The sequence below is a fragment of the Asterias rubens genome, chromosome 8 (assembly GCF_902459465.1).
Source record: "Asterias rubens chromosome 8, eAstRub1.3, whole genome shotgun sequence".
Lineage (NCBI taxonomy): Eukaryota > Metazoa > Echinodermata > Asteroidea > Forcipulatida > Asteriidae > Asterias > Asterias rubens.
The window spans coordinates 12622891-12694979 of record NC_047069.1 but is presented as its reverse complement, the minus strand read 5'-3'; the positions used below and the strand labels follow the sequence as shown (position 1 = coordinate 12694979).

The following is a 72089-nucleotide window of genomic DNA, read 5'->3' as shown; positions in this document are numbered from 1 at the left end:
TGACATTCAGACAAGAAAAAAATCCGCCACAGCCAGAGCAGGGAAGCTTTCAGTCCAAATGTTAAAAAAAAAAACAAGTGCTTCAAACACTCTTCACTTCTCCTCAGTTCGCCCGTCAAATGGGCAACACACGGCAAAAGAAGATAATGTACTGCTACTCCCGGCAAAAAGCAGAGCGAACTAGTTTCAACCAACTTCACTTTTCGGTTGAAGAGCTCAAGAATTGACGCTGCAGCACCAAAGAGTCATAGTTGTCGATTTACTAGACTTCCAAACCATACAGTCTTTGCAAACGACTGATACGGATTCTGTCAGTAAACTAACACACCATTTTTGCCCTTTACATCAGGAGTCTGTGTAGCCATTTCCCCCCGCCTCTTCAGTTATCTCTGAGTGTTTTTGTTAGAAGGAACTTTTGTCACTAAACATCAAGCAAATCGTTAAAATCACACATCAGTGTTATCTTTTGCGTAAAGTAAAACATTGGCTTTACTAAAAACAAAAACCTAGAGTATCGCTACGGTTTTATTGAGTAAGTACACGATTTTGGCTAAGTTGGTAAAACAAGGAACAGTGAAAATAAACTACTGAAGTAGATTTTGAGAGAGGGAGTGGGAACGAGAGAAAAACAGACTCAGGAGCGAATCATTTCATGGAACGGTGTGTGTACGTCACCGCGACGTATGCGACGAGTAGTCTCAATCAATATTTGTTTTCAAACTGACGTCAACCAAACCTCATGAACCTCCTTCCATCAAAACTAAGAAATGCATTTCCAAATAAAACAAAATAGTAGCAGATACTAGACACTTCTAGTTTAGCTCTGATATCAGGACACTTTCCGTCTGTTTGTATTACAAAAAGTGTGCATTCTCAAACTTATGGAGATGGAGTCCTCAGCCCAAACCCCCGTTTTCGAAAAGGACCAGTGACAAACACCTTTATGGCCTACACATCGAATGTTGCTTTGCCAGATATCTCATTTCTGCAAAGCACTTTTTTCTCCCAAAGAAATCTTTGAGCGCTCAGCATCATTTACGTCTGAGACCTAATTTAAATATATTTGTTAAGTGTATAAAGGCTTGCTTTGCGAAAATAGGTAACCAGCTAAAATGCAATTAAGCTTATATGGTGCTGACTTGTGCCCCTCTTAATTTCAGCAAAGAACGGTTTATACTTATAAACAGCTTAAACACAGACCAAGGGTGATTTGGTAAAGGGTAAGTGTAGAATGACAAACGGGGACAATATCAATTTCCTGAGATTGCTGCAGCTTACATGTTTCATTTTGTGTAATATTTGTGTATGTACAAATGACTATATTGTTTTATTCGTGTGTATATATACGTAGGGTCTGAATGTGAGTCTTCATGAGCACCTTAATTTGGTGGATACCAATGCCTATTAAACAGTCATTCTTTATTTATGTGTAATGAATGCGATGTCAAATGTGCATTGAGATGTTTGGGGTTAGACGTCCACTAGCCTGAACATCTGACGTCACTCGTGAATATAACGCCAGAGACTGGCCTCCAGCCGTCGTGTATATTCACCTTTCACCTACATTCATTTCAAATAGAGATATATAGATATTTTCTCTGTCAACTCTACATCACTGGACATAACAGTTGCAAGTAGTAGTAGAAGGTTGTCCGTCGTATTCGACGATGACGTCATTGCACATTCCGTGTGTCCACATGTGGCTATCCGTACTGTATACATAATACACACGTTCATGCAGACGACCTTAAGTAAGCTTTCCATATCTGTGTTTTGATTGGTCCGTGATGTCACTGCATTTATTAATGACATCACTGTATACAATGGAATCACTGGATCTTAATAGCAAGTACCTGTCTTTATCATTGCGGATAAAGACAGGGGCCCAGTCTAGACGTTCACCAGTTACAATTCACCTATTGCAAGGCCCACCGAGGGCGCACTATAAACGCAACCAACAGCAGAATAATACCTTTTAACGATTTTTTTATACAAAAACGGAAATTATTACTGTATCCCACTGAATATTTCAAACCGAATTATTTTTGGAACGGAAACCGGACACGGCTTTGGCTCTGACACAATGGCTCCTTCCGCATTCTTGAAGCACCGTGCTGAAAGTGCAAGTTTTTAAAAGTAACACATAAAAAGAACCTATAAAAAAACAAGCTGGAGACGAAGCTGAATCGCGAATTTCGAAAGGGCACGAAGTCTGTAAAAACAAAAAAACTACGTAACGCTAGAGGGCTGGCTGTTATGTTGGAGGTGATGCAGTCAGGATCATTTATACTAGTTTCGATAGTCGTGCCTAGATAGCCACCGCCATATGTTACGCATTTTTAACATATTTATATGCCCGAATTATCAGATATGACTCTTAAACGAATTATTATAGTCTCCAAAACCAATATTTTCACAGCCACACGCCGTAATCACCAAATGGCCGCAGTATTTGTGCGATAAATATTGACAATATATTCATCTTACCATGCCGGCTGTCCAACAAAAAAAAAGACTATGAATACTTTAATTAAAATAAATTGTCCCCACTCACAAACGAAAATGAAATTACATCACCACGTTTTTTGATAGATTACAAATTTAATGTTGTAATCATAATACACAATCGCAGCGTATGTCAACATTGTACAGTCTGGTGTGCGTCATGTGCGTTTGCCTTTGATCGGCTAAACGAAGCAAGGGAGAATATTTAGACAGCCTTGAACAGACAGCGCATGAGCTGCAGGGCCAAAATGTCGCTATACCTTCTCTCCCTTTTGTTTTTTATGTTTTTTAAGGTGGGTGAATAATTTTCACTGAGGTCTGTGCATGAACGCCACCTTGCTCTAAGGTGTGTCTTGGACTGAATATATATTTTGGTCTAAATGTTTGTAAGCACTGTTTGCTCAATACTTTCCCTAAATCTGTGAAAACACCAGGCATATTACTCGGGTGGGATGCAAGCCCACGATCTTGTCAATCTAGATCAGTGTCTTACCAGCTACACCAACGAAATTGAGGCAGTGGCAGTTCGACTTGTAAATTGAAAGCAGTGGGTACTGCAACTGTTAAATAGATGTTGAATTTGCACCGAGGGATAAGGAATATTCATTTTGGTTCTACCCTTAGCTTTCACCGATGTGTAAAACCAAAATTAAGGCTTAAACCAAAATTCCTCTTCTTCATCCCCGATGCAGTTGTTCTAACTGTCTCCAATTGGCCATTGTTTTTAACGGATGTAGCTTTGTCAAATGGTATAGCCATCTGCCATCAAGTTGGCACAAGAACAAGATGAGAATCCAATTGTCAGTAACTTTACTCCAACATAATTGTCACAGTGTGTGTCCGGACCAATATTTCAGTTTAAAGTGTGTATTAACTACTTTTAACAGTGTGTTCATTTCAATTCAGTTTAAAGTCAGCATTTATTTCATAACACTTTTCTCAAGATATAACGTTAATTAAGTGTGTTCATCGATTCAGAACATACTTTGAGGCTCTTCTCACAATTTCCATTATTGCGTAAACTTAGCATAGCAGATGTTGCGGACCTTTTATGTCAGTTGAGTTCATTGGTGATTAGAACTATCATCAATGACTATTCTTTTCGGGCTTAATGTTGAATTACTTGGTGCATTGCAATTGCGCAGGCGAAGGTGGTAATCTCCTTGCTCACTTTGGTCCTTTCTGATACTTGATACGCGTCCCTTGAAGGTATTAACAAAATAATATAGAATACACGTATGTTACTCTTTTAAATGTGTCTTTCACATAGTTAAAGGCACTGGACACAGTTTGTAACTGTCAAAGACCAGTATCCTCACTTAGTGTATCCCAACATGTATAAAATAAATAAAATCACATATCTGTAAAAATGTGGACTCTTTTATGCATCGGAGTTGCACGAGAATAATGAAAGAAAAACACCCTTGTTGTATAATGTTGTTGCATGGCCATCATAGATTCATAGTATATGGATATAGCTAGCTGAGTAAGGAACTCACCATTGAGTTATTATTGAAGAAGCTGCCATGGTTTTTCGGTGGCAGTCTAAGAATGTACATTTCATATTGCTGCCCCTCCTTTTTTAGGTTTGCTATATGACAATCCAATATTTCCTAAAGCCCAGATGTGAAAGATAGGGAAGTCTTTGAAGATCGTTTTTATTCTAAGTGGAAATTGCAGCTCTAGTGTTGTCATGGTGTGTAGCTCCATGAGTGCTACTCGCTACTTACCAACGAGACAATTTTGTATGTACCGTTAGTATTTATTTATTCTTCTATTAAGTGCTGTTTATCCTGTTTTGTTTTGTATTGCTGAACCGACCACACCCATGATGTCTCTACGTGCAAATGTGGACAAAAATGTTGTATTGATTGATTGGTTTATTGAAGTCGACTGATTTTGTGGACCAAGTCGTCTTACCGTACATGGTATCTCGCCAAGTCGGCTGATTTTATTGACCAGTACCGTCGTCCTACCGTACACATTTATCTCGCTTAGTCGACTAGTTTTATGAACCGAGCCGTCTTACCATACTGATACAAATATATCTTACCATGTCGACTGGTTCTATTGACCAAGTTGTCTAACCGTTCACATGTATCTCGCCATGTCACTAAAAAATATTTGTTTTGACCAAGTCGTCTTACCGTAAAATGTATTCCGCCAAGTCGACTGGTTTTGTGAACAAAGTTTTCTAACAAATGTAGCCATGTCGACTGGTTTAATTAACCACGTCGCCTTACGGTACAAATGTTTTCCGCCAAGTCGGTCTGATTATGCACCAAGTTGTCTTACCGTAGATATTTAAAGAAACACCTTGTCTACAATGGTGTTTTTTAATTTCCGTTTAAAGTATCTCTGATCATCATAATATGCCCTTATAACCATCTGAATGAAGACAGACTAGTGTTTATCTTAATTTTTTTTCTTTTCCTCTGTTTCATCTGTAAATGTCTCAACATTATCAGAACTTTCTGCCCGATTCACTGACAGTTAACTGATGAAACACCTTCTACATTAAAGTGTGTTTTCTCGTGACAGATCCTCATAATGTGATCTAATAGACATCTGGATGCAGACATCTAGACGAGTTCGTATATCTTTTAGTTCTTTTCCTTTCCCCTGTTTCATCTGTGAACGTCTCAGAACGCTTTACTTCCGTTATAAGTATCCTCAAATATGACCTTAAAGACATCTGGATGTAGACATCCAGACAAGTGTATCTCTTTGGTTTTTGCATTTTCCTCTGTTCATCAGTGAACGTCTTACACTCTTAATATTATCAGAACGTGCCTCCCGACTCACCGACGGTAAACTAATGAGAAACAAAAATTACACCAGTGTTCCATATTTCCGTTACAGACATCATCTCAAAGACTGGATGCAGACATCTTGACGAGTTCATATATCTTTTAGTTGCTTTCCTTTCCTCTGTTTCATCTGTGAACGTCTCAGAACGTGCCACCTGATTCACATGACTAAACTAACAAAACACCTTCTACAATAGTGATTGGCTTTATTTCCGTTATAAGTATCCTCAAATGTGACCTTAAAGACTAGACATCCAGACAAGTTGTTGTCTTTTCCTCTGTTCATCAGTGAACGTCTTACACTCTTAATATTATCAGAACTTGCCTCCCGACTCGCCGACGGTAAACTAATGAGTGTTCCATATTTCCGTTACAGGCATCATCTCATAGACTGGATGTGTACATCTAGACAAGTTTATTTATTTTCCTCTGTTTAATCAGCGAATGTCTTATAGGTATTAGAAATGTGCTGCCCCATTCACTTTCAGTAAACTAATGAACAGGTAGATGTCCTTATAATGTGACCTTAGATACACCATGATGTAGACATCGAGACTAGTGAATCCCTTTGGTTTTTCTGTTGGTCTGTTTCATCAGTGAATGTCTGACAGCTCGGCAGTACGGCCTCGCCAGCCTCATGAGTGGGAGGGGAGGGCAGTGTTTACTTAGATGCTGACGGTACTACTATACGGTTATAAGGTCAGCAACAACTGTGTTGGCTCGTGTAGTGCACCCAACTTCAGCTATTCGCATCTACATCCCTGTTGTGACTTGGTAGAATCCCAAACCTGTCCACTCCTTCATGATGTCTTCCTTACTTGTTTTCCTTTATTTTCCCTTTGTAAGGGGGGTGGGGTACCTGAAAAGGTGACTGTGACGAGATTGTTTTTGGAATATGAGATTTTATTAATAGATGTAATCATGAAGTAAAAATGTGCAACCGCCTCAACTCGGGAGAAAATCTCCGATCCCTATGATCAAAACACACGTATTCCTGTTAACTCTACCGTATGTTTAACTGTTCAAATGGTTCAATTTGGTGTAATGATATGCCTTATCAATGGCAGTGTCAGACCAAGGTTAAGGGTTCGACGTGCTCTAAACTCTCTTTGAAGGAAAACTACCGATCAGTTAGACGCATTGAGTTTTCATGCATACCTTTTTTATTGGCGGAACATTCGTTAAAGATTGTTTTCACGACGCATCTTGGGACTACAACTTTATGTAATGTGTATCCTGGCAATGACGTCGAATGCTTCGTTGGTCTGATATATTTCCAAGGGCTGCAGATATAAAAATTTCAATGAACCTGCACGCCGTTTTTAAAACTCAAACCCACACCAATCCAATTGCGTCGTATCTGTTCAACAGCAACTGAGTGAATTGTTGGTCAAGAGTGAAAAGTGCTTGGGGTCATTTTCCAAACGTTGACGTTTTAATGGAGACTGGCTTTAAGTCTCCGTAGCTTAGGCCTAGACGCGGATAAACAGAACGACGTGTGAAGAGAAATGACAAGCAGTTTAAAGTGACAGGTTTGGCAGCCAGAGGTGACGTTGTCATAACTGATGACTAAGTGGTGTCAACTTGATATATGTATCAGTTAATTTCCACAAAGTGGGGGCATTTGAGGAGTGTAAATAATGCGAATAACTTATCTCACAACTCCTGCAGAGTAAACACGACACGAGACAATTAGATGGCTAATGGTCAAAGCAAATAAAAAATTGCAAGGGGAAAGTATGACGGACGTTTTTATAAACATCATGTTTAAAAACAATGTTTGTTAGCGTATTGTTTATTGATTTTTTTAATTTTATATACGGTAAATACGAAGTATGGACTTGAGACGAAGAGGTCCACACAGTTTATGAACTTGAAAACACTATGTGGACTTACACACGTCCGTGCACACACTGCTCTGTATTGATTCACTCTGTGTTTTAGGAAAATCATATTCTTCAACACTGATAAAAAACACTTTGTGGATGGTGAATGTCCACATAGTGTTTCAAGTCCCAATACATTTTGTGGACCTCGGTTGTTCTAAGGTCCACACTCCCGTATTATAGTCTTGAAACGTTTGTTTTACAGTGATAACGAATAGGATTTCCCTATAGTGTCCAAACCAAAGGAATGTCCACAGAGTGAAAGTAACAAAGAGCTTTGTGACTAATATGGCGTTTCGATTAGTTAACTGTTATCACACAGTCGGTAGAAAAAATACCCCGTTAAAAACTAGCAAACATACTCTCTGTTTTTGTTTGAGATTTGCTGCTCTTCAACTTGCGAGGGAATTAGGAAACTCAATCAGACGTGACCAACAGCAGGCCACGATTGTTAGTTTTGCATTAGCACGCTAAATGAAGCGCGTATGGTATTGACATTGACGGATTAGGAAATTGGTTAGGATTAAACGAATGCTCAGTCAAGCATTGTCTCCTACCCCCTCCCCCCATCTCCCCGTTTATTTCTACTATATCAAGCAGAACAAATCAGGTTAAATCAGAATGCCCGATTGCAAAACCGAGCAGGAAAAATGTACTTGGTTCATTCACAATGTTTTATTGTGACCATGCATCGAAGACAAAAGCTTTTTGCACAATAAAACAAACAAGCTGAAAAGTAGAAACGCAATGTCACGGTGTTTTGATCGAGGGAGACGATCTAGACGATCAGAGAATATTAAAAAATACAACAAATACAAGACTTGTTTAATGTGGAATGTTCCATTAAATGAGAAAAACGGACCTTTTTAACATTGTTAACAATTTGATCAATCAGAATGAAATGACTCTCACCCGATTCCACGCCTGAAAACCCCCACATTTTTTTTAGTATTATTAAATTTGATGGGAGGATAAAACCATTTCAGCTTAATTTTGAATTGTTGCATCCACACGAGGGCATTTTGTACTGCTGTATAAAGACGCAAGTTGTGGTATAGCGTTTTAAAAGTCTCTTCATAATCTTCCATTTTGAATTTTGGAGTTTGTTTTTTCTAAAACGAAAACAACAGGTACAATGTCATTTTTTTAATTCCATTTAATAACAGGTGTGATATTTAAATCAGGTAGATTTTGGGCATTTAATTTTAAGGATTGTTGGTGATGACGCGGCACTCATCAATAAACCATTGCATTCGTACGTCAAGGAAGAACCGTGCGTTTTTCGGCATTAACTGTGCATTTTCGCCTCATCTTTGTGTAACCATTGAATATATGGCTTCTTGTGGTTTGTTTTCCTACTTTTGACTCCACATAAAAGCTTAAAGATTTTGACCATACTACTCCCTCTGGTGACAAAACACATGTTTAGAGCGTCACACGATGCCCAGAAGTACAACCACACAACACACACGAACAACTAACTAATCGAAAACGCGTGTTTTCCAACCTGCCTCGCAAACGTAGAAATCTAATTAAGTCCAGTCACACAGCAAAACCCCCGTGCTTCACCTTCTAACACGATCTAATTTTCACTCGTCTCACGAGTAAAACTAGCCATATTCAACTCCTTCTTGAATTTTCTTTCTCTCCTTCAAAGCACCCTTTTTTCTCCACTGACCCCTTCTTCAATTAAGGCACTGGACACCTTTGGGAATTGTCAAAGACCAGTATTCTCACTTGGTGTGTCTCAACATATGCATGAAATTAGAACCTGTGAAGATTTGGGCTCAATTGGTCATCGAACTTGCAAGAGAATACTGAAAGAAAAACATCATTGATGCATTATTTCATGTGCTTATACATATGATTTTATATAAGGCTTCAGCTGAAGTTTGTTATTTTAGTGAGAACGTTTAACCTTCTACTCAAAAACTGCTTTACTTCAGAGGGAGCCGTTTGTGGCAATCAACAGCTCCCCATCGCTCGTTGCCAAGTTAGGGTTCATGCTAACATTTTATTTTGAGTGATTACCTAAAGTGTCCAGAGCCTTCAACCCCCCTTTTTTTCTTCAGTGACCCCTCCTTCAATCTACAGGGTCTCGATTAAGCTGGCATTCCTATTCGGGGCTGGATTACGATCGATGCAGCCGATCTTGATCACCTGTCGACATATTGGACTGCACATAAGACCCACGGCCTTTAGTAATAAAATATGAACGATGCCATCAATATTAAAGGGAATTAAAGGGAATTGTCGTAGTGTTGTGTAAACGCATGTGGTCTAGCGTACCAATAGTAACAACACCGGTGATGGACGAGAAAACACGGTTAGCAAAAGGGGAAAAACGTATAGTCCCACATAAATTGCAGGAAAATACTGTGTTGAATATAAAGCGCCATATAAAAAGCCAATGTTATTAGTATTAGGTTTACGTTTTGTAATCACTATTTGACTGTATAAATAATTTTCTTGAGAAATACTTCACTTGAAATAATGTGTTCATGTACAAATATATCAGTTTTTATGGTCTAAAATTTGAGTGTGGTAAGCGTTACCGCGGTAGCAATTCTCAGGTTGTGCATTCATGTAGGGATCTTTGTTTTTCCTGCTAGGACATTGGCTCTTGATTTACGGCGATATCTAAAAAAGCGAAATTATCACAGGTTAGTTTTATTGTATATACTCAACTGCATTTATAATAAGAGTTGAATTTGGAAAACAGTTGGTTCAAGAAACCAAAGGTAAACTTACCGCTGTGTGGCATCGCATCATCATCGCTCTAACGAGCGATCATGAAGATGGTTTTTGACGAAGAGGAAATCGGGTTTTACTCGGGACATTGATGATGTTGATGCAATGAGACATTTTGTTCATATGTTGGGATTCACCAAGTTGTACTGGTCTTTGACAAGTTCCACAAAGACCCTGCCTAACTAAAGAGGGTCCGTGTAATTCCTACCTCCATGGTGTAGTGCAGTTTGAAGCCTTGTGTTTTATTATTTGTCAAGATTGTTGTGGGTGTCGTGGAGTGTGATGCAAAACACAATGTCCAAAGATTTACATTAAACTTACACCGCTTGAAGATAATGATAGTAGAAAGCATTCCTTAAAATATTCGTTGCTGAGGTGGTGTAGTTTTTGAGAAATGAGTAAAACAATGTCATGTGAAAATACGTTTTTACATGCTAAATACATTTTCGTCTCATGATCACTGAGACGGAAATTATTTTCATGACATTGTTTTACTCAATTCTCCAATAGTACAGCACCTGAGCAAGTAATATTTTCAGGGAAGCTTTCTACTAAACTTCAACTGTATAAGTTTAGTGTAAATCTGTGGAAATTGTGTTTTCTGCTCTAACAAAGTACCCAGACCCTTTAACGACAACCTTGTGTAAGACGCTATAATTTTTGCACGTGCGCCCTATTGTCGAGTAAATAATAGTGATGGATCAACAGAAAGCCTTCACCATTTCATTATCAGTAAGACTCTGCGTGAACTCAATATGTTGCCGATCTTGTACTTCAAATAAATAAATAATGACACATCACCGTCGTGAAACCGTCGGCAAATAACTCAATTAAACCACCTTCGTCTCCTGATTGCGGTTACTATTAAAGACTAAATTATCAAGGCAAGAGATGTTATTCGAGTGAGTTTTTTTTTCTATCGGTGAACTTACATACGTTCCCAAAAAATGCAGATTTATCTTTGAGTGAGCTGCCGATATTACCTTCGTAGTGTGACAATACTCATTGCTTTAATAGCAATTAACTGACAAACAAGGAACATTTTTGGACACCATTTTTCTAAAGTCAACTCTTATCAAGGACATTTCTGAGTGTGCGCAGTTATTAAAAGAAGGCAATAAGAACTACCATAAGGAAATGTACCTTTTGAGAATCCCATGTTGTACATCCACTTAAACCAATGCCAACTATCTCTTATTTTCTCATGTGGTTAATGTGATAGATTTTCAATTTGATAATATTTAATCGAAAAGCTCAACAGTCTTCCTGGGGCTAGGCGGTCAATAACAAGACCTAACAATATGATTAGTTTTCATCCCATTGAGTTTTGCCAAATTGGGATGTGATGATGCAAGTAAGCATCTGCGAACGAAGTCCAGCAGTGGCTGGAGTATTCTCCGACATCATCATCATATTATGGCAAGCATGGGAAGACTCCGTTATCTGTTGTTATGAATGGATTATACTTTAGAAGATAAATCAGATTGCACGTAGTTCCGGTCAGTGATTAACACAAAATAAATTGGCAACAGAATAAGACGGGTTTGCCAAGGAACGCAGGGCAGGTTGCTAGTAAAGATAAGGAGGTCAGGTGGAGCCATAGTGTTAGCCATCAGAGGGGTATCTTGTGGGTGTCTTTTGGACACCTTGTTTTAAATTTGGATATCCTGGTGTATATGTTATTTTGTAAATGTGTTGTAAGTGAACAATTTTGACACCTAGTTTTTAAATTTCCTGCAGCCGATTTCACGAAACGCTATAGGATTGATGATATCTCGATTGAGGGCGAGTAACTTTAGTAGGATAGGTTCATGCGTCGTTGCGTCTTCGGATACAGAATTTAACTAAGTCTTAAGATTAATCCTAAGTGAGGAAGAGTTTGGTAAAATCGACGGCTGGAAACCTAGACACCCTTTTACCAAATACTTGCTGAAGCCTTTGCTTGGGTGGAGAGGTCGGTGTATAGCTTTTACCAGTGGTAAATCGCAGGTTTTAAATAAGTTTAAAATGAGCGGGGAGTAAATGCACCTTATAGCGTGTAAAAGCAAGGATACGGGAGTTGTTTGCCTTTGCCTTCCTTTTTTACCAGACGCTGAAAATTGAATATGTTTGACGAAGTCACTTAAACAAAGACATTCCCACGTAAGAGCCGTCTTAAAAGGTAACTGGACTTTTACATGACAAGAATTCCGATGATTCTGTTTTGATAATCTGATGTGAAAAAGTGCACTCTGTCCGTAGCGGTGGTTGATAAACTCCCCCTCTCTCTCTATCTCTAACTCTCGCTATATCTCAACCCACCCACCGGAGGGACAACTTAAAGGAATTACACTCTTGCTGTGTTGATGTGCCAGTGAGCTGAGGGGGCGACGGGCAGCGAGACGCCGTGGTGAGAGCCGAAACCCCTGCTGATGGATTGCGCTTAAGTCCCGTTTGGGGATATGCATGGCTTTTGAGTGTTATACTGTTATTAAAGGCACTGGACAAAGTTGGTCGCAGTCAAAGACTAGTATTCTCACTTGGTGTATCCAAACTTATGCATAAACTAAACCTGCGAAACATTGTGCTCATTTGGTCATTCAATTCACACTATAATAATGAAAGAAAAAACACCATTGTTGCATTACTTTGAGTTCTTTCAGACGCATAACAAAAGTATTGTTGCTGAAGTCTTTTATTATTTGAGTGAGAAATAACCTTTTTTTTTTCAAAAACTAAACCGTATAGGTTATTTCAGAGGGAGACGTTTCTCACAATGTTTTATACTATCAACAGCTCTCCATGTTACCAAGTAAGTTTGTATGCTAACAACTATTTTGAGTAATTGAATAGTGTCCAGTGCCTTTAAGTCCCTTTTGGGGATATTATATATGGCCGGTAAGTGTTATATTGTTATTAAAGAGCGGAACTTTTCATGCATCCTCCTTCGTCTCTGGCTTTGCATCCTGTATATCTCAAAGCCTGGCTCCAGCATGTAACGCATCAACACACACATGAGTTCACTTCAGAAGGAGGGCTAAAGGGTATTTTCCGGTCGAAATAGAGTGTCTCCGGAAAAGCGTGTACCATTGAACTCTTTTCATCTAATGTGAGGTGATGGGGGGGGGGGGCTGGGTACTGTGGCAAATAAGATTTGTTTATAAGCTCCAGTATGGCTGAAAAGGGCAGTACCTAGACCCTCAAGGTTTTATTTTTATTTTTATTCTGAAAATTCGTGGATAAATACCCGGAGTAGAAGATGACTTTTTAAAGGGTGCGTTTCCGACGGCTGAAGCACGAACCCTCTTTCAACGTGTGCCCTGGTTATACAAATCAGCAAGCTGCTATTGCCAAAATACTGTGCTGAAGTTTAAGTACAGTGTCCTGTGTTACCTGTAGGAACTGCAAGCTTTATTACCGCTAGCAGTTCCAAAAAAACACCCAACTGGTACTTCTGAAGTTGTCAATGTGTCAAGTTGAATGCCTTTAAGTCTATATTGTATATCTGCCACCTGCTTGATTACACGTGTCTCTGCATGGAGACCTAGGCACAATGTAAAACCTCATTTGAGAGTGCAGTAGCTGAGATGGCTTTGTAGTATCACTCGGTATACTGTGCACAACCCATATGAGGGAAACCAAAGATATAACATTGCGGTACTACATGACCCCAGGAGGCCAAACCATAGAACTTTGCGGCACCACTGGGAGGCCAGAGATAGAACATCACCTCTGGGAGGTCAAAGATACGGTACCAAATTAACCATAGGAGGCAAAAGATAGGACACTGCGGCACCACATCACCTCTGGGAGGCCTAAGATGCAACCTTACGGCACCACATTACCTCTGGGAGGCAAACAATACAACAATTAGGTAACACATCACCCCTGGCAGGCCAAGAACATTTTGACACCCTGCACCTTTCGGAGGCCGAAGATAGAACATTGCGGCAACATCACCTCTGGGAGGGCAACTATAGGATAATGCGGTACCACATCAATTTTGGGAGGCCAACGATAAACATTGCGGTACCCCATCGCCAAATATAGAACTTTGCGGCACGCTGGAAAGGCAACGGTAGAATATTCAGTCACCGCACCACCTCATGGAGGCGAACATTACGGTAACACACCACCTCTGGGAGGCCAAGTATAGAACTCTGCGGCACGCTGGGAAGGCAACGGTAGAACATTCAGGCACCAGACTAACTCTGGGAGGCCGAATATAAAATATTACGTAAACATACCACCTCTGGGAGGCCAAATATAGAACTCTGCGGCACGCTGGGAAGGCAACGGTGGAACATTCAGGCACCGCACCACCCATGGGAGGCCGAATATATAACATTACGGTACCACATCACCTCTGGGAACCACTTATCCGCAGCGGCTGGCTCTCTTCCAGCCTAGTTACATTGTGAGTTTACATGATCTTACCTAGCTACAACCAAAACTTTCCTTGCATGTGACCAAATCGCCCCACGGGTTTATCAATACTAGGACCATTCTCTTCTCCGTGGTCGTTATTATGACGCAAAAGAAACTGTACACCAACCCCATTGACACCGATCTATAGGAAACACTGTACTCTTCGGGCCCCCAGGTTTACCAAACCTATAAAAAAAACCAGGGGCGAGTGGCAAGCTTAAAATCTACGTTGCAAGTCCCTTTAATAAGGGCGGGGTATCATATGGTATACTTTCCCTCAGAGGTCGAACATAATCGTTCATCTACTATAAACGCAAGGGCCTCATTATTTACGGTACAAGGCTGTATGAAACCCAGATGTCGATAATTAGGACACAAGGGTACATTTTTTCTAAGCTACATTAATAAGGACATACATTTATATCAATTTTCCTCAGATACATTTATCATGCTGTTATGTTTCGGTGCGGTTCCCTGTGTGCGGTAGTAACATTTAAATTTAATACTGAATTCCGTTGTGTTAGATTATCTTACCCTTGGTTTCTAAATTACATTTTGAAAAGGACTCCCAGATGGCTGTAAAGGTTTCGGGTCTTCAAAATCGTTAAAGGCAGTGGACACTATTGGTAGTTACTCAAAATATTTATTAACATAAAACCTTACTTGGTAACGAGTAATGGGGAGCTGCTGATAGTATAAAACACTGTGAGAAATGGCTCCCTCTGAAGTAACGTATTTTTCGAGACCTCAGAATTAGAATTTGAGGTCTCGAATCAAGCATCTGGGCTGAAAGCACATAACTTCGAGTGACAAGGGTGTTTTTTCTTTCATTATTATCTCGCAACTTCGACGACCAATTAAGCTCAAATTTTCACAGGTTTGTTATTTTATTCATATTTTGAGATACACCAAGTAATGTCAGAAGAATGGTCTTTGACAATTATCCATTGTGTCAAGTGTCTTTAAATAACCTAGAAAATTAGATTTTTTTTGTAAAAGCAAAGTATGCATCAAAACAACAAAATGGACCTATAGTTTTAATATCTGCGCCCTTTCAATGGAAACCGAGGAGACATACCGGAGTGCTCCATATAGGAAATTCTGTGTAGGAATTCTGGTTGCAAATAACTACAGGGACACCGGAAAAACAAAAGATGTCTCCACATGGATGTAAACAAATACATGTTTGTGAGTGGGGCTGTGCATGTTCCACCCGTTCCATCAGGTACACATGACCACTGCCTCCCAACAAGGAACACGTGGTTTTTTAATCCAAGGCAGTTTGGACGCAAGACAGTACACATGTAAGTGTTTGTGATAATTACACTGTACTGGACTAGAGCCTTGTTTACTAGTTGAAGAGAAACGTGCGTGTATAAAAACCAAAAAGAATTCGAAACTCTGCCCCGTGGGCCGAGCATAACACAGGTCACGTGACACTGCATACACGCGGGCAAAGTTTCTTTTTTAAACACACAAACCACCGCGAGGTCTAGGAGGGCGAAACTTTCTATTAAATGCTTGTGAAAATTTACACCACGTGCAAAAAGAACGGGATGAAAAATCAAACTGTACAAACATGCCCTCTAAGCAAAGCATACTTTAGTATTCGATAGGGTGTAATCTTAGAATTTCCTGGTGGAACTAAAGGCACCTTTTTTTGACAACTTTGCGCGGGATTCCATCGGCTGTGTGCGTGTTTAGAGAATTGAGACCATCGGCCGTTGTTAAAGTGATGATGTACATTCAAGCCGTACAGCCAATCTGTAAAATTAATGGATCCAAACAGCATCAAGCTTTATTGCAAATGAAAGAAGCTCTCCTGTTTTCAGGAAGTTTAAAATTAATGGCAATCGCAACTGTTGGTTTTGGAAGTGTATTGCAGCTTTTGATACTATAAAGCATTTTGAGAAACATTTTACCCTGAAGAAATGTGGATAATATGGTTTAGTATGAGTATGTGAGAAGCAAACCATTCGCTTTTGAAATGAAATTTCCACATGTTTTGATGTATTACATCCAAGCAAAATTCAAACCAATCGAACGGTTCCAAAAACAATGTACACTTTGCCTTTGTTTATTTGATAGCTAAAGCTTATGTTCGTGGTTATTTTGAACCTTTCAAAGGAAAACCATAAATGCTTTTTTTCATTTGGACTCAGTTTTCTAAAAGATGCGAGTCGTGTTGTGTAATGTATGACTACCCAGACTCACCAATTCCACAATCAGGGTGTAGCTTTTCAGAATAATGTACAATATTTAAGACACATTTTTATACAATGTCTTTAACAAAACAACCGCATGTCCTCGCAGACGACAAAGCTTGAACTCCAACAAAACGTCTCCAAGATATTTGCCAGCGGAAAATTTCTGTTTGCCGGCATGCATTCGATTTCCCCGGGCCTGTTTGTCCCAGTGGGTCGACTGTCCCTGCTCGGAGAATTCTTCAGGAAATGTTTAGCTTTTATGTCTTCAGATGCAGGGGAAGTTTACTCAGGCCTGGAGCTCTCTTTGTTTATTCCAAAGCACGCGGTGACATCAATCAATTTACATTCTACCTTTGCTATGTTAAAGGGCTGTCTTTAAGCCATGGAGAAAGAAAATATGTGTTTACTTTAGTATTAGGAAGAGTGTATAAACTGTACATACTATCCAATCATCATGTAGTCGCTCCCCTACCTTGCGTGTTTTACTGAAAGGGACACACCGGCTTCGTTGGGCTATTTGGGCTACAGATATATATAGACTATAGATATGACTACAAAGGTCTTCCAGAAATCGAGAAGAACAGTCCCTAAAACAAATTGTAAATGTAGCCGTTTTCGAGCATTTAAAAACACGAAGGTCACGTCAAAGTTAGAACCACAAAGTGTTCGCGTTACTTTCCGAGTTAGTTTAACTTCCAACCGTAGAAAAGCCGATTTGCTGAACCACATTTAAATATTTTTGTTTTCAATTATTCAAGGGTAATATGACAAAAACTATGTATTCAGATAAGTTGCTTATAATACACATTGATATGTAGAGTGGTTCCTTATCATACGTCATAGTAAAACGTTGATATAAACAAAGCACACGTTTACGTGCTTCAGTGCGCGACGATTGACGGTTGCAACGGCTGGAAAAGCGTATACGCTGACCTGTGACCGTTTTTTTTTCTCGCTAATTCAGTAAGGTGTTGATGATTTTTTTTCTATAGCAACTATCTAAACAAGTTTTATTTATGATACACCACTAAATTACGTAAATGGAGCGCCGGTGTGTCCCTGTAACTTAATAAATTCAATATTTTGTATATGCTTTTGCATGAATTTGTTTGTACATCGCCATGAGGGTCATGCCTGACGGACCTGGATGCTATACAAGAAGCCCCCTTTAATATGTTACCAATATTGTTATGTAATCCAGGAAAGGTTTTTGCCGGAACTATTTTTTTAATGAATTGTGGTGCAGTTTTTCTGTAAAGAACCAGTGCTTTTATATTTCGACGTTTCGACTTGTTTTCTTTGATCGTTTTCAGGAGTATATGCTTGGCTCTGATAGCAAAGCTGTGATGAGGTGTTTGTTTGTTTGTTTCTTTGTTTGTTTCTTTGTTGTTTGATTGTTTTCACATAACACAGTTTGAAGACTTTCAAGTGTTTCTGAAACGCTGTCTTCCTGCTGGAATAACCGCTGTCCAACCTGTACTCTTCTCCTAACCCTTATTGATGTTTAACATAAGCCTCGTTGGTTCTCACTGATTGTATTACGAGGCACCTCTGTGTTAGTACAAGTAGACGGCCACGTTGACCAACTTCCATTTCATTTTTAACCCCAGCGGCTTTTCATTAGTGTTTCAAATTTTCACGAGAAACTCTGCCGTGCCAGAGTGCGGACTGGCAACAAACAGCACATATACTTTCCAATCTAATATTGGGGTATTGGATTTTTATACGTCACAGAACTGCTACCGATTTGGAAAGATATGCTCCTGATTTTAATTTGTAACTCGATATCCCTCTCAGCAAGTTTAAGGCCTGTCGGTTTGCCTTCATCATGGACCAGACGGTGAAATACTACCTGTATTAATCGGTGTTTGTTTGTAGTCCTGTTTCGTATTTTTTGTCTGTAATCATCAATTTAAAGAATAATGATTATGCGGCTGGCGCCAGTATTCCCTTTGAAACTATACGGTCCATGTTGAAATTTTGTCAAATTATAAACTGCCCAGACCCAGTTTTGATAGAGTCTATTAACTTCTGGGTCAAAATTTACCTGGATACTTGGATCGAAGAATCTTGACCCAATTTTGGGTCAGATAGACCCGGAAACTGGTAAAATTATTGAGTTTTGAACAAGAGTCTTCGTAAATTAAACCATTCTTGGTAATGTTTGCAAAATATTACGGGTTGTACTGACTCAGGAATGGGCGGGCTAGTAACGGGTATATTTTGACCCGGGAGTGTTTAGCATGACCCAATGTACGCGTAAAAGTGGCCATGACTTCAACGAAGGGACGTGTATCTCACTCGTACCCCACTCGGTGTCAATTCTGCACCCGTGATATTCCATAAAGTCAGCACTTAGTCTTTGAATCCAGATAGAACGACAAATTACCAATTTGTATCTATAACACTCTGGAATTTCAATACCGACCCAATTTCGACCGGCAATTTTTGTTCTATTGTTAATACATGAATATATACGTGTGTATTGTGGGCGGCATATTTTCGATTTCACGAAACGCATTTCGGTTTAACTGCTGATGAGTTTTGCCGTCTCCATGGTGATTTGCATGGTGACTTCACATTTTTACCTTTACAAACAATATAAATACATTAATACACTCGTAAACGAAACGATCCTTTGACTTCCCAGCCCACATAATCGGTTTTAGGGTAATTGCTTAATTACTTATACACGCTGCATATACTGTAGATATAGCGAGACTGTGTCACGGCCAGTTAAGACGAGAAACATCACGCCGTTCACATGTTGTATTGTAAAAAACATTTAATCCTTTACATGACATGTTTACCATCATGAATTCTAAACAAACGTTTGTGGAAATAAATAACATGTGTTGGTACCTCACCATGCAATGCCTCAAACAAATCCAATAGACATGATTATCCCTTTAAAAAACATTGGAGTATAACGCAGCATGTTTATAAGTACCCCTTCATTCACGTGGTAGTTAACTGATCCATCTATCTCCATAGGCACTGTCAACTCATTGTGAATAAAATATTGCTGTATAAAAAATGACCTTCGATGAATGTCGGGGTCCATGTAATTGTATACTAAGTAACAGAGGAATCCGATTTGTGACGTGGTTGTACTGGCGTGCAATCTTTGTTGTAAATGGAATAATCAATAGAGCAAATTGCATTGTCGCAACAATACTCGGTTAGTTACAAATTTATGTAACTAACTACACGCAATTTATGATGATTATTGGCAGAACGGTGTGTGGTACAGCGCGCGATCTGTGATGGTTGTTTAAACTATCGTGATGTGGCAACTCGACGTTTCGATCAGATGTAGAGATTGTCTCCAAGAGAAAATTATATGGTTTTTTGTTTATATATTAATTGCAGTTTTTCTTATAAATTGATTTGAAAGCACGAAAGTGAGGAACAATTAGTTACCCGTCTCAGTATATTGATGTAAAGATGTAAAGATATTGATTATTATTAAGATGAAGCCCCCCCCCCCCAAGCAAAAAAAAAATGACAGAAAGTTTGCTACCACAGGCTTGAATACTCATCCAACCAAACCTTTTAGGTCTAGAAACCACCAATCTAATTCCAAAGTTGCAGCCTTTACCTTTTGGCACCGCACACAAAATAAACGAAATCTCAATAATCCTGTATTCTCCCCACGCTGGCTCGATTTGGAGTGACGCAAAATCCTTTTCCCATCGCGTAGAAGTTTTCCCTAAAGCATGTTTTCGTGTCTGAAATATGTAAATTGAAGAACTGTTTTCTTTATGCTAGCGTGCAGTCACCGCAACTCAACGGCTGATGCATGTTCTGATTTCAAAGTTGCATTTGAGTCGCACTTTCCGAAAACTATTTCTTCCTTGTTAAAACTTTTATAGCACGACAGGTCATGCTACTGGAATGTGCCTTTTATGACACAACCATGAATTTAATTAAGCTCAGTCAGAAAGGTGAGCAGATTTACTGCTTTGAAAATATAGGTAACAAAAATGGCAGCCATTTTAAAGTTTTAAAATTTGCTCTGTTTTTCTGACAAAAGGCTTATTTGTTTTTTAAAAACTCAAATTCGATGGAACTATAACCAATGATCATTGTTAAGCTCTGACTGAACAAATGCAAAATGTGATTCTTGTATCATCAAATTCTTCAAACTATTCCCTCTATCTGTCCCACTCTTATTACTCTTGGATAAAAGTTGATCTCTTAGATTGCTCTGAGAAATTTGAGAACACGTGCCTCTCTCATCAGAGTTTTAATTTGAAGTTAAGACTGACCTCGCAACTTTAACCCCAACCCTTACCAATAACACACCCATAGCCCAAAACGTAACCATAACCAAACCAATAACCATGACCATTCTCAGATTAACCATAAACGTCACCACAACCATAACCAAAACCAAAACCACAAGCATAACCATAATCATAACCGTCATCATAATCGAAAGTTACATATCTGTAACTCATCAGGTACCATTAATTCAGTTAACATAAGCAAATCCAATGCTTATATCAATACTGTATCACACCGCATCTGTGAATCCCAAAATAAATTCAGGCTCATATTTGTGATCCTAATCTCTTAAAACGATATTTGACTGTGGGAAATCCAATGTCTCGAAATAAAGACTCTCTGAATAGAAAGAAACTAATTTGAAAAACGCTCTTTGTTTTTTTCTTATCTCTCTTGGTTTTATGCCTTTAGCAGCAGATGTTTTTTTTTTATAATACTGACTGATCGATCGGAATAGTGCCGTGCGATAGAACGCGTGAGCAGATTGAATATTATTGTCTTGTTTCGTCAGCAAGGTCACCGTGCGGTGGTCTGACGGACATTGGAGGAAGCATGGGCGGGTGGACGGCCCAACGGACAAACGGACGGAAGGAAGGAAGGAAGGAAGGAGGGTAGGAAGGAAGAATGAAAACAGTACGGTCGTTTCTACTGCGCCCCTGGGGGCACTTGAGTTGAGAACATTAAAGTCTGTGGGAAGTAGATCATTATCATGATGCCACAATTTTGGTCATGTTCCCAGTGTATCCATTACCGGAAGGTGTGCTAAAAGTCATGGTCCAACAGCGAACCACACTATTTGTCCGTCCAGCCTCGGCTTGATTACGTTGATTTGAATGGGAAGAAATCAAGATGGCCGCATTGAGAAGTTGAAATGTGTCATAGCATGCCCTTTCCTCATAAGGACCTTCCATACCACCATAGCAAGGGTATCCATGGTCGGCCCAGACCCACAGCTGTCACCTTACTTGAGGCAGATACCACTTGCGCCTATCTCACGTAGGCCCTCAGTTGAATAATCCGGTTCCCTTACCTTCTTCGCCTCCATGTTACGATCCACATATGGAACAACTTTGGAGGATGTAAGGCTTTAAGGTCTTACCTTAGTGTCCACCAAGATAGCAATTTATTTTCTTTACCGTACTCATTATTGCGTGTACATCAGCTCTTTTCATTTACTTTTTTCGTAGCATCTTCATAATAATTTTTTCTCTGGCTTAAATCATCTGTAATTGATTTTTGTTATTCCGAACTCTATACTTCTTCGCACAAAGTCTGCCCAACTGGCAGTTCCCCCCTGTTTTACCTCCAACATAACTCCTCTTGTGTGTTGTATTCGTTATGTTTTGAGGAAACAATTCACTAATTGGAAAACAGAGGCCATCGACAAAGTTTTAGTGGTCAACGCAGTTCTGAAACACCATTACAAACACAGTAACAGGCAGCGAAGGTACTGAGCAGCTCACACTCTATCAATATAAAACTTTGTGGTATAGCTTTGACCAAAGCCATCGTTATTTAAACAGCCGTCAGTCTGGACAAAACTCTGCACACTATATCGATTCGAGAGGCAGTTCAAAACCAAAAGGTAAAACACCGGTGTGCGGCAAGCAGCAGTCTGGCTCTACTGCTGATCAGTTTGTCTTGCTGTAACACGTCCCACGCCCCAAGCCACTGGACCGCTCGAGTGGCTCCTTGTACGGACAAAATGAAACACACCAAGTAAAGAGGGAACAAGAAAAACACAAGAGAACTGCTGTTCGGGATATATGATGAAGAGGGGAGGGCATCGTGACCTGAATGCCGCTGCAAATGAAAGACAAGGACACAGAGAAAAAAGGGAAAAGTCCTGATTTCTTCGATTGCAAAAGTTTAGCCTAAAGGCAACGCGTACGATTTCACCCGATGAGGCCACATGATCTGTTTATCACTGGAAATTACACCGTCATTACCTTTTTCTTTGAGTTCCTATTTAAAGGGATACTACATCATTGGTTGTTGTTAGTTCTAGAGATTCACTCTGTACTGTTCAGCACATTCGGTGTCCATGCTTAACTCTCGAGGAATATTCAGTTTAATGTTTTGTTTGGGAATTTTGCGGAGCGCTCATATTCATAGTAATCGGAATAACTCACAGTGTGTGTTCTCTTTGTTAAGATGGTGTTGCTTTTGTTGATTGATGTGTTGTTGTTTTGTGTTTTTGTGTGGCTTATTCCGTCCTAGGAAAACGTATCAGACGTTAATATTTCTCGTTTAGTGTAAAGTTAAAACCAGTTTTCACATTGGTCTCTATTAACTATTATTCTTTGGAATCTATATCGTAAAATGGTGTGAATCAAGAAGTACAGTGCGGCTACATACTCATTTTGCGTACCAACTTTTCCCAACAGAATAATATTTCTGTCTCCGCTCTAGTTATCCTATTCTTGTTACCATGTTCTGTTTAAAAGCACTGGACACATTGGTAATTTATCAAAGACCAGCACTGGTGTGATATGCACACAATAACAAACCTGTGAAAATTTGGGCCCAATTGGTCTTCGAATTTGCAAGATAATAACACCCCTATATGGGTGCATTACTTTGTGTGATTTCGGATGCATAAAAGGCTTCAGCTGAAGTATTTTATTATTTGAGTGAAAATTTACCTCTTTTTCAAAAACTACGTTATTTCAGAGGGAGCCGTTAATCACAATTCTGTATACTATCAACAGCTCTCCATTACTCAATAAGAAAGGTTTATGCTAACAACTATTTTGAGTAATTTTTACAAATAGTGTCCTGTGCCTTTAAAACAAAGCCAGGCATCCTGCGCTTTGTGAATGAATAACCACAATACTCTTTGACCTTTATGGTTTGTTAACGTTCAGGAGTTTACAGACACTGGTTTTGGCGCCAAATTTATGTGTGTGTGTTTTGTGTTTTCATGTTGTTCGTGTTTAATCTCCGAACCGATGGGCAATTAGGCAGGAGCCGCATTGGCGGCAATTTCGTACTGAGGCTTAAAGGTTCTGTTACGAATAGACGAATCGACTCTTATATAGCTGGACAAATTTTGAATTTTTAGACAAATTCTGGTATTTTATACACTGTGAATACTGACAGAAGTGGCAATGTGGGTTCTGGCATACTGTTGGTTGTGCATCATGTTATTAAGTATCTATCTATACATGAATTATTATAAAAGAATCATCATTCAGCGTGATCCGCTGCACTGTTGGGTTCGTTTGACCATAATTTTTACCTCCATGGTTTGACTAAAGATAACAAATATCAAACACTGTAGGCCATGTTGTCATTTTCTGAATGCTGAAATCAAATTTGCAGAACCCGGGATGTTGACATTGACACCATTGGTGTTGTCACATATATATACCATAAATAAACTGGCAAAAGTAATCTCGGTGTAATCTCAAAAAGGGGTAACACTTTATAAGGCAACATTGTCGGATTTTCTTAAAGATGGACATTTTAAGCCAACATTTCGAAACTGCATTTTTTTTTTCACGCATTAAAGACAGTGAACACTATTGGTAAATGTCAAAGACCAGTCTTCTCACTTAGTGTATCTCAACATATGCATAAAATAACAAACCTGTGAGAATTTGAGCTCGATCGGTCGTCGGAGTTGCGAGATAACTATGAAAGAAAAAAACACTCTTGTCACACGAAGTTGTGTGCTTTCAGATGCTTGATTTCGAGACCTCAAGTTCTAAACTTGAGGTCTCGAAATCAAATTCGTGGAAAATTACTCCTTTCTCCAAAACTACGTTACTTCAGAGGGAGCTGTTTCTCACAATGTTTTATACAATCAACCTCTCCCCATTACTTGTTACAAAGTAAGGTTTTATGCCAACAATTATTTTGAGTAATTACCAATAGTGTCCACTGCCTTTAAGCTGAAGAATACAAGGTCAATTTTCATGATATCGTAGCTCCACACAACGCATATTAACCCAGACTGTTGTAAGTTACATGAGACCCACTAACCCTTGTAATGAATAGAACCTTCAAGAAATTGCTGTCGGTCGTCAACACTTAACATACCATGACGACGGTGCACGATTGACATTAGCATTGTCCATCGCTCCTCAATATTCAAGTGCAATTGACCGCCCTTGATCTGGCATTACCCGCTTACTATCTCCCCATAAGATCAGCATTTAATTACTTATAGGAAATCCTCAAAATAAAAGAAAAAGAAAAAAAACCTCACAAGCAACCAATGAATATACAATTCTGAATGGCTTCTTAACTGTGTATCAGGGATGGTACAATACAGCAAGGACCCTCTCGGAATCTTGTGAATCTCAAATAAGCCACCTGTCACGCGTTGTAGGATTATTGGGGGGTTAAGTGTGTAATACTTCGTAGTAGGTGAATACAAATAGAGTACAAACTATGTAATTTGCACAATAGGTAAACCACCATAGATCGAAAGTGATAAAACACGATGAGCCTAAGGAGTCTGTAAAGTGGAAGTAAAGTGGGTAATAATCAAAACACTCTTTTGGAATGAAATATTACGATGGGGATGAACCATCCAGGTCCCGATTCCACAACAGATCTCATATGTGAATCAATTGGTTTCGATGGCACTATCGCCATGGTGATATGTATTTTGACGTCACCACGTGCATTGCTTTAGCAATCGAGAATCGTTCTGTACTCACAAATAGGATCTTAAAGATGAGACTTTTTTGTAGCTCTTTGTTGTGTTCGAGAAGAGTAAGTCCCGGTGATTTACGGTCCAATGGTTCCATTTATCATTCCGGCTCTTCAGTTCATGCAAAACTACAGATGAATTATTCAATAAATAATCCAGGTCAGTGTACAATACAAAAGGTATCTCTAAACACAGGATGATAGAGTATAACTGAGTAATGGATGTATTCACTTTATGGAATATAATATTTTACTTTAAAGAGTGAAAATATATTGAATCGAGTTTTAACCAGACAAAAGCAGATGCACGTCTATATAACAAGTATTGACCCAGTTTTCCTGTGACGTCAGCACCACTGATCCCGTTCTACCTCTGGGTCTTCTGATAAGGAATTTGTGACATCGTGACCCAGACATAGGTCAAACTGACGCAGAATCCTAATTAATGTTTCAAGACAACTTTGTGGGCCAGCCATGGGTCATGCCATTAAACACGTGTCAATAATCCTGTTCTGACCGAGAGTTTTGTTTTACTTTTATACATACCTCATTGGTTTGGGATGAACACATTCAATCAGATCCTCTACTTTGGTCGTAACAACAAATTAAATTTTAGCAGTTTTTTAAACATAAGAAGGTCGTAGTTTCGATAGGGATACTGCACGCTTACTCTATGGGCATACTTTTTTTTAGACAATCATAAATCTTAAAGGAACACGTTGCCTTGGATCGGACGAGTTGGTTTATTTAAAGCGTTTGAAACCGTTTGTTATGAAATGTAGAAAGATGTTTTAAAAGTAGAATATAATGATCCACACAAGTATCACTCAAAATTGCACGGTTTTCCTTTTACGTCGGGAACTATCACGGTCGGCCATTCATGGGAGTTAAAATTTTGACTCCCATAAATGGCCGACCGTATTAGTCGACGAGGTAAAAAGAAAACCACGCAATTTCGAGGCATATTTTTGTAGACCATTGTATTCTACTTTTACAATATCTTTCTAACAATATGCATTTGATAACAAACGGTTACAAACGCTTTTTATAGACCAACTCGTCCGATCCAAGGCAATGTGTTCCTTTAAGACAATCCCCACGAACAATGATTGGTGCAGGTATCAGGTTTTTAACGAGAAAGCATTCGGAAATAAAACATGTTTCACATGTTTTCTCGCTTACTGATCATGTATCTTACCACTGTTATTAAACCTACTGAACGTGATATACATGAGCGAAGGGGTGCAGGGTTCAAAGAAAGGTGTCCCGACCTATGTTATAGAAAAGTAGACTTTGATAAAATGTCGTAGACATGTCTACAAAACAGCTGTACAGTCCATCCTACCTTCGCTTTAACAAGATTTAGTCATTGGATCGGAACGCCCAGATGTTGTGTGACACAGCTAGCACTCTCACTAGCACAGAATAAACAGATTTGATTTAGTTTCACAATTAATTATTCACGAAGCTAAAACAAAAAAAACATGTAGGAAAACCAGAAAGGGGACAATTTGAGAGAAAAAACAATCAGAAGTATCTCGGAGGATGAAATACAGGAAGGATATAACCGGACTCAAGTAAAATATTGTTTCCCCGATATCTTTAAAGGGTCTGGGTACGTTGTGTAGAACATAAATCATAATGTCAACAGCTTTACATTGTACTTACACCGTTTTAAGATGATTACAGTAGAAAGCTTCCCTGAAAATATTACTTGCTGAGGTGCTGTAGTATTTATGAAATGATAAAAATAATGTCATGACAATAATTTTCATCTCAGTGATCATGAGACGTAAATTATTTTAGCATGTAAAAAACGTATTTTCAGGACATGTTTTACTCGTTTTCCAAAAGCAACAGCACACCAGCAACTTATATTTTAAGGTACGCTTTCTTCTATCATTATCTTCTAAGGGTGTTAGTTTAGTGTAAATGTATGGACATTTTGTTTTGTGTTACAAGCATTACACAAATCCTTTAAAGAACAGCTCCTAGTATAACAAATAAAAAAAAATAAAAAAATACCATCAGTCATTTACAAATAAATAGAGTCTTGGTGTTACTACAGAATCATGACGAGGTTTAGTACTAGTAGACCGTTATTATGTATAATGTTTACTTGAGAAGCATATAACATTACAGGTCAACGGAACCATCTTTTATATACTGCTCAGAGAACTACTCACTAAAGAAGAACCATGATACTTACAATGGAGAACTGTGATATAGTACTAGAGAACCGCGTTACAGCACTAGAGAACCGTGATAGTACTAGAAAACTACGATATAGTAATATAGAACCGCGATGTTACTAGAGAACCGTGATATAGGACTAGAAAACTATGAGATAGTAATATAGAACCGTGATATAGTACTAGAGAACCGTTATGTAGTACTGAGTGAGTGTTACAAAAACCGTCACATTCGCTTACAATTTTATCTCGTTTTTCATTTCCTTTTTCCCCCTTCTTTTCTTTCTTGTAGCTAGAATATGCTTGCACATACCAATTAATCGTTATTTTGTATTTCGATTCAACCCGAAACGATATAAACACGAAACGTGCCTAGAGTTCAACAAGGGAGTACAAGGTCCTTCTGTTCCGAAGATAGACAAGTGTATACTTCAGGGTAGCTTGATAAATTGGACGTCTGCAACTAATTATAAACAAGAAGAAGAAAGGGAAAAAACGAAAAGCAACAAAACCCCTCCGTCTTTCAATCTTTCTCTCGAGTGCCAAACAAAATAACATTGAGATTGGTTTATAAGATTTTTTTTTTTTCTTGGACAGATAAGGCTATTCCTTAAAGGAGATTTAGGCAGTAGAAACGATTCAAAACCGTAAAACTGGTTAAAACCTGTTACAAAAAGGAACAAACAAATTCAAGTTGCCATGGCAGCGGCCTTGGGTACAAATCATCCTTGAAGGAGTCGAGATAATGGCGCGACTGCTTGTCCTACGTGACAAAGGTAGATTCATGCGTGACTTAATTTATGGCAATATGCCTTCACCCGATTACAGCACATATTATTCTCAAATAATTTAGTTTCGGCCGCATCCCTATCGCTTCAAGATTCGGTGGCCTCCTTTGCTCGTTTATTTTTTCCCTTAAAAGATTTTTTTTTTCTTTTTCTTCTTCTTCTTTTCTTTGCCTGAGCCTAAATCTTGTTACAGTCAACAGTACACTGTAAAATTGCTTGACGCATTTACGTCACAACCACAGACAGTTTACGAAGAGATTTTCCCTTGGTCGAGAGCTCCGTTTGATTTTGTAATTTTCTCGTCGTTCGGTTATGGATCAGGCGATATCTCGCTTTTAATGTAGTGGTTTGGCCTTTGTTGATTGCTTTGTACAATCCATAATGCATGGAAAGACCTGAATGGTTTAACGGTGAGTGAAATTCAGTGTTAGTTATAATCAGAAGCCGAAAGCCCGGTTAGTAATTCCTGCGAATGCGAAGCGAGTGTTTCGCAAGAGTTAAACACTACGAATGTGTGACGTCATATATAACATATATGCTCAAGTAGTCTTTATTAATCTAGTATCCGAAGTTTTTATGTTTTGATTGTAAAAACCTTGTCCCATTGTGAGGAATGTCCTTGCCCTTCTCAAAGATGAAATTGCAGGCCCGACAGAAAGCTCCTTCCATGCAAGCAGAGATTCGAGACACGAGTGTAGCAGTGCATTTGCAAACAACGATTAATTCCAGATGAGTTTTTTGTTATTCTGACGTTGTCTAAAGAAACCCACACAAACCCTTAAACGCTAAACCCCAAACATCATGTGAGATTCTAGTCCAACGACCGAGTCCTTACCCTCTAAAAAGTACAGAGTCCGCTGACCCGGATTCATGCGACCCGGATACAGTACTTTAATAATAATAATAATAATAAACAGTTCTTATATAGCGCATAATACAAAATAAAGTCTCTAAGCGCTTCTGTGATTGAAGAGATGGGTTTTAAGTCGTGATTTAAATTGTTCTAGTGTGGCACAGTCTTTGAGATTGTTGGGAAGAGAGTTCCATAGTTTAGGTGAAGCATATTGGAAGGAACGTTGACCGTAGAACTTCGTGTGAACTGGAGCTGCTATGAGAAGACCTTTTGAACTGGAACGAAGTGTTCGCGGAGGGTGGTAGTGTTGAATTAAATCCTGGAGATAGTCTGGTGCTGATCCGTTTTTGCATTTGTAGGTGAGTGTTAGGAGTTTGAAAACTATCCGTGATTTAACTGGTAGCCAGTGGAGATTGCGAAGGATCGGAGTGATGGGTTCAAGTGATCGGGTTCTAGTGATGAGTCTGGCTGCTGAATTTTGAACGCGTTGGAGTTTATGAAGTTGACATTCTGGTAATCCGTATAAGAGGCTGTTATTATTGTCAATGCGACTCATCACAAAAGCATGAATCAATTTTTCCGTTGTCGATTGGTCAAGATATTGTCTGATTTTTCCGATTTTGTGCAAACCAAAAGAAGATGCTCGGCACAAATTACTGACATGCTTTGCCATGGTGAGTTGATCATCGATGATGACACCCAGGTCCCGTGCATGTGAAGTTGGATCAAGAGATGAATCTGCTATGGTGATAGGTTGGAGTGAACTCTTGCTTCTGAGTTTGGATGAAAGATGGAGAAACTCAGTTTTTTGTTGATTTAACTTTAAGCCATTTCTTGAAGACCACACTTTGATGTCATTTAAGCAAGCTTCAAGTTTTGGTATGATAGTCGACTGAGTGTTGTGATTGAGAATGGTGTAAACCTGGGTGTCATAAGCGTACATGGTGTATGACATTCCATGGGACTTGATCACATCTTCCAGGGGTGAGGAATAGAGCGCGAATATGGAAGGAGCCAATACGGAGCCTTGAGGGACTCCGCGTCGAGGGAACTGGTTTGATGATATCTGATCTCCAATGACTACTAACTGACTGCGATTGGTGAAATAAGATTGAAGCCACTTGAGAGCATTGTTGTGAAATCCGAATCTCTGCTCTAGCCGATCAAAAAGAATGTTGTGATTAATAGTGTCAAATGCTGCTGTGTAGTCTAATAACAGTAAGACTGCTTCCTGACCACTATCCAATGCAAGCAGTAGGTCATTGATGACACGAAGCAGGGCAGTTTCACAACTATGATTTTTCCGATACGCTGATTGCATAGTTGCATTTAGGTTGTTTGTTGACAGGTAGTTCTGCATTTGAGAAACTGCCGCACGCTCAACAGTTTTTGATAAGAACTTCAAGTTGGAGACTGGTCTATAATTCTTGAGATCTTCAGGATCCATCTGAGGTTTCTTTATCAGTGGCTTGATGTGTGCACATTTTAAGATGTCTGGAAAATGTGCCAAAGCGAAAGACCTGTTGACAATACAACAAATAACTGGTGCAAGTTCATTAGCACATTTTTTGAGAAGACCAGTTGGAATTGGGTCAATACTGATCGATATTAAGAAGTGTGGTACTGCATCCTGAGGTTGATGTTGGTCATGTTTCAAAGGAAACCTCCTATGATTAATTCCTTTTCAAATCTTAAGTGACCCTCCTCCCACCGTGAACATTTCCTCATCTTAGAAATTGAGATGTTGTTAGTGACGTTGGAAGCTTTGCATGGTCTAAAGGATAACAGTTAACGTGCTTTATTGTTTAACCTTGTGTGAGCAATATTATTTGTTCTTTTTGGAGAGCAACACCTTTTTGTATGTCTTAATGTCTTATGTTTAAAAATTAAAAGTGAAATTGTGGATACAACCATGTAATAATTCTCTTTTGAGGCAGCCGGTTTGGTCTCGACGTTTTGAACAGAATACTCTACTCGTCTTTTCGAGAAAACAAAATTCAGGAGAAGATTTTCTCCTCAACCATGGTCCAGAGAGGCCATGGTACTCTGTTGACATTATACGTGCTTCGCTGCAAGGCAGAGATTTCTCCAGCCTCCGTCCTGGGGGAAAACAACACAATCACCTGCCTTTGGCCCAGTTCCGACTGTTCCAAGGTGTCTGGAGCGAGGCCTTTTCCCTCAAGCCTAAAGGTGTGTGCAAGACGGCGGCAAATGTGTCGCTTATGTCTTTTTTAGGGTGGTGCCAACGTCAACGCAGGCGGTTTTCTCGATCGTTTGGTCTGATGTGTTACGGCCACAACTTTCCTACAAAGCTTGAAGGATGGGCTCTGTGATAATGCACTTTTTTTTAAGGGAAATGAAATAATTTAGATGAAAAGTGTGTGTGAAAGTAATATTACCATTGGCCCAATTTCAATAGAGCTGTTTTTGTCTGCTGACATACAAAATTGACATGTGAGTGTATGTTTATGGCTATCAACTTAGAAGGGGCTGGTTGTGAGGAGAATTTAGTTGAGATATAGAAGAGTCAGACGCTTCGATCTGCATAACTTCAGGTGGAAAATTAGCATTTGATCATTTTGTGATTGGTTCTCAGTATTTGTCGTCATACGCAATTTTATGCTCTTGGGACATTTTGAGGAATCCTCAACGGTTCAATATGCACTCATTGTAAATACACCTCGACTCATCAAACTTCTAATGGGAGTTTATTGACAAATAATTGTAAAGACCCACGAAGGGTCCCCTTTCACTGCCAACAAAAGAACGACGCAGAAGTAGAAAAAATAGCAAGTCGATAGAGACAGTGTTCCTTTTAAAACAAAATTCCATTTTGTAGTTTTGCCGCGTGCTGGAAAGCACCTCGTACACAACACGAAACCGGTGCAGCGTGTAGTTCCAAGATGAACACGCTGCGGCCTCGTGGTTTATCATTATGTTTCAAAGATAATGGACAGTGCTCCAGATCTTCAACCGACAGGCAGTGTTTCCTTAATCGACCGATAGACACTACGGTGACTACTTTACTCCCTTCCACAAAGTCGGTGTAGCTTCTTTTAAACATTTTTAAAGTATACTGTTTCAACCTGCAACTAGCGTGTGTGGTTATATTTTGATGTTTTGGTCGTGGCGGGTCGAACCTGTCATGTCCCTCTCTAATTTGCTGGCTACGGACGTTGTCCATCCTCACGACCTCGTTTTCCACACGTGCTGACACAACCAAAGCGCGTGAGGTCTAGGCTGACTTTCATTATGGAAGGTGCATGTTCGGTATGGTTGATGCAGAGCAGAAGAACACAGTTCTTCAACAGCAAAGTTACCTTCAGGAACCACATGGTATATACAGGAAGGCCTAACCCAATCGCAAAAAAGCAAGTTGTTAACACGCTGCGGCCTCGTGGTTTATCATTATGTTTCAAAGATAATGGACAGTGCTCCAGATCTTCAACCGACAGGCAGTGTTTCCTTAATCGACCGATAGACACTACGGTGACTACTTTACTCCCTTCCACAAAGTCGGTGTAGCTTCTTTTAAACATTTTTAAAGTATACTGTTTCAACCTGCAACTAGCGTGTGTGGTTATATTTTGATGTTTTGGTCGTGGCGGGTCGAACCTGTCATGTCCCTCTCTAATTTGCTGGCTACGGACGTTGTCCATCCTCACGACCTCGTTTTCCACACGTGCTGACACAACCAAAGCGCGTGAGGTCTAGGCTGACTTTCATTATGGAAGGTGCATGTTCGGTATGGTTGATGCAGAGCAGAAGAACACAGTTCTTCAACAGCAAAGTTACCTTCAGGAACCACATGGTATATACAGGAAGGCCTAACCCAATCGCAAAAAAGCAAGTTGTTGTATTTTAAAGGCACTGTACGTTTGGTCATTGTCATAGACCAGTGTACTCACTTGGTGTATCCCATCATAAGCATGCAATGACAAGCCTGTGAAAATTTTGGCTCAGCTGGTCATCAAAGTTGCGAGAAAATGATAAAAGAAAAAAAAAACACCCTTGATGGATGAATTAGTGTGCTTTCAGCTAGGAATAAAAGTCTTTTAATATTTTAGTTAGAAATTATCTCTTTCTCAAAAACTACGTTACTTCAGAGGGAGTCGATTCCCACAATGTTTGATATTATCAAAAGCTCTCCATTGCTCGTTACCGAGTCAGTTTTTAAGGTAATTCAAATTTTAGACCTGTGTAATGAGGCTGTGACCAACATTCTGCATGAAATTTCCCGCAGAAATTACGACTAAGATTATCCGCCTCAAAGTGGAATAGCATTGCGCATTCTCGCAATTGTTTTATTCCATTCTCCGTCGTGTTCAGTTTTCTAATAGGAAACATGTCAACTCGCCCCCAGCAAAGTCGTCCATTACGAAGTCGCCCACTACAAAGTCGCCCCTCACATATAATCTCGCCCTCTCAACGTCTCTCCTGAAAAAGTCAACCCAATATAGTCGCCCCTTTAGTCGCCTATTAAAAGGCATAAGGTTCCGCAATTCGCCCCCCTCAAAGTTCGTCACCCCTGACGCAGTCGCACATACAATGTCGGATAAAAATGGCATTAGGGTGCGCAATTGTAGTGGTCGACTTTGCAGTAGGTGACTTTACTGGGGGCGAGTTGACCGGAATAATTCTAGAAATAACATGATATGGGAAGTCAAAGACAATTCCATCTTGCTTGCCTTCATCATTTTGGAAATCGGTATAAGAGCACCGGTACGGCAGTTTGAACAGCTGAGACGCAGTGTGAGTTTCACTCGGGACTTTTAATTCGATTCTTCTGTTAATTTGTAGCAATACATAATAAAAACGAGAATATGTTTCTATGTGGGTGTGTTGCGTGTGTGTACACGGGGCTTACTGTTTGCTTTTGGTGGATGTCTGTGTGGCAGACCAAGGCTCCATGGGCAGACTAACTGACGCTCGAACTTGATGCGGTCAAGATGAACGACTTGTCAATACGTTTTTATGTACGCGGTAATTACTTTAAACGCGATATCGTAAACGCCACGCGACGGCTCAAGCGAAGACAAACTCTACGCAGAGGATGTGCTTGTGGTTGAAGCATGAGTAGTCAAGGTGAATCCAAACGAAAGATTCTTTACATCATTCATTACTCTAGTTATAAAACTTGAAGAGACTGTAACCATGCCCACAAAAACATACACGAATTGACACCTTGTTTGCTTGTGGTCAATTTGTCTAGTGTACTTGTTTGATCGTTGTATGATATTTAGAACATGTTTTGTTTGCGTTTTCATCCTAACCGTCCATATATTCAGCACACGAGCCTGAGTGAAGTGCAAAGCGTTCAGCACTTTGCATACAAATTGTAAATAATGCACGTTTAATTTTCTATGAATAATTTACCCCCAAACCAACCCAAACAAGTTGGGAAAATGCCTCCGTGGCTTCGCCACACGACTCGCGCTCATGGTTTTCCTTTCCAGTCGCCCGATGTTTACGAAGCTGTCCGTGTCTGGTCTAATCCACAAAGGCCTCGACAAAAGACTACGCGGGACCTTGGATCCAGGTCAACTTCTAACCCTTGAGTTTGCAACCTGCAATATAAGGGGAATCGCGAGCTCGATGTCTCTCGTACCCGCTGAAGCTTGTATACTAGTTATAGCAATGAGGAATAAATTTCCTTCCTCGGCGCTTAAAGCACTCATAATAAATCTTGTTGTGTATTCGACTTCAATAAATATTCTGCAATCTTCTAGCGAGCTCGCGTTTTAATAAAGCCTGCTCTATCAAGCTGTATCTTAGCCCTCTGTTAAAAGAAAATTTGCTTTGCTTACTTTAAATCTTGCCGCGTGAATTACACTCGGGCCGCTCGTACAATAAATCTTCTAGAGTCTTAAAGGCACGACACCTTCGGTAATATATGCATATAATAACCGAAGTCTGAACATTTAGACTCAATTGCGCTCGTCGAAGTTGCAAGAAGATGATAAAATAAACAACACCCCGTTTGCACAAATGTGTGTTCCTTCATACCCCCTTATAAAAGGCTGCATACTAAAAGTCTTTTAGGTGAGAAGAGCTGGTTATCTCAGCTTACCATTGCTCATAACCAAGTCAGTTTTTATGCTAATGGTTATATAGGGACTCAATTACCAATATATTGTACAGCCGTCGATTTCACAAAACTCTTCCTATGAGGCTTGATGTTAGGACTCAGGTCGAGTTAAGGTCCTTTACCACAGACGGTAGGACGCATTGAACACATCCGAGGTTTAGGACGAACATAACTCGAGATAGGATTAATCCTATATATCGTTTCGTCAAATCAGCTGCAGTGCCTTTAAGTATGCATTGAACATTTGAGCATTGGACGATATAACAACAAACGACAATCAGACAGTACCGACGAGCACTTGACATCCACGTGGCTTGTATGACTGTCCGAGGATGCAAGCGTCAATCTTGACCCCTCATTCCCCGTCTATTAATGCCCCGAGATCCCGGGAGACTTCAGGGCTACAATCGCTTGTTTTATCAAACGCCACTTCCGTCAGTCAAACTGCCATCATGTTACAACGTATAATATATCCACAGCAGCATTTTTTCCCTGTACTTCAAAAATTGCCACTGTCGTAATGCTTCTCATTTGGTGAAATTTCTCTCAAAATCTATTTAAAAAAAAAAGGGGAAATCCTTGATGTGAAATATTTTGAGGATGGCAATTCTAAGCAAGAAATTGCTACCCGGCCGGCGTCAATCAATCCACACCCCATGCGTTAATAAGCCTAAATGTGAGGTTTTATCTGCAGTCTTTTGTTTGGTGGTCCATGCGTGATCTCTGTGTGAATATTTAATTAGTCAAAAGGGCTTCTGGAATTCTTTCATTTTCGGCCTTTTATGAAAAGTTTCAACCAAAATAATGTACCAGTAAATTTAAACGAAGAGCATATCTGTCGTTGTGTCTGAAAAAATCGGTGCAATTCAAATTTTAAAAAGAGACAATTGTACGTAAAAATGGCTTCAAAAAGAAAGAAAACAAGTAACAATAATACAGCAAACTTTCAGTTATGAATGTCGGCAGCAGTCCCCAATTAGTATGGATAGACCTTTTCGTACTCTTCCCGGAAATGTTAAAAGCGAGAGCGGATCGTAGCTAGTCCAGTCCAAAACACCCGTTACGAAAAAAAGCAACCATTGGACAGCATGGTTTTCCTGCACGGTGATTGGCTGTCGATGACATCACCGATTGGTATGGCAGCCTGCTGTATTTCGTGGGTATTGTGCCCCGACCGTCAAGCCAGCTATAGTCAATAACAACAGACCCTGTCTAGCATGAGCTGACCCCCAAAACGACCGTTCCGGTTTTCTTGTCTGATATAATTTCTTGGTAATAATAATTATCAGGTTTGACCTTGGCATCTCCTTGTACCTATTGACACATTTTCACCCGACGTCAACACATGTTAGAAACAGTGTCTATATAAGCCTGTAATAAAACATACCATGGAGAGGTGAACATTTTTTTTACCATTTTGAGTAAACATTAATTAAATTAAAATTTTAAAACGTGGTTTTATATGTACAGAACTTCAATTAGATGATATTAGTGTCAAGAAGCCATTGTGCGGTCAGATTGTCTAACTTCTTCGGGGACTGCTGTGATAAAGGCACGCAGTCACAGGTGATGTTGAGGGCTGTTTGGAGGGTAGCTCCACACTTGTGATTAAGGGAGGGCTTGCGATCAACCCCATCCGGAACGTGTTTGCCCGGAATCGGCACGAATTTGCTCTTGGCAGGTGACATATCCGAGTGATGGGTGATGTTTAGTGGAAGGTCCATTCAAAAGCTCTCCATTAAAATGTGTCTTTCTTATTCGTTGTAATAAGTGCAGTTCAAGGCGGAGTTTTGCTGTGGAAAGAGGGAAGCCATTTCTTTTATAAAACCCCAGTTCATACCGCTGGACTGTTCCACCTGGCTTTCGCATGGGACGAGACCGGAGAAGGAATTCAAACCCCTAATTGAGTAAAGCGGACGCCCTTTTCCGTTCGCCGGATACTAGCTGGAAGAAACCATATTACATTTCTCCTTCTCAGTTTGCAGTTAGCCTCATCTGCTTTCAGTCTTCCTATGGCTCGGGGCTGTTTCAAGTCAGCGGTTTTGTGTGTGTGATGTGATGTCAGCAGAGGGCGCCCTGGTGAATAATCAATGTTGATTTGGGTTGGAGGAATTGTAAGTTTTAAGGATGAATGAGTAAAAGTACACTTGAGAAGGGTGACCATCCTGCTTTTTCTCTGCCATAATGAATCCTTGCCATTCTGCAGTGGCAGTTGTCATAATTTCTCCGATCCATTTCCATCTTATAACCAAGATACACAGTGGTATAAGTCTTGAGTCACGGCTACATACTCGAAACATGACTAGGAGATTGCAAACTGTACACTCTTCTAGTGTACCTAATTCTGTCTCCATGTTGACACTGCTAAAGTATACACAGATCCACCATCGACCTAGCCTCATCATCCAGAAGTGTGTTGTATTTATAATGGACAATTTCCCCACGGGCAGATGAGCACGGATGCTCGCTAGACGGATGTGGTGCACCATCATCCCGAGACAAGATAGTGGTCTTAGAATAGCAACAAATAAAACACTTTGGGTAATGGCTTATTTGCAAAAAAGGAAATAAAAAGTCAGAGACTCTCTTAAGTAATTTGGTCAAGTGTGTGGCTTCAAACGATCAACTCATTCTGGATTAATACACTCTGGCGTTTACTTTGTCGCTCATTGTCTCACAGCCAAATGAGAAGTTTGCACTGCTGTTACACTTAAAGCATGCAAGTACAAAAACTTGTAAAGCACATTGAAAATTATTAATTTTGGTTTTTACCAATACACCCATGTGTGTTAGCACTGTATACTCAGTACTTTCCCGAGTCCTGTGAAAACATATCACAGGCATGTTACTCGGGTTGGATTCGAACCCACTACCCGTGCAATTCTAGAACATTGAAAAAAAAAATGTATGAGAATGATTCAAAAGAGGGCGTTATTAGAAGAAGTTTGTACACAGTTTGCCATATGGGGGGGGGGGGGAACACAGAATCTCCAGGGGGGGGGGGGGCACAGAATCTCCGGGTGGGGGGGGGGGGGACACACTTCGTAATCTCCTGCCACATCGGCAGATGCGCGGGAAGCTCAGTTACTCGAGTACAAACTGTTTGATATTTCACACAGTATTTAATTTGTGTTGATTGTTATGAGAGGGCGGCGAGTCATCTATGTGGAAACTTGTCGTACACTGCCTTCAACTCTCCGTTTTGTTTTCACACGAAAGACGATTGTAGGGGATCGAGGGAGTTGGATCCGATCCAGTTATACTCTGCGCAATATCCAAGTCGTACGTCGGGGAATTTACACAAACAAGTTGTTCAATTTTAGGTCTTTATAGACACATGGCGTGTCCTATTCCTCTGTTGTGTTTTCTTTAAGGAGTCAAGCTGTTGACACAAAAAAATTGCATTTTGATGTCATCTGTAAAAACCGTCACTTGAGACTTTACTTTCTACCACACGTGATCTCCTTCCATCTATGTAAGTGTCGTCTCGAGCTAAAATCCAGTTAAACCCTCTTCGCCAAAGTCCGTTAACCGGATCCAAACTAAAATAATATCTGCTTGGAGTTTCTGTCTTGTCGGGTGTGAATCTAACCTCGGCTGACCATCCCTATGGAGGCCTATGGCGGGAGATTGATAAGCCTAATTCACGGTTGACGGGAATCAGAAGATGTACTATTTACCGCCACTTTCTGCATACAGCCTACTTGCTGCAAATTAGTAGAATGACAAATAGTCCGGAAGCACTATTTTGGTTATTGACATACAATCAGGAGAAAATCGGATATAGCTCTCTCGTTTAATCGAACAGGCAATGATACATGATGTTAGCATAAAAACTTACCTTAACGCGCAATGGAGAGCTGTTGAGAAGGGGGAGTTTTTTGAAGTTACGCATTTTTTTTGAAAAATATGTAATTTCCTACAAGTTTGTAATTTTATGCAGATGTTGGTAATACACCAAGTTTGAATACTGGTTGGTAATACACTAAGTTTGAATACTAGTCTGTGACAATTACCAAAGGCTTAAAACAGCTAAATATGGTACAAGACATGATGGCTTGGGTCGTATAGGCCGGACAAAATAATTGTAAACGTATAGCAACCTCCGCTCGTGTGCTTATCATTTCAGCAGTTAAAATATTGTTTTATTGAAATAATTATTGTCAACTTGGGGAAAACTGAGCTTGCGAGCAAACATAACTCTGTTTCCTTTGAGAGTTGTGGGTTCTTTGATACATGTGTGTGACGTTTGGATCTTTAACGATATTTCAAAGAAGCGGTACAGCATGACCGGTTTCCAAACATGGCTTCGGCTTCACCCTTGGCTAAGGCTCCGTTTATCTGTTGAAAGCCAAAATGTACCAAAATGACAGATAAAGCCTGCAGCGAGAGCCTGCAGCGAGAGCCTCAGCCGGGCCCAAGCCGAAGCCTAAGTCAGGGTCCAATGGTGACTTGTTATGATTTGATTCAAAAACAGGTGTTATTATGTTTCGATGTTGCACTTTTTGTTCTTTGCTGTTTGGAAATTTGAAATTCTGTATAAACTTGAAATTATTGCTTTTAAATCTTGCCATGTAGCAGGTTTTGATTAATTGCTATAGATTGATTGATTGCTTGATTTACTGACTATAAAGGGCCTATGTGTTTGTATTTTTTCAAAAAAGGATAAAATAACACAAGACTTTGTTATCTTCAGACACGCGACTGTAAAACACTTTAACAGTTTTTAGTAAAGCAACTCCATTCTACACTTAAATGGAAGTTCTGATCGCGTTCAGTTTCACTTATGCAGTACACATCACCATTGAAGAATCATTCTTTTCCCAACAACAATAAGTCCCTCTGCACTCTTCACCTTTCGACATTATTTGTCATCTCTTTTAAAGGTCATGTTTTTACCGTTATTAATGAATAATGCTCAATCGAGTGTAAAGTACACGCCCTTCAAAGTCAGCAGACCTCACTTAATCTTTCGAAGTGATTCCTTTGTGAAAACAAATAAAATGGCTTGACTTATAAATGGCAAGTTTAAGGTTTGCCAATCCTTGCCGCGGGGAGCACTTCTACCAGTATATATAGCTTTAAAGTGTTTCATGCATCCATGTGTATTTCCTCATCCGTCTTCAAACGAAGTGTGCCTTTCTATGTTGCAGTTTGTGAAACGAAATATTGAATTGAGAAGATTGAAGTTGATGAGAGAAACTCAAGGTCGATTGGGAAGGGGCATCTTAATGTTAAGATTATTAATTAAGCATATCGAGACAATTATTAAGAAACAGCAGGTGCATCCTTAGGGCGAACTCTCTCGTGGCAACGACCTTCAGAAGCAAATCTTTCTTCTTCAAGACAAAAATGTTTTTAATGCTGGCTTGCACCAATGCGTCAATCGAAAATCGTTTTTTATTGCTTTTTGGACGAAGCGGGAGCCGTTCATCGGGTGTCCTTTACTTCGGCGATCGACGGACGTTTTTGTTTAAAGGTATACGTTTTTTTCCAACAAGAAGATTAGAAAAATATCTGCAGCAGAGCTAGCTGTACATCTCCCTATGGGCAAAACTTACATGAGTCGGGGTCTCGTGGGACCTTACACATGGGTTAGCATGACCCGAGATTTGTCAAAATGACCCAGAAATATAGGTCAAACTGACGCCTAATCCGAGTTTCTGGTTAGCTTGACCTGCAGGAAAGGTTTCAGACATTCCGATATCCGGAATCCGGGCCAAATCTGACCAGAGTAACCAATAGGAGACTTTCCAACGCTAGGTGGCAGCAGACATACCGGGTAAATTTCCATTGTTTACGTAGTTCTGAACATACGCATAATTCTGAGAACAATGGATTTACCCGGTAAGTCTGCTGCCCTCTATCGTCCCAGAAAGTCTCCCATTGGGAACCCTTTAGTAACAACTTAGTACAATAACTTGCTCCTTTGAAGGAGATGTGATGTACAGGTGTTTGGTAGAAACAACGCTCTTTTCTTGCTCCTCCCTATAATACCATGAAAGGCAGGAGATTCAAATCCAACCGATGTTTCTGTTCAGCGAATAGGCAAATTGTGTAAAACATTTTTTGATAACGTGCTCTTCTGGACCAATGTCATTCGGCCAAATACTATGTGGGGACACACATACTCCTTCATCGGGGAACACACAACCATAACACCATCAAACAGGGGCTACAGGATAATCTCAATATGGTAACTATTAAAATAATTTGCCATTATCGTAGATACCGGTTTATAACCAATGTATGCTTCAAAGCATTCAGTAACAAATAATTGAAGTCAAAAATGCACCTCTCCGCGCGTTTTTTTTTCAGCCGAGAGTCAACAACTGCTTATCTATGATAATGATATGCATTTACCCATTGACGTCATTGGCGCAATTTCCCGGTAGGGTTTGTGTACAGTTCTCCATCTCTGGCCAACTGAGGGTGCTATTTTCCAATTAAATAGCCGCCGATGACGTTACGAGTCCTTTCATGCGGGTTTGTTTGACCTCGCGTTTTTCAGAATTTTTGCATGGAGTGTTAAGAGAAAAATTATTTTTACCATGTTTTAACGTGAGGTTAAGAGACTCGTTATCTGGACTCCATCTATTAGAAAAATGTAATAACTATATATTTCACAGCATCCTGTAGCCCCTCTTTAATCTTCAGTTTCTGATGGTCTGTTTTAAACATCGCGTCTCCTCCCGCCGTACTGAACTGCATGGTCTCGGTGGTTATGTTCTACTTATAGGTTAACGGAATATGACGTTGTGCATGAAAATCACATAAAATGTGAAAATTTTGCTTATTGTTGAATTCTCGTCGACTGGAGAGGAGACTGCATTATTACGAACTGACCTTGACACCGTAGCCAGTAGTAGCAAAGTCATTGATATAAACAATGTACACTGAGAGTTACGGATTTTAGTCGGAAATAAATATCTGAAAGGGATTTTCAATAGTAAAACAAAATCCCCACTGTGATTATAAAAGTGATATTAAAAAGCACCTATAAGCTCATAAAGAGAACAACAGATCAATGAGTGAAATATGCAATTACAAGTAAGCTGATTACAAATAAGCAGCTTCAAACATATGAGTTGTTAAGAGAAACTTCAAACAATGTAAGGAACTTGCCTGACGAAATTGCACAGGGAGACCATTCCTAAGTGTATTAAATTGTTCTTATGTTGAAATTGTAGTTTCTATATTGATATACAATTTTCAAATAGTAATTATCAGTGATGGGCGTTCTTAATTTACCAGTAAAACGGCTCTTTGGATAAGCCGTAGCATAGACCTTTTCGCAAGATATCATTTCGCAAGCGCCAACAGTTTATTGAGGTGCATGCTGGTCTAGCTAGCGATCAAACTTGATTGCTAGCTTGACCAGCATGCACCTCATTCCATGTCGAGTATTTGCAAAAATGTCTATTTCATATTGAGTACGCCCTCTAACTGTCCTCTAGTGGTGTCCTTTTTGTAATTGTTAACGTTTTTTAGTAATGTTTTTAATTTTCCGATTTGCATAAGTTTTCAGGTTATTCTTCAATCTTGACCTTTTCAGATATGATGCAAATACGTGTTGTCAAGAAGTTACACTATTACCCCGAGTGTATCTTCATTCGAGGACGTCGCAAATCATGTGGAATTTGTCATTACATGCAGGTAAGTCTAAAAGCTCAACTTGAAATTAACTATGATATCTTAAATCACACTTTCTTAAAGACAGTGGACACTATTGGTAATTGTCAAAGACCAGTCTTCTCACTTGGTGTATCTCAACAAATGCGTAAAATAACAATCCTGTGAAAAATTGAGTTCAATGGTCGTCGAAGTTGCAAGATATGAATGCAGTAAAAAAAAAAAAAAACCTTGTCGCACGAAGTTTTGTGCTTTTATATGGTTGATTTCGAGACCTCAAATTCTAAACTTGAGGTCTAGAAATCAAATTCGTTGAAAATTACTTCTTTCTCGAAAACTACATCACTCCAGAGGGAGCCGTTTCTCACATTGTTTCATACTATCAACCTCTCCCCATAACTCTTTGCCAAGAAAGGTTTTATGCTAATAATTATTTTGAGTAGCTACCAATGGTGTCCGCTGCCTTTAAGTTGTGTTATCACCCAGCAAATTCCCGATTGGTAGTATTATAGTTGATATCTCCATTTGGTTGGTCGGTCGTAATAAATGTCTCCGTTTGGGATAATTCAGATACAAGAAGCCCTCGACTTTTAGTTACTTAAAGGTAGTGGACACTATTTGTAATTGTCAATGACTAGCCTTCACAGTTGGTGTATCTCAACATAAGCATAAAATAACAAACATGTGAAAATTTGAGCTCAATCGGTCAACGAAGTTGCGAGTTAATAATGAAAGAAAAATAACCCTTGTCACACGAAGTTATGTGCGTTTAGATGGTTGATTTCGAGACCTCAAGTTCTAAACTTGAGGTCTCGAAATCAAATTCGTGGAAAATTACTTCTTTCTCGAAAACTATGGCACTTCAGAGGGAGCCGTTTCTCACAATGTTTTAGACCATCAACCTCTCCCCATTACTCGTCACCAAGAAAGGTTTTATGCCAATAATTATTTTGAGTAATTACCAATAGTGTCCACCGCCTTTAATTACTCATCAACATTTATATCCATATATAAATAGCCGCATACAACTCAACGTAAATAACAGGAGGAGTTTATGTTGGTAAATGGACAAAAACACGTTAAATGGAGAAAAGAGTTATAAAGTATAACGATTTTGACGAGACGGCCGGGTATACGAAACGAGTGCAAAGTAACGAAAGCAAAGACCAATACCACGAGACATACAACTGCGCTGTGATAGGGACCACCCCACAGCAAAAATAGCATATTAGGCTTCTAATCTATAGCTTCTTCCAAATCAGAGTAGGCTAGTAAATTTCCAATCAATTATTCGTATCCCAATCAGGAAAGCCAAGTATGTTTCTCTATAGGGATAAAGCACCAAAATATTAAATTTTTGATGTTTCGGGTTACAGGAAGTCTGCGACCTCAAGGTGCTCCTTTTCTGCGATAGTGCAATCAACGCCGGAATCAAGGAAGACCTTCACCTGTCATTAAAACTCTGAATTATTAATGCTTTGATTCCTTCAAGTAATTATTGAATATGAATAATAAATTGATAATAATTGAAGCACCAGCTGAACAGCCCCCTTGGGTGTTTTTCTCTATGCAGGAAGTGCTGAGATACAGACAGGGGAATGGGAGGGGGACCAGGGGAGGGGGACCTGGGGAGGGGGACCATGGGAGGGGGACCGAACTCAAGTTATGCATGTAGTTTGTCAATTATTTATTCATTTTTAACCCAGGATACCTACATGAATATTTGATCACGAAATATACAGCTGCTGAAAAAGCATTCCAATGGAAAGTTATTCATAAGTAAAAGATTAATGGCACTGTGCTCAGAGAACGCCCCGTTTACCAAGAAGAACTGCCATTTTAGAGGTGCCCGTATGTATCCGGAAGTGTCGTGGCCGAGCGGTTAAGAGCACCGAATTCAAACTCTGGTGTTTCTGATCAGCAGAGTGTGGGTTCGAATCCCCAGTCGTGACACCTGGGGTGGATTTCACAAAGGTAGTCCTAACTTAGGGCTAGTCCTAGGCAATGCTAAGAGATAGGACCAGTCCTAAGTTAGGATGAGTTACCGGTCCTCACTTAGGACCATTCCTATCTCTTAGCATTGTTTAGGACTAGTCCTAAGTTAGGACTACCTTTGTGAAATCGACCCCTGGGTCCTTACGCAAGACACTTAATCGTTGCTTCGTCCTTCGGATGGGACGTTAAGCCGTTGGTCACATTTGTTGTGTAACGCATGTAAAATAACCCAGTGCACTTATCGAAAAGGGAAGGGGTTCGCCCCGGTGTTCCTGGCTGTGGCTGGTGTATGCGCCGTAGCACCTTGTAAAAAATTGGGTCTCAGAATTCATCGCTGCAATAACCTATCTTTCTGAAAGTTTGTATATACTCAGCGCCTTGAGTACCTTGTTTGGTAGATACGTGCGCTATATAAGACTTCGATCTTATTATTATTAATATCTTGTGAAATCATTTTTTTGTTTGTTAGCGGCATCTTTGACTCTGTTCTTAAGTGTGTAGAGGTTTGGTCTCATTTCGCCTATTTGATTGACTGTGTTCTTCCGCCCGGTGGATATCCTTTGTTGCCTCGCTGTATCCTCTTCATCTTGTCCTGCCTTTAGTATAACTTATTTTTAGCCTAGCCTTGCTTTGCCCTGTATTGTTTTGTTTGATATTGCATTTCTGTAGTCTCGTATCACTTGTGTTTGCCACGATTGCCTTCTTGTCTTTTACTCTTTTTGTGTCTTCCCCCAGACTCTATATTTATTGGTTTATTTCATAAACACATTACAAAGGAATGAACAGTATATGACAACCGATATAGGTGAACTGCACTCAAACATGATTTGTGTCCTGTGTTGTCGTTTATTGGCTTGTCTATTGTCTTGCCTTTAAGTCTTTATATCATGTTGTGTTTTGATTTGATCAGATGATGATTAATAAAGTGCGCTACAAAGTGTTTCCCCTCGAAGTGCTGTTTGTCTTCGTGTCTGAATGAATGGTTCAGCAGTGGCAATGACCAGAACGCCGAAAAAAAAGTCGAGGGTAGTTGTACGCAAAGGTAAAAGCCGTCTCCATATCCCCATTATCCCGAAAAAGGAAAACGTTGAAAAGATTTGTTTTCTACTCTATGTCAGACACGATACGATGTGACGGGGCGCTCGAAGAATGAGGGTGCTATCCATAAAAAAAACGATCCTCGCTAGTGAAACTAAAAACGGCAACAATATTAATTATTCACAAAAGTATCAGATCAGCACGCGCAGATCATAACGTGCGCTATACAGGGAAGGAATAGGATTGGTAACAACTCTTAAAAATAATGGCAATACAAACCTGGTTTTAGATTAAAACATTTATAAGAAACATGGGTGTTCTGAACCGAGTGGTTCAATCTCAGCGTATTTGGAGACGAACATTGTCAAAGTACTCATACAAATAAAGCCGATGAATAGACATAAACTTTGCTGATTTTACTACAGGATTTAATAATGTGCGCTGTTCAACAGAGTGCGCTGTTCGAACAGTTATCTAGGGGTCATTGTTTTATATTAAAGTAATCCGAATCATTCTCCGGTTTAGTAGTCCTGTTGGGTTCTCTTCTTATTTGACCCGGACCGAGGGTAATGTCTGGCGGGGATTCATCGCAACTTAAAAAGAAACTCAAAGGGAAATATTGCCACAATTGTAAGGGTAAAACTTTTAACAAAAATTAACATGCAAGGAAATGACAAGACTTCAATGAACCCCTTCACGTAAAGGTGAAAACATCAATGGATATTTTTTGTCTCCATTTTTTGTCAATTTATATTTTATTATTATGAGATATAACGGACGGCCACTTCAAGGTGACGACTACTGAATATGTTATATTGTTTTATACGTTTGATTATTATCAGTTTTCCTGTTTTGATAGTCTAACTGCATGATGACTTGTGTTTTTTGTCTAAAGTCATTATTCAATTGAATTGTAATGTGTTGTGTACTATTAATTCTGTATTTTCCTTTAAAGAAATATCTCTTTAAGGACAGGGATGGTAGCCCAATTACTACATAACATTTGTTTCAAACACATTGGGTTATTTATGGGATATATTAAGTCACATCAAACTGAAACACTTCAAAATGTTGCTTGATTTTCGCACTCTAATAAGTATGTTGAACTATTCTGACAAAAATGCTCCTTCAATCAATGCTTACACTTAAATGACTTATTTTTTGGATCCAGCTATCCCTAAACAAGGTCAAGTAATGTTAAATTTTGCCAGTAACATAGATTTACAAATACAGATATGTTTTGCATAATTTATATTTTTAATTGTTTTTGTTTTATTGTCGATAAGACACCCTAAATCTCAAAATTCGGCTTGGTATCCCCGATTTTCGGATTCAGCACCCCAAAATTAGGTAAGTTGGATGGGTTACCAACTTTTACTCAAAAATGCCGCTAACTCCCTTAACTAGAGCCCTTTTTTAAAATCTGGTCTAGACTATGATCCATATTGCTCATAGTATGCTGAAAGTATTTATGTTATTAGACTACTAATTTTCCATCAGTTAATGTCATTATTTTCGTTCCAGTTTGAAAAGAGCCTGACAGAGGGATTAATGGATTAGCCACAATGCAGCGTTCAATGCTAGAACGAATACCGGAACAAGCGAACAAGATACCCGCATGCAGAAAACAAATAAAGTTACCCTAGTGAGTCTAATTACTGTAATTTATTCAAACTAATCCCGACAGAGGGAAGAGTTACTGAAATTATCCGTAATGCATCATCCAAATGGGAGCAGGCAATGGTATGGAATCATGACATAATCCATGCCACGTATGAGAAAAATAACGACCTGGGCCCAATTTCATGGAGCTGCTTAACTGTCGATTTTGTGCTTAACGGGCGCACCTAGCAAATTTTTCGTTTCATGACCTTGCTTTATTTTTAAGCAAAGTTGTTGTGCTTAGAGCGGCAACCAAGCAAAATAGGTCCTTAAAGCCCCAATTTTCTGCCTAAGCACTCTGTTTAAGAACAGCGCACATCATTGCAATACGTTGTTTGTGTGGTGGCGCAGCTGTGTTATTTCACGTGTGTGTGTGGGTGTGTGTGGAAGGTGCAACGAAGTAAGTTTTCGTCTAAAATGTTTCAGAAATGTTGTACAATGTATCTTCTTCTTGTTTACCATTACAAATAGTACATATCAGATACAGAAGGTGATGATTTGTTTTTTATCGCCACTCTGCATTTATTTCGTCCCCCCCCCCCCCGAGGTTTGTTAAAGCTAGCAACCGCTCGTGAAATAGGTTTACGCTAAAGCATTTTTTTTTTGCTACGTTCTGAGCAGTTTGGGCCCTGTACATTTGTTTCTGTAGACTTTGTACTATTTCTTTATGGGTTTTGTACCTTGATCCTCTTTTCCCGCTGTCAGGATGAATAAAACGCACACCACTGATCAGGAGTAGGAAGTAGGAAACACTTCCTCAATGTTTGGAACGCCTCCGTCCCAGCAGCTCTCCAAATCACCACTGTTCCAACGTCAGAGATGATCATAGTTATTCTTTATCCTAGAAACAATTATAGTATGAACTAAAACTTAATCCTTGTCTGCGCACTCGTCTGCGACACTTGTCGAGTGTCACTCGATAATTGACAATTGATGCTCGACAATCATGCCTCTACCACAGTGTTACGCAGGCAAGCTGTTTTGTGAAAATACTCGAAATCCCCAAAATATAGTGAATACACGGATTGTACCAATGGGGACAGGGGCACATCACTGAGAAGATCATTGATTTGAAGAAATTTAACTTGCAAGAGGGAACAAAGTAACGTCTTCTTCCAACAGGGCTAAATAATCTACGATGGGCGCACCACCAGTAGTAGGTCCATGGCGCTGGGTGATTCTCCTCGTAAGGGCTGGCGTATGTGCTGTCGCCTTTGGCACATTCAAGTCCATGGGGGTGTTTATAGATGAGTTTGTCGAGTACTTTGAATGCAGCACTCGTGCAGCAGGTTTTGTGATTAGCCTCCCATTCACCATTGGTTACGTATCAGGTAAGCTGTGTATTTTGTCTTCTGTGGAATTTTTTTAACATGGTTAACAAGAAACATTAATATGTAGAAATCAAAGCATAACATTACTATAGTCGATTTTAATGGAAAGAGCACACTTTTGTGGCTATATTTGGTGTTTTTATACAAGTTCCAATTGACAATGAATGTGTGACCAATCTTGATCATTTAGTATATGTTAAATTTGCATCGGGAATAAAGAACATAAATTAGTTTTTAACCCATATACACCGACGTGTGTTAGCACTGTTTACTCAGTAATTACCCGTGTTCTGTGAAAAAAAATCACAGGCATAATTACTCGGTTGGGTTTCGAACCCACGACCTTGCTTAAATAAGAAACATTATTATGTATGATTTTAAGCATTTATTAACGATAACAAATTGTAATGGAAAGAGCACACTTCCATTGTTCTAAATTTGGTAATCTCACACTAATGACTGTACAATGTATGTGTGACCAATCTTCAACTTGAATGTTGCCTTTCCAGGGATCTTCACTGGAGTTCTACTGAGATTATTTGGAGCTAGACCGCTGATGATTTTTAGTGGTGCTATAGCTGCAGGATTTCTCATCATAGCCGCAGTGGTATCAACGTCACTGGTCCATATTGCTCTGTGTTTCATCGGATGCAGTAAGTGTTTATGATATAACATGCTAACATCACAGAAGATTATTTTGTGACAGACATCTGCAAGGATCTTGTAATGGTTTGATACAATTCTTTTCATGTCAAATTATTTTCGAAATCGGTTTTATTATTTACTCTAAATTTTTTCATTCCCCCAACAGATTGCGAAAAAAAACACCAATTAGTAATAAATATATAAATAAAAGCATATTTCGTATATGATTATTCCGAAGACCATGTGTTTTCATTTTTGCAGACCTTAATTTTACTCCTATTTTCTGCCATTCACAGACATTTCACTCGTTTGTGAATGAAAGATAGAAGACGATTTTTTCACACAACAATTTGAGACCCAACATTCGAACAGCCGGGCAGACGACTGTAATAATCTAAAACGTCTTTTACATTTTCATTAATCTGTTTAGGTTTTGGATATGCCATGATGCAAAATGCTTCAGTCGCAGTTCTGTTGCAATATTTCCCGGATAATTTCGCTTCCATGAACGGGGTGAGTTTGATAGGAGGCCCTGTGGGTATGATGATCGTCCCTCCCGTGGTTCAGCAACTGATCCAGCTTTATGATTGGCGAGGCGCTCTGGCTCTTCTCGGTGCTATGACGGCAAATTATTGCGTCTTCGCTGCTCTGGTAAGACCTCTGCGTACCAGAAACTCCTACACACCGATAGCTGATGGTGAGCCGAACTCTACAACAAACCAACCTCCCAACGAGTCTCTCTGTGACAACTGGAAGCAAAAGTTTGGAATAATAAGTGATAAACTTGACCTCCAAATGTTCGTTGAGGAACCGGGATTCGTTACCATCCTGTTCGTTAGTTTCCTCGAGGGTATCTTGTTCTGTGGTTGGCATATCTTTCTCATCCCGAATGCTATTGCTCTGGGTTTCAATGAGACAAGGTCATCTTTCCTGGCTACTTTTGCCGGCTTTGGAACTGTGTTTGGGCGCGTTTTGTCCGGATTTGTTATCGACCAAGGACTGCTGCAAGCACATCATGTCTTCGCTGGGTCGGCTTTCCTGATGGCACTGATGTTTCTCCTTGATCCTATCGCTGCACCATCATATGAGGCAGTTGCTACCCTCGCTACTCTTGGCGGGTTCTGCTTTGGAGTCTGCTATCCATTACTTATCGTCTTGTCGATTAACATTCCTCAAGAGAGAGGAGTGCCTGCCATGGCTTGGACTTTTTTATTCGGTAGTCTCGGTAATTTAGCAGGAGGTTTCGTAATCGGTAAGTGAGGGATCAATCACTTAAGCTTTTAAACAAAATATTATTAAACACACACTGTATCATTAAAACCAGTTGGCTATGTACCGTTAAAGCTGCAGGAGTAGGTTCTCTGTGTGCTCACACAGTCCAATTAAGCAACTTTCTTTTGTGGTAGCCGCTCCCATAGACCTGACTTTTGATTTTAAACAATGTAGAACAGGACCAGCAATTAGATTATGTGGGCCTTGAGCATCACACTTACAATTTGTTTCTCTTCACCACACATTGATTCCCTTATTTTCCCATAATGCGTAGGAAATGATCAAAATATTTAATGTGCTGCTACCAAGTGACTCCCAAAAATTCTCCCTTTCTATTTCTAATCACTTTTGCCACCGTGTGTTATGCACTTGTTTGTATATGCTGCATGCAGGTTGGATATATGACGTGACTGGTGATTATGGAGTTGCTTTCTGCACGATGGGAGTCATTTCTGCTGTCATGGGGATGTTTTCTTTGGCGTTGAGACCTCCGTGCTTTCCGCGTAAGACTCGGAATCGGGAGTAGAATTGAATGAACTCAGAGATAAAATTTGAAACTGATACGAATATAACGTTTTGAGAACCGGTAATTTGAGACTATGGATACTTTAATGGGCAAATATTTTATCGTTCTAACACCTTGGTTTCATGGTAGAACGTGCTGGCACACGGCTATATGGTTTCCCTTTGTCAATACACACCAGCAAGTAGATCGGGGCTACATTGAGGTACAACTGGGTACAATTTTGGGGCTACACTTCTGTCGGAGGCTACATTAAGGGTCAAGTTTGAGACTACAATAAGATGAGGCTACATTTAAGGTTTAAGCTTGGTCTGACTACATCTGGGACCTAGAATACAATTACGGACCACACACTTGTGTGTGTTGGTATAGTTTATAGTGGTACAAATGCACGACCCGCGTGGGCAACAACTTTGTTTTCGGTTTTAGCAATTAAAGAAAACTTTTTTTACACCGTCTGCCGCGACGTTTTTTGTCAGTAAATGTTCAAGTTGTATGAATTTAAACTTGGCATAAAATTAGAAGGTGTTTGGAGAAACTATTGATCTATAATACACAGTGATGAATTTCTTATTCATTATCAAGAGTAGGCCCAGTGTTGGTGATTGACGCAATTGAAGTATAATTGGTTTTCATAAGAATTATCAAGAAAATGACAAACTTTAAAACTACTTTAATATGTAAAAAAAAAAGTCATCTTGATCCATCGTTTTGTTCAAATTTGTGCATTGATGACCTTTTCTATCTTTAATCATTGCTATGCCCAGTGAATCAACTGTGTCCTGTGGTATCAAACTGGCTGGTCCCCGTGTGGGTGGTCTGGCAGACACTGCAGGATGTCCTCAGTAAACATTTTAATGTTTATGCTTGTATAACTTAGTCATAGGCCTATTTTTATCATGCAGCAACACTGTACTTTTGGTTTATAACCATTTGAGCGTAGGTTAATTAATTTTATTTTTTTAATTGCATTTAATTATTACATTTTGATTAACAACGTTTTACTGTTTACTACAACACTTTAAATGTTCGGTTGAGGCCTTATTCAATTATTAATTTCCTGTTGAAATCTATTTTCCATTTATTTTTTGCAAAACTGTACTTTTTATTTTATGGCATTTATAATTTGAAAATAACATTAAACTGGACAAAGTGAATGGGCTAAGGACACGAAACAGAAGTATACCTCCAGAGAGAAGCTACTTCTTCCATAAGGTCCCAAGAAACTACGCGATGGGCGCACCACCGGTAGGTCCGTGGCGCTGGGTGATTCTCCTAGTAAGGACGGCCGTATGTTTTATCGCCTTCTGTGCCTTCAAGTCCATGGGGTTGTTTATAGATGAGTTTGTTGAGTACTTTGAATGCAGCGCACGTACAGCAGGTTTTGTCGTTAGCCTCCCATTCGCCATTGGTAACGTTTCGGGTAAGGTTTTAAATTTTTCCTGTGGTAGTTTAACATGCTTAAACAAGAAACATTCATTCATTTGTTTTTTATTCCAACTTGGAACACACCCCTTAACCCAGGGGGAGGGTTACATCAACATTTTAAACCTGAATTATTTTAATATACATTGGCAGGAGAGACATAAAGTCAACAGGGGCAATCAGACATTATGTTTTCATAATCATAATTAATCATTCAAGTTCATAAATAAAAACACGAATTTGGCAATACAATTAATAATAGATTCATCTGTAGAACTCATAAGAAAATTCAAATTTTCCACTGTTAGTAACCAGCTGAAAATGAGCATTATTTCCACTCACAAAGTTAAGCATTTGTTCCCTAAGAGCACTGTATAATGGACAATTGAGTAAAAAATGGATTTCAGTTTCAACCTCCAAATTACATTGAGGGCAAATTCGCTGTTTATATTCGATTAATATGTAGAAACTTAAAATGACATCACTATGATCGGTTTTAATGGAAAGAACACACTTTCTTTGGTCTTTTTTGGGTGTTTCTATATAAGTTGCAATTCACAATGAAGGTGTGACCAATCTTCAACATGAATTGTGCCTTTCCAGGTATCTTCACTGGAGTTCTACTGAAATTATTTGGAGCTAGACCGTTGATGCTGTTCAGTGGTGCTATAGCTGCAGGATTTATCATCATAGCCGCAGTGGTATCAACGTCACTGGTCCATATTGCTCTGTGTTTCATCGGATGCAGTAAGTGTTTATGATATACTTGCTAACATCACAGACGATTTGTGACAGAAATTTGCAAGGATTGTGTAGTGATTCGATCGCGTCCAATTGTTTCGAAATCGTTTTTAAATCGTTTTTTTTTCTTTCTTTTTCCAAATTATTGTACTACAAGTACTGTTTTGCATTTTATTGTATTCAAAAACTTGAACAGACCCCCATATAATAACCATGGGGAGGGTAAAAATATTTAACAATAAATAGCAATTTAATGAAGTAGTCGTACGGAAAGAAGTGTTAACTTGGAACAAAAACATACGTTGGGAGCCTTATCACACATTTTAAATTTTCTTTTATAGGTTTTCTCGGGCAAATCCGGCAAATGAGCAGCCAATTTAATTTTCATGCGCTCGAATTAAAGCTATTTTGCCTCTCCGGTTTTTACTGCGTTCCAAATTCAGAATTCGGTCATTCAATTTCGTTTTGAGACGTTCAAGTTCCTAACACACTCATTCTTTTTCAACACACACAATCATCATTCTATTTGGCAAAGCTGGTTCGACTAGAGATTTTGCTGATTTAATAATTTTCAATTTCGTAAAGAGGCAATCAATTTCGCTCACCGAGGATTCAAATAAGTACGACTAAAGAAATTCAATAAACAGATAAACTGTATAAGCAAACCGTTTCGTACCTTCACTTTTAAATCGAGCGAACCTTATTTTCTTTATTTTATGTTTCCAGTAGACTTTACCTTGGTCCCCATAAAAGTTGTTTTGTTTTCCGGTTTTTTTTTCGGGAGACCTTCAATGGTTAACTGACCAAGACCTGACATTTGAATGTGTTTGAATGTTGTTGTTTTTTTAAATGTTTTTCCAGTTGTTGGTTTTTGTAAATATTCACCAACCATCTGTTGGCGGGCCAGACATCTTGGCATATTATGTTCAAGAGTGCCAACAAATTAACCGCATGCCTTTAACATTCGTATAATGCTACTCTCACCCTTGGGCGAATATCTTGCGAATACGAATGTTTGAAATTCGCGATGAATTCGCCCAAAAGTTGCGATTTGATAGTGTATATTATGTCCTCTGTCTTGCTTAAACCTCTCCTAACCAACATCTTACGCATAATACGCACGCTTTACCAACGGTGCCAATGGCTTACCAAATGCTTACGCAAATCGATGGCGAATTACCGTCTTCACAACATTCGCTGAATGTACTGAAGCGCTTCGTATTGCTCTCTCACAGAGTGGCGAATGTTCTTGCGAACATGAATGTTTGAACTGCGCGTAGAATTCGTCCAAAATGGCGGTTGGATAGTGAATATTTGTATCTCGGTCTCACCCCTCGATCGCCTTCGGTCGGCCCTCTCCTTACCAATAGCTTACGAATATAATACGAATGATTACCAACGCTTTCCAATGCCTTTACGAACGTTGCAAACGCTTACGCACGCTTTACCAACGTTACCAATGCTTACAAAAATCACGCCGAATGGCCGTCTACGCAACATTCGCTGAAATTAACAAACCGGTTTTTAAATTGAGCGATCTTCGTAAGGAGGTTGGGAATAATTTGTGAACGTTCCGAATTTGTTACCAACGCTTACGAAGACACGGCGAATGCTGCGAAGTTTGAGAGATTGTCAAATATGTCCTTCCGATAGCATATTCGCTAACATATTCGCCGCGTGAGAGCAGCATAAAGTGACAGATCTTCGTAAGGAGGTGGAGAATGACTTGTGAACGTGGTGAGTTTGTGGCGAATGTTGCGAAGTTTGAGCGAATGTTAAATGTGTCCGTGCGTAAGCACATTCGCTAGCATATTCTCCCCAGTGTGACAGTAGCATAAAGAAACAACAAGTTAACTAAGCGTTTTTAAGACTGCACAAATATCGGAATTGACTGCCTCAAAATGAAATTGAATGACTAAACACACGCCTCAAAAACACTCCTGCGAATTTGAATGCAGCTTCGATGAATCGTTAAAATGAATGATTATTTTATTAAATCGAATGACGTAAAAGTACATTTGACTACGCTTAAAAAGAAATCGAATGACCCTTTTCAGTAGCATTCCATTTCGTGCGAAATAGAATAGGCTGGTGGTCAAATTGGCTGCTCATTTTCCGATAGTATTTCCTTATACGAATGTTAAAGGCATGCGGTTAATTTGTTGGTACTCTTGAACATAGTATGCCAAGATATCTGGCCCGCCAACAGATGGTTGGTGAATATTTACAAAAACCAACAACTGGAAAAACATTAATAATAAACAAAAATAAAAAACTATTCAAACACATTCAAATGTCAGGTCCTGGTCAGTTCACCATTGAAGGTCTCCCGACATTTTTTTTAGAAGAAAACAACCCTTATGGTGCCCAATGTAAAGTCTACTGGAAACAAACAATAGAGAAAAAAAGGGTCCGCTCGATTTAAAAGTGAAGGTAGCTACGAAACGGTTTGCTTTATCAATTTATCTGTTTCTTTAGTCGTACTTATTTGAATTCTCGGTAAGCGAAATTGATTGCCTCTTTTCGAAATTGAAAATTACTGAATCAACCAAAATCTCTAGTCGAACCAGCTTTGCTATTGAATGATGATTGTGTGTCATGAAAAAGAATGAGTGTGCTAGGAACCATTTACAGAAATTGTCTGTTTGTGTAAAAAAAAAAAAAAAAAACACTCGAGCTGCAAACTTCCTAACGGCGTTTTTTCGGTCCGGTGATCTTACTACGGGTGTTTGATTATTATTAACGAACAGCGTTGAGGGTGCAGCACGAATCACGTACGGCACCAAAACCTGGTTAGCTCTGCAACTTTATCTCGCGTTCATCATGTACTAGCGGGACGCCGCGCTTTGCGCGGCACCCACTAGCTATTGTATTGCAATTGTAGCGTGGTGCCACGACTCGCCGACGCTCTTCCCCCTTTTTCATGTACCGTGCGTTTGTTTAATTGAGTCTCTCGTGTACTCGTCGGTCGGCCAGCCAGTACCGATCATCCTCCCCTTTTCATGTGTGGCGGTCCGTCTGCATCAAGCTGACTCGTTGGTAATCTCTGCTCATCACATCCTGGGTCGTGAAGCTTACCGGCGACATAAAGATTGTCATCTTTTAGTCATACTCTTCTCCCACTGGTCCATGCTTTTAATGGGAACGAGTTTGGCCCGTCGCTGCTGAGCTTCTCTTGTAAGGTAATCGGTAATGAACACTTTCGAACTTTAGTTCGCCTTCGATTTCACGATTCCTGCTTTTTCTTTAATGGACCGAATCTAATAATAATGACTCTCTCCTTCTGGATGAAATCCAACTCGGTGTACACATTCGAGGTCTTGCTTTATTAGGCACCCAACGTGTAGGTTTTTGTTATACCGCATAGGTACAATAGACTCTGTTCTTGCGTGAGTATCCTTCATTTCTGTCGATTACCAGGGCGTGGCTCGTCAGTATTTTTTCAAACCCGGCATGCATGGATTTCCAATGTCCAAAGCTTATAACACGGTTCTCGATGCAGGTATAATTATCGTTAACCTTGTCGATCTGCACGCTTGTATAAATTTGTTAGAGTTTCTAGTCGATAACCTCGTCTAGTGTCCGTCAGTCCTCTCAACCTTGCGACTTTTAAGCCATGTTAGTTGGATTTTAAAGTCCATCATTGCAGCAAAAACATCTAGAGGGTCACTGGCTTATAGTAATCGTGTTGGCCTTGTTGCATAGTCTAGAGCAGCCGTTATACTAACGAATTACTTCGGCACATAGCCTCTGGAGCGGAGAGCGTAGAAAGCATGATGTTCACCTTTCTGCAACGTCACATATATTAACAAATAAAAGCGTATGCCATATATGTCAATGTGTTTCCATTTCTTGCGGACATTAAGTTTACTTAACACTCACAAGTCATTGAATGACTCGTATATGAATAGGAGATACACGCCCAAACTTTCGCACAACAATTTTAGGCACATCATAATACTTTATCCAACGGCAGGGCTGAAGACTTCCCTGTAACTAAATTGTTTCTAAAATCTCTATTATATTTTCATTAATCTGTGTAGGTTTTGGGTATGCCATGGTGCGAAATGCTGCAGTCGCAGTTCTGATGCAATATTTCCCGGATAATTTCGCCTCCATGAATGGGGTGAGTTCGGTAGGAGGCCCTGTGGGTATGATGATCGTCCCTCCCATGGTTCAGCAACTGCTCAACCTTTATGGCTGGCGAGGTGCTCTTGCTCTTCTCGGTGCTATGTCGGCAAATTATTGCGTCTTCGCTGCTCTGGTAAGACCTCTGCGTACCAGAAACTCCTACACACCAATAGCTGATGGTGAGCCGAGCTCTACAACAAACCAATCTTCCAATGAGTCACTCTGGGGCAAGTTGAGACAAAAGTTTGAAACAATACGTGATAAACTTTGCCTCCAAATGTTCGTTGATGAACCGGGATTCCTCACCCTCCTGCTGGTTAGTTTCCTCGAGGGTACCTTATTTTGTGGTTGGCATATCTTTCTCGTCCCGAATGGTATTGCTCTGGGTTTCAATGTGACAAGGTCGTCTTTTCTGGCCTCTTTTACCGGCTTCGGAAGCATGTTTGGGCGCCTTTTATCCGGATTTTTAATCGACCACGGACTGCTGCAAGCACATCATGTCTTCGCTGGGTCGTCTTTCCTGCTGGCCTTGGTGTGTCTCCTTGATCCCATCGCTGCACCATCATATGAGGCAGTTGCTACCCTCGCCACTCTTGGCGGGTTTTTCTTTGGAGTCTGTGCTCCATTACTTGTTGTCCTAACGGTTAATATTCCTGAAGAGAGAAGAGTGTGTGCCCTATCTTGGATGTTTTTATTCACTGGTTTCGGTATGTCAGCAGGAGGTTACACAGTCGGTAAGTGTAGAATCGTGCTTCATGTTCATACAGCCAAAATCCAATTTAGGAACTTTCTTATGTGAGACTGCTGCTCTATATAGACAGTTGTTTTGGTTGCAAGCAATATGACCTGCAGTCGATTTCACGAAACGCTAGGATTAATCCTAACTCGAGTTAGGACGAGTAACCCGTCCTAACTTAGGATGGGTTCAATGCGTCCTACGTATTTTGATACGGAACTGAACCCGTCCTAAAGTCCTATAGGATAAGATCAATCCTAAGTTAGGAATAGTTTGGTGAAATCGACGACAGGACTCACAATTTGTTTCGGACAAAATTTACTCGAACAAAAAACACGTTTCGTACTCAATGAACGTTCCAGTGCTTTCAGTGAGTAGGTTATCGAGTTAATGTACTCTGACTTCACTATTAAATGTGTTATGCAAGAGCAATGGATAACTGCCTCTATATACTATGACGTTTTGAAACTTCCCCGTCGATCGTTCGCTAGTATCGAAAGCATGGGCTGTTGGTAGGGTCTGCGAATATCAATCCCTTTCCCATAGTGCGTATCCATGAGCAAGATAATAAGTGTGCTGCCACTACGCTGCGTCCCAAAACGAATCTCTTTTCCTTTTTCTAATCATATTTTGCCCACTTGTATTATTCATTTGTCTTTATATTTTGCATGCAGGTTGGATATATGACATGACGGGTGATTATGGAGTTGCTTTCTGCACGATGGGAGTCATTTCTGCTGTCATGGGAGTGTTGTCTTCGACGTTGGGACCTTTGCGCTTTTCATGTAAAACTTAGGATCGGAAGTAGGATTGAATGAACCAAAGGCAGAGAGAAACTTTTAAACGGACACGATTTCAAGCCCTTTGAAAATTTCGAGTAACAGGCATAAGAGTGTCCTTTATGAAATTAATCTCAGATGCTTTAACCAAACCCTCAAAATGTTGTTCGTGGTCACACAGTGGTCTCATCGTCAAATTTCATAGCAAAGCTTAACGGTAGGCAAATTTGCGTGCTTACTGTAGCCGAATAATTTGCTTAAAGGCAGTGGACACTATTGGTAATTACTCAAAATAATTATTAGCATAAAACCTTACTCGGTAACGAGTAATGAGGAGAGGTTGGTAGTATAAAACAATGTGAGACACGGGTCCCTTTGAAGTGGAGTAGTTTTCGAGAAAGAAGTAATTTTCCACGAATTTGATTTCGAGACCTCAAGTTTAGAATTTGAGGTCTCGAAATCAAGCATCTGAAAGCACACAACTGCTTGTGACAAGGGTGTTTCTTCTTTCATAGTTAACTCGCAACTCCGACGACCAATCGAGCTCAAATTTTCACAGGTTTGTTATTTTATGCATATGTTGAGATACAGCAAATGAGAAGACTGGTCTTTGACAATTACCAATAGTGTCCACTACCTTTAAGCCGTAGCGTATTTCACAGGTTAGCAGAAAAATTGCACGGCCAAATTGCGTGTTTACCGTGGATTTGCATTGTGACGTCATTTATTTTCGTGCGGTAAGCACCGGAAGGTTAGCATGCCTTTTCGTTTGCTTACGGTAAGCAGCGCTATGAAATATAAATTACACAGTGAGTACTAAAAAAATCGGCCGCTAAGCAGCGCTATGAAATTGGGCCCAGGTTGGACTCCTCCGCGACGGAGTTCAGGGTAAAAAAGGTCCCGTACCTTTGCGGGAAAAGAAATCAACATTTAAAAAAAAAGTTCGACCTAACTCAGGAAGCTGAACTTTTACTCACATGTCCCTTGTAGTCGGAACTCCAACCTGCGTTATTTAAAATTGTTGCATTTTCTCCTTTGGTGTTAATACTTTGTGAAAAGAAATTTTAAAACTGACGTTTCCCATTCCCACATCTTTCACTAACTTCCGTGTAAACACTTTCTTGCATTGATCACTGGCGGTCTACTTTTTGCAGTCAAATCGCCGTCAACTCGCCCTCTGTTGAACATGTATAAAGCCCTGTAAAAATAGCAAGATAGCGGCAGACGGCTTTGCTGCTTATAAAAAAAAAGATTACAGGAATTTTTTTTATATTTTTGTAACCAAAATTTAACCAGAAACTGATAAAAATTCTATTTGAGCCACAATACTTCACATTGTTATGCCTCCTGGATTTTATATCATGAGAAGTTTTCAAAGCGCAGCACCAAAGCTTTGGAACTCCCTCCCGGACACTGTAATTATTATTATTATTATTATTATAAATGGAGGAGTTGAAGGCGAGATGACGGTACCTTACCAGTTGACGGCGAATTATGGCAATATAATGCCAATTGCGGCACTGTACTTTTATAGCCATGCGCACTTGAGCTCACACTATCAATTTGGTACAAGTCATGTGGATCACATCGCCAGTGCAGAACTTCCACTTTTTTCGGAAATAATTACTTCCTTTGATATATTTGTTAGCAGTGAACTCATGAAAAATGTAGTAAGGAACACTAAGAATATGTTTCAACTTAAAAGTAAAAGATAAAGAAAATGTTAGTCAAAATATGTGTTCGCATTGTGTAGAAGTTTTATGCCCAGGACGTCAGTGCAGTGGCACTGACTGACTGACGTCCTATAGTGCTAGGTATAGTGAGTACATTTAGGTCGGGGCGACATATTGGTGCATATATTTGGCTGCTTTAAAAAGTCGGTCTTCATGTAGGGCTATGGCTACAGTTAGGTACCTCACACTCGTATATTCTTGTATATCCGCGTATTTAGTGGTGCACATGCACTGTACGTTTGGGCGACAAATTTGAGATTTCTTTTAATTTTGATTTTGCCACCTGCCGCGATCTTTTTGTCAGTCAATGTTCAATTTATTCAAGCACCGGGGATCGTGAGCGCCACGTCTCGAAAATGTCAAGCTCTCCGAATCACTACGATGACTCTGCCGTTTCAAAGTCAGAGATAATTGCATTTATTCATAATCCCGGATGCAATTATAACATCAACTCAAACTTAATCCCTGTGTGCGCACCCTCCCTAACTGACATGCGCGGACACAAGACACCGTTAAACGACATTTGGTTTACAACATGCTTCTGCCGCAGTGTTGCGCAAAACTGTTTTTGTAAATACGCAAGTAGACACCTTCCGAATTGTAACTCAAATATAAACAGTGAATACATGCATCGGGGCCATCCAAGTGGAGAAAAGACACGCCACTGAGAAGATAATTGATTTGAACAAAAACGAACTGGCCAGAGGGAACAAAATAATACCCTAGAGCGAAGCTTCCTCTTCCATCGGGACGCTAGAAGCTGCGATGAGTGCACCAACAGTAGGTCCGTGGCGATGGGTAATTCTGCTAGTTCGGACGGGCGTATGTTTCGTGTCCTTTGGCGTCCTCAAGTCCATGGGGTGTTCATGGATGAGTTTGTTGAGTACTTTGAATGCAGCAGACGTGCAGCAGGTCTTGTCGTTATCCTCCCATTCACCATTGGCATGGTATCAGGTAAGCTTAGTATTTTGTCACCCTGTGGAAGTTTCCAAAAAGAGAAGAATCAAACATGTTAAAACTTGGACTTAGAGCAATCGAGAAAGAGTTAGGACGATTAACGGGATTGAGCTGTTGACAGTATACAAAAATGTAAGAAACAGCTCCCTCTGAAGCAGCGTAGTTTTCGAGAAAGAAGTTATTTTCCACGATTTCGAGACCTCAAATTTGAGGTCCCGAAAATAAGCATTTGAAAGCACACCACTTCGTGTGAGAAGGGTGTTTTTTCTTCCATTATTATTTCGCAACTTCGAGGACCAATTGAACTCAAATTTTCACAGGTTTGTTATTTTATGCACATGTTGAGATACACCACGTGAAAAGACTGGTTTTTGAAAATACCAATAGTGTCCAGTGTCTTTTATCGATGTCCAATTAGCACATAGGCTCTCCACCACATACCTTTATCACGCTGTCACCATCTTGGTCATGTTCCCTGTTCCGTCACAGTAATGATTCTTTGCGCAAACATGGCACCAGACTATTAGTTCGTCCAGCATCAGTTTAATTACAATGAGTTAAATTGGAGTAAAATCAAGACGGCCACACCACAGGGATGGCCACCGTGTTTTCACTGGTAGCACAACGACTCTCGACCCGCTAAACGTGCAACTGCTCATTATCGGAGTAACTAAAACCTACTAAGTTTATTGCTCCATGGATAAAAAAGAAATAATTTATGTTCAATCTTAAGCATAACATTACGGTAACAGGTTTAAATTGAAAGAACACACTTCCTTTGATTTAATGTGATGTTCTCATACAAGCTGGATGTGTGACCAATGTTCACCAAAAATTTTGTTTTTCCAGGGATCTTCACTGGAGTTTTACTGAGAATAATGGAAACTAAACTGCTAATGATTTTCAGTGGTGCGGTATTTGCTGCATCTCTCATCATAGCCGCAGTGGTATCGACATCACTAGTCCACATTGCTCTGTTCTTTGTTGTGTGCAGTAAGTATGTTTTTAGTAATAATCTACCCGTTTTCAGCAAAACAATTTGCGGAGGGATTAAATGATTAGGCATAATGCAGCATTCGATTGTAACGACTACCGGTTTAAGAGAAAAAAGAGGCCCGCATTCGTAAAACGAAAATTTATGTTACTCTTGTTATTCTAATGATTGACACTTGTGATGTGTGAACCTTTGTGTTCTCCTATTATTTACGCGACATGGTTAATGTTTCCTTTTGAAAATGTGTTTTCAGTCCATGTGGACATCAGTATTCCAAAAATACAAATCATTCTCCATTCACAAACTAATAAATAACTTGCATGTGATTTAAAGACTATTGACACTATTGGTAATTGTCAAAAACCAGTCTTTTAACTTGGTGTATCTCAGCATATGCATAAAATAACAAACCTGTGAAAATTTGAACTCGACTGGTCGCCGGAGTTGCGATATAACTATGAAAGAAAAAACACCCTTGTCACACGAAGTTGTGTGCTTTCAGATGCTTGATTTCGAGACCTCAAATTCTAAATCTGCGGCCTCAAAATCAAACTCGTGGAAAATAACTTCTTTCTCGAAAAGTGCGTCACTTCAGAGGGATCCGTTTCTCAGAATGTTTTATACTATCAACCTCTCCCCATTACTCGTTTGCAAGTGAGGTTTTATGCTAATAATTTGTTTGAGTAATTACCAAAAGTGTCCACTGCCTTTACAGTAATACTATCAGATTATTTAACTCGGTCTTATTGTACACAGTTTTTGGACAAAGTAGATTACTCTACCGTCGTTATTATATTGTTTCTCTAAAATTAATTATGATTTCAATTTGTGTAGGTTTTGGATACTCCATGATGCGAAATGTTTCAGTCTCAGTTCTATTGCAGTACTTCCCACATACTTTCGCTTCCATGAATGGGATCAGCTTAGTAGGAAGTCCTTTGGGTATGATGATCGCCCCTCCCGTGGTTCAGCAACTGATCCAGCTTTATGGTTGGCGAGGTGCTCTGGCTCTTCTCGGTGCTATGTCGGCAAATTATTGCGTCTTCGCTGCTCTGGTAAGACCTCTGCGTACCAGAAACTCCTACACACCAATAGCTGATGGTGAGCCGAGCTCTACAACTAACCCAACTCCTAACGAGTCACTCTGTGATAGTTGGAGACAATGGGTCGGAACAATGTGTGAGAAACTTGACCTCAAAATATTCGTTGACGAACCAGGATTCGCCATCACCCAGATTATTTTTTTCATAAATGGTATCTTGTTCTTTGGTTGGCATATCTATCTCATCCCGAATGGAACTGCTCTGGGTTTCAATAAGACAAGATCAACATTTCTGGCTACCTTCTGGGGCTTTGGAAGCATGTTTGGACGCCTTTTGTCCGGATTTGTAATCGACCATGGAGTGGTGCAAGCACATAATCTCTTCGCTGGGTCGTCTTTCCTGCTGACCTTGGTGTGTCTCCTTGATCCTATCGCTGCACCATCATATGCGGCAGTTGCTACCCTCGCTACTCTTGGTGGGTTTTGCTTTGGAGTACTCTATCCATTAATGATAGTCTTGTCGGTTAATTTTCCTGAAGAAAGAAGAGTGTCTGCCCTGTCTTGGATGTATTTATTCGGTGGTTTCGGACTGTCAGCAGGAGGTTTCATTATCGGTAAGTTGAGCTACAATTCCAATATATAACACTATTGAACAAAAGATTAAAAGCACACAATTCTGTTGTTTTCTTTCCTACGTTACCAACTTGCTTTAAATTTCTTTTGTGATAACTCCGCTCACTAGATTTTGTTTGCAAACTAAAAGCTAGGGTTTTCATTTTTACCTAAGTCACAATCCAAACGGAGGCCAGGCAGCGTGTACGATTCGAGCGTCCAGTGGAGATCGGCGAAAGATCGTGCCATTGGGCGGTCAAAGTCACAATTAAAAGTGTCCTTCACGCTGCTATGGCGGTAATGGGGTTGAATTCTGGGCCCATTTGTCGTTTGGTGTCCAGCAGGCACTCGTACGATGGCCTTCCTTGTTGTGGTAAACTATGCGTAATTCTGTTACCTTCTTCTGGCCCGGCACCCGCCCGATGTTTGCGATGCCCGTCGGACATCGGCCCAAGCAACGATTGATTTATTGACAGTTTGCGATGCAAAACGTCACACCAAGTCGTAAGTCTGAGTTGCATGGCACTCCTTTTGCAGATCGGATAAGTCTAGAGTGGTATAGGTCTGTCGCCACCATTAAGCGACTCCCCAGAAATCGCCCTTTCTATTTCTAATCTTAATTTGCAGTCTACCCGCAGTACACTCGATAAAATATTAAGTCCTTTGTGATTTATCTGCGCAAGTTGGCGTGATTTTTCATGCGTGACCTCGGTTTGAATACTAATTAGTCCAAAGAGCTTCTGAAATTCAGGGGATTTTTTTGGCCTTATCTGAAAAGTATTGACAAAAATAATATAGCAGTACATTGAAATGAAGAGCATATCTGTCGTTTTGTATAAAACAAATCGGTGCAATTCATATTTTAAAAAGAGAAATTTGTACGTAAAAAATGGCTTCAAAAGAAAAGAAAAAATCAACTATTAGACATAGGTGATTCTTACGATGGCATCATCGACTGTTATGGCAGCATGCTGATTGCTGTGTTTCGCTGGTATGTTACCCCGACCACCAAGCCTAAGTTAGTCAATAACAAAAGCGCCCGTCTATACCATAGGCAGCCCATGGTATAGATGGGCGCTTTTGTTATTGACTAACTTAGGCTTGGTGGTCGGGGTACCATACCAACGAAAAACAGCATGCTGCCATATCAGTCGATGATGTCATCGTCAGCCAATCACCGTGCAGGAAAACCATGCTGTCCAAACCATAGTCGATTTTTTCGTCATGGGAGTTTTGGATTAACGGTGGAAATCGCTGTATCCTGACAGGACTAGGTACGATCCGGTCTCGCTTTTAACATTTCCCGAACGAATATGAAATAATCTATCAATATATACTAATTCGGGAATGTTGACGACATTCCTAACGGGAAAATTTGCCGTGATTCTTTGATTTGTTTTCTCCGTTTTTGAAGCCATTTTTCACGTACAAATTTCTCTTTTAAAAAATTGAGTTGCACCGATTTTGTTTTATATATAACGACAGATATGCTCTTTGTTTCAATTTACTGGTACACTATTTAAGTTGAGACTTTTCAGAAAAGGCTGAAAATGACCGAATTCCAGAAGCCCTTTTGACTAATTAATTATTCACAAGGAGGTCACGCACGAAAAACGATGCATATCGCTACAGATAAATAACAAAGGAGATGAGAGTCCTGCGGGTAGACTGTTTGCCACCGTGTGTTATTCATTTGTTTGATGTTGTATGCAGGTTTGATATATGACGTTACTGGTGATTATGGAGTTGCTTTCTGCACGATGGGAGTAATTTCTGCTGTCATGGGGGTGTTGTCTTTGACGTTGATAACTACTTGCTTTCCATGTAAAACTCAGGATCTGGGGTTGGATTGAATGAACTCATGGCAAATACATACTTTTAAAGTCACCTGGACATTTTTATTTGTTCAAACATAAAAGTAGATGTTTAGTAACAATAAAACAATTTTTTTAGTAATTGTCTGTCACGATTTATATGTTTAAAAAATAGTTAAAGTTGTTTGGGGGTTGACTCCGCCTACCCCTTTTGTGACGTCAATCGAGGCAGACTTTGCCTTGATGCGTAGAGTAAACACACGTGCAAATAACATGAAAGTCCAAGTCAATGAGTTCGTACGTTTTGAAAAAGTTGTTTTCTTGCATTTGTATTGTTGCTGGATGCAGCAAAACAACTACAGATGGGGTCAGTCTGCATGGTTGGTCATACTCACAAGAGCAATAGTGCCTAGTGGTTCGGTCCAACGTCTTTTTCAGCACTGTGCAGCATTTTCTCTTCAATATCGCGCCTCGATTGACGTCACGAACAGCGCCCTCTCGGGTCGGGGCCTACTCTTAACTTTGTAAATAAGATAATTAGAACAAATTTTTTAGAACCTTAGTTAACTGTTTATTCACATTCCACTCATCAAAACACATGTATTAGTGACAAAAGCTTTATTTCGACAAAATACCACTTCCAGGTGAACATTTTTAACATTTTGAGTTCCGGTCATTGACCGCCTCAATAAAAACCTATTTACGGAAACATTAGTTAACATTTACGTATTTTTGTTTTCACACTGTGGTCTCGTCGTATAACGTGGATGCATTTTTTATGGTTTCCCATTTGCATTACAACCCAGGGGCCCCACAAGTAGGTCGGGGCTACACTGAGATTCGGGTTCTGGGCTTCATTTAAGTCAGGGCCACATTTGGGCTTAAGTTTTGTGCTAGAATTAGGTGGGGCAACATTAAGGTACAGGTTGTGACTAAGTTTAGCTACAACCGGGTTCAAGTTTGGGGCTTCGTTTAGGTCAGGGCTACATTTGGGTAACAATTTTGGGTTGTCGCTGTGTTGAGGTACAGATTTAAAGCCTTTGGACACTTTCGCTACAGAAAAAAATTTAAAGTTCACAGATTAACAAATAATTTACAGGGTTTACAGAAGGTAATGGTGTAAGACTTCTCTTGAAATATTATTCCATGAAATGCTTTCCTTTTTAAGAAAACATTAAAACAATACCAATTCTCGATATCGAGAATTACGGATTTATTTTAAACACATGTCATGACACGGCGAAACGTGCGGAAACAAGGGTGGGTTTCCCGTTATTTTCTCCCGACTCCGATGACCGATTAAGCCTAAATTTTCACAGGATTGTTATTTTATATATAAGTGGCGATACACGAAGTTTGGGCTCTGGACAACACTGTTTACTGAAAGTGTCCAATGGCTTTAAATACGTAGTGATATAATTGGGTTACAAATTTGGGGCTGCGTTTAGAATGGGTTTACATTTTGAGCTACATTTATTTGTTACAAATTTGGAAACTGGGGCTAGATTTAGGTCGGGGCTATCCTTCAATCTTTGGACTAAAATTAGGTTGGCTCACTCTTAAGGTTCTAGCTTGGGCTACATTTAGGTATAGATGTGTGGCAACTTCAGTTGGTCTGGCTACACGTTTTCTTTGGGTAAATGTTCAGTTTACATGAAGATAACTTTAGAAGGCTGGTCCTAGTTTGGGTGGTTTGGCAGACCCTGCAGGGCAGACCAAGGACATCCTCGGTCAAATTTCCGGGCTTTGTTTTTTCTTCTTTTATTATTCCTAGGCCTATTTTTTCATCCTGGAAAAGTGTGCTTTATTGTTAACACGTATTTTTAGCCGTGTCGTTTCATTTAAGCGTAGTTTTATTAATTATGTTTTCCATGTGCATTTTTTTCCCAAGTTAAACAGTGTTTCAGTACATTAACTTTTATTGCTTTTAATTAATTAATTTATGCATACTGTAATCGACATTATAATAAAACTACGTGTCTTATTTTTTATGTGGAGGGTGTTTTCTCCGTTTAGCATGTTAATAATAAACAGTGTGTATGAACAGCCACACTTGGTAGACAGACATTATCCTGCTAAACGGGCCAAGAGAATGTGGCCGAAAAGAGAACAATCAGGGAGTTGTAAATGGACCACACATAACTACTCGCAAGAGGGGCGCAGTGGAAAATATCTGCCGATTTTGTCAACCTGCTGTCCGAGCACGCCTGAAAACTGAGCCCACTTGACTGACCGGCTACGTCACCCGGATAGCTAAGCACACCAGATAGCCACAGATCGTGACAAACGCTGCAAATACTAAACCAACTAAAAACTGAGTACTCGTGGCCGCAGCATAACTAATTGCCATGTACGGACACCAAAGGTTGTTCAATGTCGTGAAAGCAACTGTTTTGTGAAAATTCCGAATTGCTACTTAATAAACATAAAAGACTCCAACCGGTACATATCAAGGTGGATAAAGACGTCCATCGCAGATAAAGATCATTCAATTGAACGAGGTGATCGGCCAGAGGTAAAAACAAAAAAAACCCAGCATACCTCAGGGAGGGCGCTCGAAACTTCGATGGGTGCACCAGCAGTAGGTCCATGGCGATGGGTGATTCTCTTAGTAAGGACTGGCGTATCTTTCTTGTCATTTGGCGTCATCAAGTCCATGGGGGTGTTTATAGATGAGTTTGTTGAGTACTTTGAATGCAGCACTCGTGCAGCAGGTCTTGTCGTAAGCCTCCCATTCACCATTATGGTAACAGGTAAGCTTTGTATTTTTTCACCATGTGGAAGTTTAAAACAATAGAACTTACTTTGTGGAAAAATGGAGAAATTTAAACATTACAAAACAACAACCAGTGTTCATATGGAAAGACAACAAGTTCAATGATTTAGTTTGCTGTTCTTGTACAAATTGAGAATGAGAATGAAAGTGTGACCAATGCTTACCACAAATTTTGCTTTTCCAGGGATCTTCACTGGAGTTTTACTGAGAATAATGGGAACTAAACTGCTAATGATTTTCAGTGGTGCGTTAATTTCTGTGTCTCTCATCATAGCCGCAGTGGTATCGACGAATTTTTTCCACATTGCTCTGTGTTTCGTTGTTTGTAGTAAGTATATTTTTATTATTTATCTACTTTTTTTTAAGATTTTGCGGCGTGTTGCTTTTCTTTATAATACAAAAGGAACCTGTCAAAGGGATTATGGGAACAAGTTGACTTTATAATCGGTCGAGTTGGTCTTTGAAAAGCGTTTGTTACCGTTTGTGTTAAAATGCATATTGGTAGAAAGATGTTGTAAAAGTAGAATACAATGATCCACACAAACATGCCTCGAAATTGCACGGTTCCTTTTTACCTCGACGACTAACACGGTCGGCCATTTGTGAGAGTCACATTTTGACTCCCATAAATGGCCGACCGTGTTAGTTCGCAAAGTAAGTGGACAACCACGCAATTTCGTAGCAAATTTGTGTGGATCATTGTATTCTACTTTTAAAACATCTTTCCAACGATATGCATTTTATAACAAACCGTTATACAAACGTTTTTTATAGACCAAATCGTCTTATACTTGCTTTCTATAGCTGTTTCGTAGCAGAGCGCAGCGAAACAGTTTTTTTTTATTTGTCATGTTCAGTACTCGCGATTGTTTGCATAGTTCCTAAAGAGCAATTGCAATGAAACTTTCAGGGATGGAAGGTAATGATGCAATGATAATCCTAAAGCAACAATGTCATGGTGACGTCATCTTAAATTTTTAAATTTTAAAGATTTGAAAATCTATATCAAATCAGCCACAAAAGACCGATTTTGTTTATGGGATTGGGTTGGAATAAATTAGGTCTTCACGTTATGTTGTATGCGTGACCTCACATGACCTCAACTTCCGGTCGAAACCGGAAGTGCCCTCTTATTCAAAAGTGGCAAAAAGTTATGAAATGGTTTCAACGATGATAGTGTATGCAAGGGCGGGCATGTAAAAAAAAAATATTGATAACGTCACAAATTGCAAAAGCGCCCTCTGGCGGCAGGTTGAAAACTCTTCAAAATGGACTTTTTGAAGATGTCTGTGGTGATATTTTATGTAATCACTTTAAATTTTACACACACGTTAACTGTCAGGCAGGCATCATATGTGTGAAGTTTCAGATCAATGACGTCATCGGGGTCACATGACGCGGCATTAAAGGTGCACTTTTTGAAGTCATATAACTCTCGAAGTAAAAAAGCGAATAGAAACTTAGTAGATTGTTAGATATTGGCACTTTCTCGTGAATTGTGAAATGACGTCACGATCACGTTATCACATGATTTTTTATGATTTTTACAATTTTTGCACCTTTTTAAAAACGTAAATTGCGATCTGAACATGGTATAATCCAAATAATTTTATGCCACATCGCGTAACTCCTGAAGTATAAATGCGATAATGTTGAAACTTGATAGGTTATTAGATATCCGCAACTTCTTTAAATTGTGAAATGACGTTATGATGACGTCATCACATGGTTTTTATTAGTTTTTCAATTTTGCAACTAAAAATAAAAAATTGCTAACTGAACATGGTATAATCTTTATTCCTTTTTTAAATAGACTACATAGGTCATAACTGTATTATTGCTTTGTCAGCCTACCGGTATGCTAGTACACAAACTTCAAATAAAACAGGCTTGTGAGACTTCTTATTAGAGAACACAATAGCTTTATTTAATAACTTAACTTACGAAACTTAGGTGAATTAAAGACGGAGGCTCCAACCTCCCAGACCAGGCTAACGGCTACTGGCGATCATAGGCCGCGCCCTGGTCTAAGTATCTTTACCCCGTACTTAATTACTACTCATAATATTACTACGCCATCATACGAAAGTAGTCCCATAACATATGCCTCTCTCTTCTAGAATCGGCTCCGTCGATTCCAAATTTGCATAAACAAGTTGTCTAAATACACTATGAGTTAAATTTGATTTTAACGGAATAGTCTGTAGGAGAGTATTCAATTTCTCCTACTCTTGGCAGTTATAAATTTTGCAACTCAATCTAAAACGTCAAGGTTGTGGTGTTACACTTGCCGGCCGGGCTTAAGGAGAAGTTTTAAAGAATCACCAAAACTGATAACAGGGCCAACAATTAAAATACAGACTGCAGTAATTGAGGTTATTTTGCGCAATCCAAAAGGCCTTAACATTTGATGTTAACAAGGTAAATTTGAAATTCCTTACATCTTTTTGTTTACACAGTTACATATGCAAAATTAATAATATTATATAATAAGCAGTCCATATTTCCGGTACCTCTCACAATAATCAAAATAATTTCACCAAGTCGTCTCTATATACAATTTAACAACGCACTTTAAATGTTTGCAAAATTAATATCACAGTACACAAATAATCATTATAATTAAATAGCAACACATTATCTCGTTGCTTTGCCTGTTATTCGTACAGGATGTGTCTTCAAAAAGTCCATAGTCAAATGGTTCATGTGTTCAATTGGTTCCCAAGTATTATATTTTGAGGGAAAGTTTTGCCACTTAATGAGGTAGTGAAGTTTGCCGTTGATGAATTTTCCTCGGATCACTTTTTCCACA

General features: G+C 39.6%; 3 protein-coding genes across 3 annotated transcripts; all 3 read left to right on the top strand.

Moving 5' to 3' along the window:
* Positions 1-49686: 49686 nt before the first annotated feature.
* LOC117293600 (monocarboxylate transporter 12-like) lies at positions 49687-50908 on the top strand. The gene is made up of 3 exons (XM_033775957.1): positions 49687-49750; positions 50173-50770; positions 50836-50908. The coding sequence occupies exons 2-3, from the start codon at positions 50187-50189 to the stop codon at positions 50906-50908; spliced, it is 657 nt and encodes a 218-aa protein (XP_033631848.1). The 5' UTR covers positions 49687-49750; positions 50173-50186.
* A 2691-nt stretch (positions 50909-53599) lies between these two features.
* LOC117293964 (monocarboxylate transporter 12-like) lies at positions 53600-59615 on the top strand. Its single transcript, XM_033776476.1, has 3 exons — positions 53600-53709; positions 57747-58568; positions 59245-59615. Exons 1-3 carry the CDS (start codon positions 53613-53615, stop codon positions 59364-59366), a joined length of 1041 nt encoding a protein of 346 aa, XP_033632367.1. The 5' UTR covers positions 53600-53612; the 3' UTR covers positions 59367-59615.
* A 4326-nt stretch (positions 59616-63941) lies between these two features.
* LOC117293598 (monocarboxylate transporter 12-like) lies at positions 63942-66540 on the top strand. The gene is made up of 2 exons (XM_033775956.1): positions 63942-64689; positions 66401-66540. The coding sequence occupies exons 1-2, from the start codon at positions 63942-63944 to the stop codon at positions 66538-66540; spliced, it is 888 nt and encodes a 295-aa protein (XP_033631847.1).
* Positions 66541-72089: the final 5549 nt, after the last annotated feature.

Excerpts from the sequence above, each read along its gene's own strand:
- LOC117293600 (XM_033775957.1), top strand. The coding sequence starts at position 50,187 with ATGATGCAAAATGCTTCAGTCGCAGTTCTGTTGCAATATTTCCCGGAT. Across the intron at positions 50,771-50,835 it reads GCACATCATGTCTTCGCTGG|TTGCTACCCTCGCTACTCTT; the intron begins GTCGGCTTTCCT and ends CATATGAGGCAG.
- LOC117293964 (XM_033776476.1), top strand. The coding sequence starts at position 53,613 with ATGCTGTTCAGTGGTGCTATAGCTGCAGGATTTATCATCATAGCCGCA. Across the intron at positions 53,710-57,746 it reads TCTGTGTTTCATCGGATGCA|GTTTTGGGTATGCCATGGTG; the intron begins GTAAGTGTTTAT and ends TAATCTGTGTAG. Across the intron at positions 58,569-59,244 it reads AGCAGGAGGTTACACAGTCG|GTTGGATATATGACATGACG; the intron begins GTAAGTGTAGAA and ends TTTTGCATGCAG.
- LOC117293598 (XM_033775956.1), top strand. The coding sequence starts at position 63,942 with ATGAATGGGATCAGCTTAGTAGGAAGTCCTTTGGGTATGATGATCGCC. Across the intron at positions 64,690-66,400 it reads AGCAGGAGGTTTCATTATCG|GTTTGATATATGACGTTACT; the intron begins GTAAGTTGAGCT and ends TGTTGTATGCAG.